The sequence below is a fragment of the Microtus pennsylvanicus genome, chromosome 17, assembly GCF_037038515.1.
Source record: "Microtus pennsylvanicus isolate mMicPen1 chromosome 17, mMicPen1.hap1, whole genome shotgun sequence".
Lineage (NCBI taxonomy): Eukaryota > Metazoa > Chordata > Mammalia > Rodentia > Cricetidae > Microtus > Microtus pennsylvanicus.
In genome coordinates this window covers 13,640,930-13,703,799 of record NC_134595.1, presented here as the reverse complement: position 1 = coordinate 13,703,799, position 62,870 = coordinate 13,640,930, and the positions used below count along the sequence as shown (strand labels likewise).

General features: G+C 41.6%; 1 protein-coding gene and 1 pseudogene across 1 annotated transcript; both read right to left on the bottom strand.

Moving 5' to 3' along the window:
* Positions 1-20,359: 20,359 nt before the first annotated feature.
* LOC142836876 (uncharacterized) lies at positions 20,360-45,630 on the bottom strand. Its single transcript, XM_075951533.1, is given in 6 exon segments — positions 20,360-20,674; positions 20,676-22,025; positions 22,889-22,998; positions 26,262-26,354; positions 37,793-37,919; positions 45,442-45,630. Coding segments are annotated over 6 exon segments (1,854 nt in total). The 5' UTR covers positions 45,445-45,630; the 3' UTR covers positions 20,360-20,503.
* A 6,494-nt stretch (positions 45,631-52,124) lies between these two features.
* LOC142836949 (large ribosomal subunit protein uL30-like) lies at positions 52,125-52,992 on the bottom strand (annotated as a pseudogene).
* Between the last annotated feature and the right edge of the window lie 9,878 nt (positions 52,993-62,870).

Genomic DNA, 62,870 nt, shown 5'->3' with positions numbered 1-62,870 from the left:
CTCCTTTTGACCAATTGCTGCCTAATGCTTCAAAGAGGTCTAACACTGGCTGCTAATGATTGTGTGACTCCTAGCTCAACCTTGAGTCCTGTTTGCAAAAACCACCACCATTAATTTGGATACCTTCTTGCTGCAAGGAGCCTTACTCCAAAGTGGTTCAGTGACCTGGGATGGATGTGTGAAGTTGGCACAATGAAGAAATTATGACCACCTATTTCAAACAAGTGGCCCAAGAAGATAGCCTGGGTCGTTTTTATTTATAGTTTCAATGGTTTGCATGAACAGTTTTACAATCAAAATTTTCCCTTAAGTTTCTAATAATGGTTACAATAATTGCCAGTTTGTTCCTTTACCTCATTCTCCTTCTGTCCCCAACTTTCCCACAGGCAACCACTACCTACTTGATTCATAGCTCTAATGTTAGAAGCATAAGCAGTGTTGCAATCAACAGAAGGAAGTTCTCTAACTAGGCACACCTACAGGTAGAACAGTGTGCCCAGTTGGCAGTCTTACAAAATGAAGAAGAGTTTTGTCACTAGTGGTTAATATTTACTTCTGGTAAAGTCTAAGTTCTCACAATCAATTCACCAGCCAAGGCTGGATCAATTAATTCTTCATTCTGCACTACTCAATCTCCTATGGGATATGCCAGTGTTTTTCCTATCATCCTGTAAGCCACATCACTTAAAAGCTTTCTCCTAATGGTTGGCACTGTTTATCATTTGTCCCTGTGTACCCTTCCTATCAACTTGCTACAGTATTAGCACAGCTATTAGAAATGAGGGCATTGTGGGTTTCTATGATTATGCTTCATTCCCCGTTCCTAGACTGTTCCCTTTAACTCCTGATATTGTCTACTTATTTTCATTTCTCCTTGATCCTTGTTGTTAAAATCATCCTTTCCAGAATATTTATGCAAATCTGTAATGTCATAAACTACTGTGACACTTTCAGGCTAGTCACAGGGTGCATTGGAAAGGAAACATCCTGTTCTTAAGAAGTCTAAATTCTGTTACAGGATGAAGTTGGGGGAGGGATAGAGAGGGAGAACAATGAAAGGGACATCTTGATAGAGTGAGCCATCATGGAGTTAGGGGGAACCTGATGCTAGGGAAATTCCCTCTGGTGGCATACTCTGCTAATCCTTGATGCAGTGGAGAGGGACTTAGTCCTGCCTCAACTCAATACACAAGGCTTAATTGACTCCACATGGGAGGTCTCACCCTCTCTGAGGAGTGGATGGGGGTTGGAGGGAAGGTAGAGATGGAGCGCGAAGAGGGGAGGGATGGGGAATTATGTTTGGTACATAAAATGAATACAAACAGAGACAGAAAAGGCCTGAATTCATGATCACCCTTGAAACATTAAAGGGTTTAGAGGATGAATTAGATCCACTGTATATTTTAACAACATCCCCTCTGGCTCAGTCACAATAGAGTCATCAGGGGGAAGTTTGCCTTTTGTAAAGCTGTTGTATCCTTAACTCTGATAAACTGCAACTAGTGGTAGCCAGCAGCAATATGGCTTGTACAACGAAAGCAATATGGCTTGTACAACGAAAGCAAGGAGAGCAGGTAGCACATATGCTCCTGGGGTCATGCCCAGAATTATGTAGTGCACTGTCCACAGCCTTGCCAAAATGGGTCAGGTTCTTTAGGGCCTTGCCACAAGAATTTGTTCATGTTATTCTCAGGCCTTGTCTCCCCCCAAAGTTGTATGACTTCCAGCTTCTTCCCTGATGACACAGGTGCTTATCCATGACTGTCAGAAGATGAAAGATAAAGCCAAGTACATGGGGCCGGGCGGTGGTGGCGCACGCCTTTAATCCCAGCACTCGGGAGGCAGAGGCAGGCGGATCTCTGTGAGTTCGAGACCAGCCTGGTCTACAGAGCTAGTTCCAGGACAGGCTCCAAAGCCACAGAGAAACCCTGTCTCGAAAAACCAAAAAAAAAAAAAAAAAAAAAAAAGCCAAGTACATGGAAGCTACAGTACTTACTTTCGCAGAAACAATTTGAACCTAGGCCTGGTACCTCGTCCCAGAGAGCGGAACTGATTGATATGACCCTGGCTTTCAGATGAGGAAAAGAAAGTTCACCAACATATACACAGACTGTCTATCAGCATACTTTTACTAATGGCCATGATTATGGTATGGTCTATAGAAAAAGAGGGGTTCTCCATCGCCAAACATTTTATGAGGCTACAATTGCCTTGATACACAAACCACACAAAGATATTACTAAGAAAGAGAATTATAGACCAATCTCACTCATAAACATTTGATGCAAAAATATGCAATAAAATACTGGCAAACAAAATCCAAGAATACATCAGAAAAATCATCCACCATGATCAAGTTGGCTTCATTCCAGAGATGCAGGGGTGGTTGAACATATGAAAATCCGTAAATATAATCTACTGGGAAACAAACTACCTTATGTCTCATTAGATGCTGAAAAGGCCTTTGACAAACTATAACATCCCTCATCATAAAGGTCTTGGAAAGAGCAGGTAGACAAGAAACATAACTAATCATAACAAAGGCAACATACAGCAAGCCAAAGCCAACATCAAACTAAATGGAGAGAAACTCAAAGTAATTCCACTAAAATCAAAAACAAGAGAAGGTTGTTCACTCTGCCAATATCTATTCAATATAGTACTTAAAGTTCAAGCTAGAGCAATGAGACAATAAAAGAAGATCAAGAGGATACAAATTGGAAAAGAAGAAGTCAAACTCGCACTATTTACTGATGATATGATAGTTTACATAAGTGACCCCAAAATTCTACCAAGAAACTTCTACAGCTCATAAACACTTTCAGTAATGTGGCAGGATACAAGATTAACTAGGAAGAATCAGTAACCCTCTTTTACACAGAGGATAAATGGGCTGAGAAAGAAATCAGAGAAACAGCACCCTTTACAATAGCCACAAATAGCATAAAATATCTCAGAGTAACTCTAACTAAACAAGTGGAAAACCTCTATGACAAAAACTTTAAGTCTTTGAAGAAAAAAAAATTGAAGAAGACACCAGAAAGTGGAAAGATCTCCCATGCTCTTGGGTAGGTAGAATTAACATAGTAAAAATGGCAATCTTACCAAAAGCATTCTACAGATTCAATGCAACGCCCAGCAAAATCCCAGCAAAATTCTTCACAGATCTCAAAAGAACAGTACTCAACTTCATATGGAAAAGCAAAAAACCCAGGATAGCCAAAACAATCTTGTACAATAAGAGAACTTCTGGAGGCATCACTCACTTCAAACTCTATTACAGAGCTACAGTACTGAAAACAGCCTGGTATTGGCATAAGAACAAACAGGAGGACCAATGGAACTGAATAGAAGACCTAGATATTAATCCACATACCTTCAAACATCAGATTTTTGACAAAGAAGCAAAAAATATCAAATGGAAAAAAGAAAGCATATTTAACAAACGGTGCTGCATAATTGGCTATCAACATGTAGAAGAATGAAAATAGATCCATATCTATCACCATGCACAAAACTCAACTCCAAATGGATCAAAGACTTCAACAAAAAGCCAGCCACACTGAACCTTATAGAAGAGAAGGTGGGAAATACACCTGAATGTATTGGCACAGGAGACTACTTCCTAAATAGAACCCCAGCAGCACAAAAACTGAGAGAAACAATTAATAAATGGGACCTCCTAAAACTGAAAAGCTTCTGTAAAGCAAAGAACACAGTCAACAAGACAAAACAACAGCCAGCAGAATGGAAAAGATCTTCACTAACTCCCACATCAGACAGAGGTCTGATCTCCAAAATATACAAAAAAATTCAAGAAATTGGTCATCATAAGACCACATCATCCATAAAACATGGAGTACAAACTTAAACAGAGAACTCACAATGGGAAAATCTAAAATGGCTGAAAGACACTTAAGGAAATGTTTGACATCCTTAGTCATCAGAGAAATGCAAATCAAAACAACTCTGAGATTCCATCTTACACCTGTAAGAATGGCCAAAATTAAAATCACTGATGACAAATTATGCTGGAGAGGTTGTGGGGAAAAGGGAACACTCCTGCATTGCTGGTGGGAATGCAAGCTATTACAACCCCTTTGGATGTCAGTTTGGCAATTTCTCAGATAATTAGGAAACAACCTTCCTCAAGACCCAGGAATACCACTTTTGAGTATATATTCAAAGGATGTTCGATTGTGCCACAAGGACATGTGCTCAACTATGTTCATAGCAGTTTTGTTTGTCATAGCCAGAACCTGCAAACAACCTAAATGTTCCTTGACCGAATAATAGATAAGGAAATGTGGTACATTTACACAATGGAGTACTACACAGCAGAAAAAAAAATGATGACATCTTGAATTTCGCAGGAAAATGGATGGAGCTAGAAAACATTATTTTGAGTGAGGCAACCCAGACACAGAAAGACAATTATCATATGTACTCATAGGTGGTTTTTAAACATAATGCAAAGAAAGCCAGCCCACAAACCACAATTCCAGAGAACTTAGACAAAAATGCGGACACTAAGAGAGACTTACATAGGTATAATCTACATGGGAATCAGAAAGTAAAAAAAGAAAAGATCTCCAGAGTAAATCGGGAGCATGGGGACCTTTGGGGAGGATTGAAGGGGAAAGGCAGGGAAGGGAACAGAGAAAAATGTAGAGCTCAATAAATATCAATAAAAATGTATAAAAGAATAAAAAGCTATGATATGAATCTCTATTCACTTGGTCACTCTGGTTAATTACTCTCCTGTCATCACTGGCTGTGCCTTTGATCCACTTAATGTTGGCCTTAACCTATGGACCTTGCATCATTAACGCCCTATTCAAATTTATAAAGGAGCAGATCTCTATGGTCCAACTAGTGGTTCTAAACAACAATACAAGCCTATAAATTTAGAAGAAAAACATCTCAAGGATTTTAAATACTACTTAAGGGGGGATGAGAGGGCCAGGGAGCCAGACCACAGGCATGACAGGTTTCTAACAACCCCTGTCAGTGACCAGGCCTTAATTTTGGTTTACTGGAACTGGCTGGAGTTGAGCAAGCAGTTCTTGGAAAAACCACAACTCAGGAGCAACCAGTCACCAGGGACGCCAAAGCCTTCTGCTAGTTCAGCAGATGCCCCGCAGCCTCCTGCTAGCTAAAGATAGCTTTCCCTACCCTGCTGTTGCAAAGTTCCTAGAGCCACCTGCCAATCCTATGAAAGTTTAGTTTATACCCACCAATCAGCCCCCAGAATAACCTCTCCTCTCTAGAATTCCCTAACCCTGTATAAAAGATGTATGCGAGCTTCTCTGGGGATTGCCATTTGCCACCCCAACCTGTTGGCAGTTTTTTAATAAATGTTCTTGCTGACTGCATACATGACAGGTGGTCCTTTATGGGACCTTTCTCAGACCCTAATAGACAGTTCATAAAGCAGATCAGCTGAAATGGTTTCCCACCTGAGTTCCCTCAACCTAGGTGTTCCTCTCCTTCCTGCCCAAGGCTACTGACTGTATGGACAGGGTAGGCTGATGGGGCACATTCTGTTAGAATGTGATACATCATATGCACATTATGCACAGCTTCATCAGTGAACCTTAGAAGAAGCACTGCCATGATAGTCTAGGCTAAACACCATGGGAAGCAGGATTTCTGTACCATAATTTCCTCCTTTCATTAGCCCAATTTCAGCCTTCATGACTGCTGTTGGTCTTCTGGCATCTGCTCTATCCAATCCCATCTTTTAGCTAGGAATCAGACATCCCCATTGGCTGCTGCCTATTTATGACATCATTCTCCCTCCTACCCTACCAGCACCTGGTAGAATCTTGGTGTTTCCATGGTAATGCCTGTAAACAAATTTGGATCACCACAGGTCACCTGTGACCAGTGACCAGTAAGTGCTATCTGATACTGGACACACTTGCCACTGAGGTCAGCTGATCAGACAAGGATGACCAATTACCTTGCTCCATTGTACTGTGGATTGCTGATAATCTCCCCCTGACCATGTCAGGTAAGAAAAGAAACTTTAAAATGTTTCTTTTGATCACATCTCCCCTTACTTTCACTATGCTTTTAAATCTTCGTTTAATGGGCACACTATTCATGTTGATATAGATATCTCCAGTTGAATGTCACAGTCAGTTTTGGTTCTTACCAGGGGTTAGAAAACAGAAATAAAAAAAGATAAACTGCACAAATAGCTGTAGAGGTACATGAAGGTAGTTGGGAATTGAATGTTACAGACAGCCAGAGATTTTAAATCTAAAGGCACAAGATATTGTCATTTTTAGGCACCCACACTGCTGAGATTAGTCTAGGTAAGGTTCCCTATCGAATACAGTAAACAACATCCCGCTCTGGTCTCGGGCTCTTAACATCTACCCAGGCCATCTCCCAGAGCATTCCCAACATCTTTGTGCACTGTTGTGCTGGATGATATCAACAGGGGCTGGGTACTCCACGGTCAGTAGTTCTCTGGACAAGAACTGACACATGGTGGGGAATTCTCACAAGGACGCCCACTAGAAGAGTTACAAGAGATTAACAGTTACTGAGGAACTGATCATTTAAGAACCAGTTACCAACTATTAAATTAAGAAACAATCTTGTTCAGAGAGGAACCCATACTACATTAGCATTCCCAAGATGTCACATGAAACATAGGCCAGCAACGTGAAATGTTATCACTAGGCTTTATTTGTGCAGTCATATATGCATACGCACTCAATGGTTATACAAAAATAAGACGTCATGACTTATACAAGAAGTAGAGGGAAACACCAACGGCAGAACTCTCCAACTATTCCAAAGGGTATCCAAAGGAGCACTGAAACTAACATAGAAAGGCCCCAATGAATTGCTTCTCTCCACTTCTATGGCAGTGAAGGTAGCTGGTATTACATCATTGATCCACTACACCTATGTCAAAAAACAGAAGCCAGAGATGCTGCTGCCAAATTGAAAACCTCAATACTATGGAAACATTGAAATTAAGGTTTCATTGGACACCAGGCTCTTCAACTCCCTGTAACTCTACCTCCTTCTGATACTTGTGTTTGGTATGAATACAGTATTATGGTCCAACCATCATGGCCCTCAAGCCTGGATCTGGGACCTGAGGAAGATAGATACAGGGAAGATATTAGTGTGACTACAGACCAGCAACCCATATTCCATCTTGACCTTTACTTGCTGATACCTACTTTAAATGCATGGTTGTATAGAGGAGAAAAAAATATGAGAATTTATGCTATGTGATAGGAATACAGAGTTTACAATTCTATGCATGGCCTGTGGCTGGGTTCTCTGGTTACCAGAAACAAGGGAGTTTCCATGACAAAAATTGGGTTTGTAAAACTGAGGCTTCCAAAAAACAGTTTCTTAGAAAAGATTCTGGCCTTTGGGAAACAACAACAAGAACCTGGGAAATCAAACTGTGTTCTACAGGAAGAGATTCTGGAAATAGACTTAATCATCCCCCAAAGCAGAAATTGGCCAGGATTACTGATTATGCTCAGACACATGGCCGCTGTACTGCATATGGATAGGGACCAATCAAGCTGTCAGCCTGTTGACAGACAGAACTCATTATGACTGGGACTAGTTGTTCAAAATAATGTTAAAGAACTTAGAAGGCACCCAAACTTGTCTAATATCCCAAACTTGAACCTAGGCGCTTCCCCTTATTCCGATGTCTGCTTTCCTGGGTTAATTTAAATGGATAACAGCAATATTTCTGAACCTCTGAGATGATTTAGTGGGCATGTAACAGTGGTTTGGCTAAAGATGCCTCTTCTGATGCTTTCCAAACTAAGCAGATAGGTTGATTGGGGCTGAGAGGTATTAAAAATTTCAGTTTCCTATGTGTGGCTTTGAAAGAAGTCTCTTGTTCTATGTAGAAGATTAAATTATTTTTCTCTATATATATTTTGAGTGCATACATTTGTGGTTTAATATACCCATGAGCACTTGTACTATTTGCCATGAATTTTCATAAGCAATATATTTAATTTTTTAATTTATTTATTTATTAAAGATTTCTGTCTTATCCCCGCCGCCGTCTCCCATTTCCCTCCCTCTCCGCCAATCAAGTCCCCCTCCCTCGTCAGCCCAAAGAGCAATCAGGGTTCCCTGCCCTGTGGGAAGTCCAAGGACCACCCACCTCCATCCAGGTCTAGTAAGGTGAGCATCCAAACTGCCTAGGCCCCCTAGGTAATCTTACAACCATTCCTATCCAGATCAGAAAGGACCCCTTCTGGTGGACTATCAGAGGGACTTTTGTGACTGGTGCTACTGAACAAACAATGCTATGATTAATTCAATGACAACTGTAAAGTTCATAAGATGTTACTAAAATTGATGCAAACATCCCTACTCTACTTATATAAGCCACCCATGCAACTCACCTGGAGAACAGGATGGTAGACAATGTCCTGTACTGCATTACTTGGTGTTGCAGCATTGTGTCTAATAAGAGGCTTCCTTTGAATAGTCTTGTCTTATTTAGTAGTGTAGTCTGAATTGGTAATGTAAATAAAAAAGCAGCAGAGGACTACTCAATGTCTAACTGCTCTTGGCAGAGACATGGGACTTGGTTTTTAGCACCCACATGGCAGCTCACAACCATTTGTAACTTCATTTCCAGGAGATCTGATGCTATCTCCTGACCTCTGCAAGCACCAGGTACACATGTAGCACACATACATACATACATGTAGAGAAAACACTCAAACATATAAAATCAATAAATAATTTTTTTAATTGGGACCACAGCCCAGTGCTCCAATGTGGTTCTCTGCTTCTGTTTCCATCTGTTCTTGGATGAAAGTTTTATGATGATATTTAAGATAATAATCAGTCTGACTACAGGGCAAGGCCAGTTGAGGCCCCCTCTCCTCTATTGCTTAGGGTCCTAGTTGGAGTCATCCATGTAGATTCTTGGGAACTTTTCTAGAGCCAGATTTCTTGCTAACCCCATAGTGGCTACCTAAATCAAGATATCTCTTTCCTTGCTCTCATATCTTTCCTTCTTCTATCTCAACAATCTCATGCCCTCAAGTTCTCCCCAACCCTCCCCTTCTCCATTTCCTTCTACCCTCTGCCCCGAGGCTCCCAATTTTGTCAGGCGATATAGTTTGTTCCCAATTCCCAGATAGGTCTATATATGCTTTTCTTTGGGTTCACCTTATTACTTAGCTTCTCTAGGATCATTAACTATAGGCTCAATGTCCTTTGTTTATGGCTAGTATCCACTTATGAGGGAGAACATATCATATTCATTTTTGGGGGGTCTGGGTTACCTCCTTCAGGATAGTATTTTCTAATTCCATCCATTTGCATGCAAAACTCAAGATGTCATTGGGTTTTTTAACTGCTGAGTAGTACTCTAATGTGTAAATTGCCACACTTTCTTTATCCATTTTTCAGTTGAGGGGCATCTAGGTTGTTTACAGGTTCTGGCTATTACAAATAATGCTGCTATGAACATAGTTGAACAAATGCTTTTGTCATATGATAGGGAATGTCTTGGGTATATTCCCAAGAGTGGTATTGCTGGGTCCAGGGGTAGGTTGATCCCAAATTTCCCGAGAAACCGCCATACTGATTTCCAAAGTGGTTGCACAAGCTTGCATTCCCACCAGCAATGGATAAGTGTTTCCCTTACACCACACCCTCTCCAGCATAAGCTATCATTCGTATTTTTGATCTTAGCCATTCTGACAGGTGTAAGATGTTATCTCAGAGTTGTTTTGATTTGCATTTCCCTGATAGCTAAGAAAGTTGAATGTGTCCTTAAGTATCTTTTGGCCATTTGAAATTCTTCTTTTGAAAATTCTCTGTTTAGTTCAGTACACCATTTTTAATTGGGTTATTTAGAATTTCAATATCTAATTCCTTGAGTACTTTATATATTTTGGAGATCAGTCCTTTGTCTGATGTGGGGTTGGGGAAGACGTTTTGCCATTCAGTAGGCTGCCTTTTTGTCTTCTTGACTGTGTCCTTCGCTTTACAGAAGCTTCTAAGTTTCAGGAGGGCCTATTTATTTATTGTTGCTCTTATTGTCTGTGCTACTGGGTTATATTTAAGAAGTGGTCCCCTGTGCCCATGCATTGATGACTACTTCTCAATTTCTCTTCTATCAGGTTCAGTGTGGTCGGATTACCTTGAAGTCTTTAATCCATTTAGGCTTGAGTTTTGTGCATGGCAATAGATATGGAATTATTTTTATTCTTCTACAGGTTGACATCCAGTTATGCCAGCACCATTTGTTGAAGATGCTTTCTTTTTTCCATGTATAATTCTTTGTAAAAAATCAGGTGTTCATAGGTGTGTGGATTAATATCTGGGTCTTCAATTCAATTCCATTGGTCAACATCTCTGTTTTTATGCCAGTATCAAGCTGTTTTGATTACTGTAGCTCCGTAATAGAGCTTAATATCAGGGATGGTAATGCCTTCGGAAGTTCCTTATTGTATAGGATTGTTTTGGCTATCCTGGGTTTTTTGTTTTTCATATGAAGTTGATTATTGTTCTTTCAAAGTCTGTGAAGAATTGCGTTGGTATTTTGATGGGGATTACACTGAATCTATAGACTGCCTTTGGTAAGACTGCCATTTTTACTATGTTGACCATTCCTATCCTAGAGCATAAGAGATCTTTCCATTTTGGTATCTTCTTCAATTTCTTTCTTCAAAGACTTAAAGTTCTTGTCAAATAGGTCTTTCACTTCCTTGGTTAGAGTTACCTCAAGATATTTTATGTGATTTGTGGCTATTGTAAAAGGTGATGTTTCTCTGATTTCCCTCTCAGTTTCTTTATCCTTGTGAATAGGAAGGCTACTGATTTTTTTGAGTTAATCTTGTATCCTGCCACACCACTGAAGGTATTTATCAGCTGTAGGAGTTCTCTGGTAGAGTTTTTGGGGTCACTTATGCACACTATCATATCATTTGCAAATAAAGCTTGACTTCTTCCTTTCCAATTTGAATCCCCTTGATCTCCTTTTGTTGTCTTATTGCTATTGGTAGAACTTCAAGAAATGTGTTGAAGAGATATGGAGCAAGTGGACAGACTTATCTTGTTCCTGATTTTAGTGGAATGGCTTTGAGTTTCTCTCCATTTAATTTGATGTTATCTGTATATTGCTTTTTATTATATTTAGATATGATCCTTGTATCCCTAATCTCTCCAATACCTTTATCATGAAGGGGTGTTGGAATCTGTCAAATGCTTTTTCAGCATCTAATGAAATGATCATATGGTTTTTTCTTTCAGTTTATTTATATGGTGGATTACATTGAGAGATTTTTGTATGGTGATCCAGCCCTGCATCTCTGGGATGAAGCCTACTTGATCATGTTGGATTTTTTTTATGTGTACTTGGATTCGGTTTGCCAGTATTTTATTGAGAATTTTTGCATCCGTGTTCATGAGTGAGATTGGTCTGTAATTCTCTTTCTTTTTTGAGTCTTTGTGCAGTTTTGGTATCAGGGTAACTGTAGCTTCATAAAAAGAGTTTTGCAATGACTCTTCTGTTTCTATTATGTGGAACACTTTGAGGACTATAGATATTAGCTATTCTTGAAAGTTCTGTTAGAATTCTGCACTAAAACAATCTGGGTCTGGGCTTTTTTGTTTGGGAGGTTTTTGATGACAGCTTCTATTTCCTTGTGTCTTATAGGTTTATTTAAACTGCTCACCTGGTCTTGATTTAATTTTTGTATATGGGATCTATCCTAAAAATTGTCCATTTCTTTTACATTATCCAATTTTGTGGAGTACAAGTTTCTGTAGTAAGACCTAATGATTCTCTGAATTTTCTCAGTGTCTGCTGTTATGTCCGTCTTTTCCTTTCTGATTTTGTTAATTTGAATGTTCTCTCTCCACCTTTGGATAAGAGTTTGTCAATCTCGTTGATTTTTCTCAAAGAACCAGCTCTATGTTTCATTGATTCTTTGTATTGATTTCTGCATTTCTATTTTGTTGATCTCAGCCCTCAATTTGACTATTTCCTGTTCTCTACTCCTTCTGCTTTTCTTTTCTAAAGCTTTCAGGTGTGCTGTTAAGTTGCTAATGTGAACTTCCTTCATTTTCTTTATGTGGGCACTTAGTCCTATGAACTTTCCTCTTAGCACTACTGTAATAGGTTTGGATATGTTGTGCTTTCATTTTTGTTGAATTCAAGGAAGACTTTAATTTCTTTATTTCTTCCTTGACCCAGGGGTAGTTCAGTAGTTGACTGTTCAGTTTCCATGAGTTTGTAGGCTTTCTGGGAGTAGTATTGTTAAATTCTAACTTTACTCCATGGTGATCCGATAAGACATAGGGGGTTACTCCAATTTTTTTTATCTGTGGATGTTTGCTTTGTTACCGAGTATGTGATCAATTTTAAAGAAGGTTCCATCAGATGCTTAGAAGAAGGTATATTCTTTTAGGGAGAGTTGAATGTTCTATAGATGTCTGTTAAGTCCATTTGATTTATTACATCTGTTAGTTCTCTTATTTCTCTGTTAAGTTTCTGTCTGGTTGACCTGTCCATTAGAGAGGAGTGTTGAAATCTCCTACTAGCAGTGTGTGGAGTTTGATGTGTGATTTAAGTTTTAGTAATGTTTCTTTTACATATGTGGGTGCTCTTGTACTAGGGACATAGATATTCAGGATTGAGACTTCATCTTGATGAATTGTTCCTATCATGAGTATAAAGTGTCCTTCTCCATCTCTTCCAATTGATTTTAGTTTGAAATCAATTTGGTTAGATATTAGGATAGCCACTCCTGCTTTTTCTTAGGTCCATTTGATTGGAAAACCTTTTCCCAACCCTTTACTCTGAGGTAGTGTCTGTCTTTGAGGTTGAGGTATGTTTCTTGTCAACAGCAAAATGCTGCATCCTGTTTTCCTATCCATTCTTTTAGCCTGTGTCTTTTTATAGGTAAATTGAGTCCATTGATATTAAGGGATATTAGTGACCAGTGATTGTTAACTCTGGTTATTTTTAGGTAGTAGTATTTGTGTTTCCCTTCTTTGGGCTATGCTGGTGGGGGAGTTATCATATGTCTGTGTTGATGTGGGTCTAGTTAGCTTCCTTGGGTTGAGGTTTTCCTTCTAGTACTTTCTGTAAGGCAGGGTTTGTGGATATGTGTTGTTTAAATATGTTTTTGTCACAGAATATCTTGTTTTCTCCATTGATGGTGAATGAAAACTTTACTGGGTATAGTAGCCCGGGCTTACATCCATGGTCTCTTAGTGTCTGCAGCACATCTATCCAGGACCTTCTGACTCTCATGGTTTCCATTGAGAAGTCAGGTGTAATTCTGATAATTTTACCTTTATATGTGACTTGACCTTTTTGCTTTGCAGATCTTAATATTCTTTCTTTATTCTGTATCTTTTGTGTTTTGATTATTATATGGTGCGGGGATTTTTTTTTTTTTGATCCAGCCTATTTGGTGTTCTGTAAGCTTCTTGTACCATCATAGGGATATCCTTATTTAGGCTGCAAAAGTTTTCTTCTACAATTTTGTTGAATATATTTTCTGTGCCTTTGAGCTGGAGTTCTCTTTTTTATACCCCTTGGTCTTTTCATGGTATCCCAGATTTCCTGAATGTTTTGTGTTACGAATTTGTTGGATTTAATGTTTTCATTGATCAATGAGTCTATTTCCTCTACAGTATCTTCAGCGCCTGAGATTCTTTCTTCTATTTCTTGTATTCTGTTGGTTATACTTGTTTCTGTAGTTCCTGTTCATTTACCCAGATTTTCCATTTCCAGAATTCTCTCTGTTTGTGTTTTATTTCCTCTATTTCAGTCTTCAAGACTTGAACTGTTTCCTTCACCTGTTTGATTGCTTTTTCTTGGTTTTCTTGAGTTTCTTTGAGGGAATTTATTAATTTCTTCCAACTTTTTGTTTGTCTTTTCTTCCATTACTTTAAGGGAGTTTTTCACTTCATTTTTAAAGGTCTCCACCATTTTCATAAAGTTATGTTTAAAGTCATTTTCTTGTACTTCTTCTGGGTTAGGATGATCAAGTCTTCCTTTTGGCTGTCTGCTCGGTTCTGGTGTTACCCTGTTGCTTTTTAGGATGTTGTAGAAATTCTTTTATTGGTGCCTATCCATCTTTTCCTTCAAATGAGGCCAGCTGTGTGTTGGCATTTTGGTCCAATCCTTGCTGTGGCTGTCTCTTAGGTCCCCTCAGTATTGGATCAAGGTGTGTTTCAGGGTTCCACAGAGCTCGCAGGTGAGCAGGCGGATTTGGAGGTGAGGTGGGATGGGGAATAGCCTAGCTGCAGGAAAACATCCTGCTGGCTGGCTAAAAAACCAAGTGAGTTGGGGAAGGGCCCCTGAGTTTTGTCCCACTGGGGAGGTCCCAGAGAGCAATCTGTGTTCCAGGGTTCCACTGAGCTCACAGGTGAACAGGCAAATGTGGGGGTGCAGTATGTTGGGGGATAGCCCAGCTGCAGGAATAATCCCTGCTGACTGGCTAGAAAGCCAAATGAGTTGCAGAGGGGCCCCAGGGTTTTGTCCTACTAGAGAGTTCCCAGAGAGTGGGGCATCTGGCTGTGCAACCCTGTGGCCACTGACTCACCTCTTAGTTCCCCACAGTATTAGAGCAAACTGCGTTCCAGGGTTCCACTGAGCTCGCAGGCCAACAGGCAGGTGTCAACTTTTTTAAAATAAATATCTCCCATAATTTTCCCAGAAACACATATTAATGTATGGTTTGTTTCTAAGATTGAAGGAATGGTAATCTGAGAATTCCATTGCTGTAACAAATCATGTTCCCATAATTTCACTGCCATGTTAGCCACATATGGCTTTTACTTTCCTCTGGTCCTACACATCTGACAAACCTCCCACTCTGTTTTATCAGAGATAAAGCTCCAATACCTAAAAGCTAAGTATTTACCCCCTGAAGAGGCCAATTTGGATGCCAGGATTCTGACGAATTATCCTTATAAATGCATCTGTGTTGACAAGAAATTCAATGATGCCATCAAACATTTGTATTTTTTATTTTGATCTTTGTTCATTTATAGAAGTCTGCCAAAATATCTGCTTTATGGCTTCTCCTGAATATTTTTTTTTGTTCTCTCTTCTATAGCTGTTCTATCATCCAGAGTAGTATGGTTTCTTACAATAAGCATTAGGTTCTTTAATTGCTCTGGGACAGAGTTTCTTCCATGATGACTGAATCTGACATGGGAGCCTACAAGAAGTCCCTCAAGTTGTTTCCTAACAGCAAAGGATTACCTTGACTGTCCCTTGTTGATCTACATTAATTAGTCCAATGTCTACCTTTGCCACATCTTCTGCCAGGTAGGAGTTTAGGTGTCTGTAGCCCTCATGGGACAACAGATTTAATTATAAAACTTGTCCCAGTATATATTCTATATACCAAAACTATACATCTAAATAAAAAGTCATCTATTTAACCATCCACGGATATGTGTGCCCACAAGATTGAGATGCAATCATAAGATTACATGTACACATTGTATGAAAATGTATAATAGGGAGATTCACAGCTGTTATTACACAAATGAAATTACAGATGAAAGCAACAGTTTTCGGAGTAAGTTGTAATTGTGTCATGGTCTGCAATAATAGCCCATGATAAATGGTCCTGACATCTTACCCTTTTCTGTTTAAAAAGAGAAGCATGTAAATCAGTCTTAGGGCAGTACTACTTTTCAATCTGCTGGCAGAGCGAATCAGGACTCTTGTTCCCTATCTCTCTTGAGAACTACGGCTCAACAAGTTCAGACATGTTATAACTCTTTTCCTTGGCCATCTGTGGCTGTGTCAATGGAGGTCTCTTTGCCTGTACTCTAACACTGACCAAATTGTCTGCCAATGAAGGTAACTGCAGGAGGGCAGACTTGTAAGTTTAGACAAAGACTTGGTTGAGAGAACAAGGACATTGACTGTGTTTACTTTCTTGTCAGAATCACACACTGTAGGGGAGTCATCCAATACACCAATGCATAAGGAATTATGCTCAGCAAACGACTAACGTACTGCAGTACTGTGGAAAGATTTTCCAAGCTGTAATGTGAGGGAAAGAGCTCTTCACACAAGAAGTCTGCAACAGAGACAGCTTAACACATCCAGAAGGCAGTACTGCTTATCACCCTGCAGATAAGGCTAATGAGATGCGCATCTCTGGTGACAATACTCCTCGTCTTGCTAAATGAGAGGTCCATATGAGATAAGCATCTCTGATGGTTTGACCCCTGAAGTAGTTTGCAGTAGCAAACTCAGGTCTTCCAGAAGAACCGCAAGTGCTCTTAACTGCCAAGCTATCTCTCCTATTTCCTTCCCAAATTTTTAAGTGTGATTTTTTTTTCTATCAGTAAAGTTAGGAATGTTGGGTAAAGGTTTCCCAAAGGGGAATTTCAAATACATAAAAATTGAAGCAGCTCTCTCCAGAACACTAATTTTTGACCAAGTCGTCAATCTGAGAACCCATTTACTTGCTGTTTTGACTCACTAGTTCCTAGTGAGAGAAGGGATCAATGCCATACAGGCTCTCATCTTTTAAATCTGTGTGTGCACATATGCACTGCACCTACATTAGTTTTCTCATTATAGTGCATAGGTGTGGTTCAGTTTTACTCTGCACCCAAATCTTTTCATATGGCATATATTGCAAATCTGCCTTATCTTCTGGGTGGTATTTTCAGAAAGGGCGTTAATTCCTTTAACTTTAATATTTGAAGTTGCTAGTTGCCTTATTGCTTAATTTTTCTACTGTGAAGACAAATCCCTGCTAAGTATTTCGGTGCACTCCTCTAACCCCAGCACTCAAGTATCAGAAGCAGGAAGATCTGGTAAGTTTGAGGTCAGCCCGATCTACACAGTGAGACCTGAACTGGGGAGATGGCTCAGTGGTTAAGAGCACCAGATGCTCTTCCTAAGGATACAGTTGTGATTCCCGGCATCCACTTGGTACCTCACAGCCCTGTAAATCCAGTTCCAAACCATCTCATGGCCTCCCTGGGGACCAGGTCCACAGTTGGCCCACAGGCATACATATAGCCAAAACAGCAATATACATAATTTTCAAAACTTTTAAAAAAATGCCTAGTATTTCCTTAAATCATCTACCTATAGATTCTAGAAGTCTTTTACTTTTTAACATTTAAATCTGCGAAATCTTGAATATTATGCAGACCCTGGAAAATTCAGAACACAATGCAGTTTTTCAAGTAGATTGCCTTTCCCCATTTTGCTTCTTAAAATCGGGTCTTTTGTTTCCTAGGCTAATGCTAAACTCATGGACTACTTGCTTCTGCAGTACTGAGATCTCAGGGGTGCTCTAGCCCCATGTCTTAAACTTCTGGTAGTTTCTTCTACTGTCCTATGGTGCTTGCTGGTCATTACTAAATTTTGGATAGAAATGCAAATTCCTTGAGGACGCTTCTTTTCTGTGAGCTATTTCTTCATTGTTCACTAAGTATTAGGCTGTGCAAATGCTAGTCTATATCATGCTGGCATGGACCTCACTATACAGCAGGAGGAAAATCTTTAACTTTGATGTTATTGTTTCCACCTCCTAATAGTTTACAGTGTTCTACTTTTCTTAGTACGGTTTTTGTACTTTTTCTTATGAGACAGCATTTCAAACATTCATGTTGGCCTGTACTTACCATGGAGCCCAGACTGACTTTCAACTTGGGAATCTACTGCCTTGGCCAACAGAGTCACTAAGAAGATAGGCATTCTTCACCCCATTTCTCCTGTGACTCCTAATGAGGACAGTGTGTGATTTGATTTAGGGTTCATCTTGGAAACCCAGGATGACATCATTCATATCCTGGTCTTTAGCTTAATTACAAATGCAACAACACTTATTCCTAATAGGTTACTTTAGAGGTTCACAGAGTTGCCCTCAAACCTACACACAGACGCACACACACACTCAGTTGAGTATGGACTCATACACAATAAATATATGTAATAAAAGATTCTCATCAGCACTTCATATTTCCAATTTTATTTTTTGTGAAATTCATATATAATTTGAATTACATTACATCCTCTTCTCAGCTCTTTAAAGGATACTCTGCTAAACACAAAACTCAGTATCTGATTTTTATTTTTCCTTCTTTACTTAAAAGCTATTTCACTGATACTGTGCCTCTAATTTTTATGATGTTATCTACTGTGCATATTTTTCTAATTAAAATGTGTTATTTATTTCTAAATGCTTTATATATTTTATCTTTGGGTTTATTGGTTTTAATTGTATTTGCTTTAATAGAAGTCTCCTAGGCTTCTTTAAAATAGTAGGTAACTTAACAATTTGAGGACACTGCTGTGCAGCTACATGGAATGTCTGCCTAATGTTTATGTTCCGAGTGTTTGATCTTCAAATTGTGACACTATTTGGGGAAGTATTTTAAACTTTAGAATGTGTAACACAGTTGGGTAAGGTCACAAAGACAGGGCTTTGAAGAATAAATCTGGTACCTTCTCTTTATATTATGCTTCCTATCTTTAAATCTGTCTATGTTCTTTGTGCTGGGGATTAGTTACACAGTGTACTTGCAGAGACATATGCCTTATTACTAAGGTAAATATACCTTCAGCTGCTATATTTATAGACAAAACTTCACATATTCTATGTAGTTATGCTAAAGCAACTCAAGGAGATAAAGCCTACTATTCAGAAAGTACAGATATTTATGTATGTATATATGGCCTTTAATAGATTAGTTTCAACTACAAAGTTGCAGTGATAACAACAAATTCATCAAAACATTGCCTAGGGGATACAGCACTTGCCTAGAATTCCTGATTGTGATTTTGATCCAATACATTACAATAGAGAACAAAACCTAAAAAATAAAATAAAAATTGCAGGTTGGGCGGTGGTGGTACATGCCTTTAATTCCAGCACCAGGAAGGCAGAGGCAGGCAGATCTCTGTGAGTTCAAGGCCAAACTGGTCTACAAAAGCTAGTTCCAGGACAGGCGCCAAATCTACAGAAAAACCCTGTCTCGAAAAACCAAAAAAAAAAAGGAAAAAGAAAAAGAAATAAAAGTTGATTGTTATTGGCAAGGAATATTATTATGTTACTTCATTTGAAAATTAACATGAAAATTACATATACTGATGCTTTGCTATACAATTTCCTAATGTAAAACAAAATTGGTATTTTGCTACTGTGTGCTCATGTCCTGTATGCATGTGTATGGGTATGTAACTATGCACATTCAGAAGCCAGAGGACACTCAAGCTACCAATCAAGATTTTGTCTCAAAACTAAACAACTACAAAAATGTGACATCAAAATGTCAAAAAAGCATCAAAATGTTCATGTCTGATGAGACATTAAAACTTGTAGACAATTTTAACTGATTTCCAAATGCCCCATGAATGTAAATATTCTAAATAGAGATAACACATGAAAATGTCTATGTGAAGACGTACAGTACAAGACTCATATGCATACTGCCACTGAGCCACATTTAAACAAGTTAACGTTTAAACTTCAAATGTGCTTTCATGTGTTAACTGATGGCTGGTGCTGTGCTAACATGGCTGAATGCCTGTTCTAGACTCCTTACATGTATGCTTTGTTGGTGAATCTTTGTAACAAACTCAGCTTGGACTACCAAAGTGTTTTCAAATTGGACTCCTCTGCTTAATCATCTCTACTGGGCTTCTGAAGCCAGATGAATTTTAAGTTCAATTCCAAAGTTTTGGTACTCTTCATATTTTGGGGGCTTTAAACACAAAGGTTGCAATAAATTCATTACCTGACATGGGGCTCTTCAAAAAGGCTTTATTGCTTTTAAACATATGGAATGATATCGTATGTTGCTAAGGCTGGTCTTCAATTACTGTGTGTGAATAAACCTGCAGGGTGATGATCTAGACTTGAAAGCATACAGTATATATCTCACTACAATTTTTGCTATACCTGGCATATCACATATGAAGTTTCTAATGTAGAGGCCTGACTTCTATTTCAAAACATGTCTATTTTTATCAGTTTCATTGGGCCCCACACCTGCATAAGTTTCCAGGTGTGAATTCATGGAACTTAATGTTAGAAAGTTTTCCTCTGTTCTTTCCATCCAATGTTACTCACGTACAATATACTCAATTCAGCTGAAGTGAAGAACGACACATTTCTCCATGTTTTATATCAACAGGAGATATTCCCATGTATGACTTCTTTTACAGAGAGCACTGTGGTACCAATCCTTCTACCAATCTTCACAGTCATATGTCTCACTGTGGTATGTGTTCACTGGTAGAGTTACAGCCGACTTACACTAGGAACTTCCCAGAGTTTTCACACTAATCAGATTCTCACCGGCAAGCGTTCTGATTATACACTTGGGTGGGCTTTCAGATTCGTTACACTCCTAGGCATGACATGAGGAAGAACGTCTGCATTTGATACACTTACAGGGTTTCTCCTCTGTACAAGTTCTTTCACGCACAGAGAAGAAGGATTTGCTGTGACATGTCCTGCATTATTTGCATCTAACGACTTCTCACGCGCATGAGTTCTCTGATGCCGAGTGAGTTGTTTCTTGAAGTAGTAAGCTTTCCTACACTGTTCACATGTGTAGGGCTTTTCACCTGTATGAATTCTCTGGTGCTGAGTGAGGTGTGACAGCCAGGAAAAAGCTTTCCCACATTCTGCACAATGAAATGACTTCTCACTTGCATGAGTTTTCTGATGTAGAGAAAGGTATTTCTTGCAGTAGAATGCTTTCTTGCATTCTGTGCATTGATAGGGCTTCTCACCTGTATGAACTCGGTGATGCTCAATGAGCAAATACTTGTTATAGAAGGCTTTTCCACACTGTTTACATTCATAGGGCTTCTCACCTGTATGAGTTTTCTGATGTGCTGTAAGCCCAGACTTGCTGTAGAAGGCTTTCCCACATTGCTTACATTCATAGGGCTTCTCACCTGTATGAGTCTTCTGATGAACAGTAAGCTGTGCCTGAGAGTAAAATGCTTTCCTACAGTCTGTGCATTGGAAGAGCTTGTCACTTATGTGAGTTCTCTGATGTACAGTGAGGTGGGACTTGCAGTAAAATGCTTTTCCACATTGTTTACATTCATAAGGCTTCTCCCCAGTATGAGTTTTCTGATGCAAAGTAAGGTTAGACCTCCAGTAGAACGCTTTTCCACACTGTTTACATTCAAAGCGCCTCTCAGCAGTATGCGTCTTCAGATGGTGAGTAAGCTGTTTCTTAAAGTAGAAAGCTTTGGGGCACTGTGGACACTCAAATGGTTTCTCATCTGTATGGGTCTTCTGATGTCGAGTGAGGCATGCACTGAAAGAGAAAGCTTTGCCACATTCCGTACACTCATAAGGCTTCTCACTTACATGAATTCTCTGATGCAGAGAAAGGTGTGTGTTACAGTAGAAAGATTTTCCACATTTCAAACATTCATACGGCTTCTCCCCCGTATGGCTCCTCTGGTGTCGAGTAAGTTGTGACTTATAGTAAAAAACTTTCCTACACTCCGTACATTCATGTGGCTTCTCCCCGGTATGACTTCTCTGATGCACAGTGAGATGTGACTTATAGCTGAAGGATTTTCCGCATTCTGTACACTCATAAGGCTTCTCGCCGGTATGACTTCTCTGGTGTTCAGTGATTTGGGACTTGTAGTAGAAATACTTCCCACATTCCAGACATCTGTAGGGCTTCTCATCTGTATGATTGATCTGATGCTGAGACTTGGTGTGGGAAGCTTTCCCACATCCTGAACTCTGGTGTGGCTTCTCACCGATAGGACTTCTCTGATGTTCAGTGAGGTGTGGCTTCCAAGAGAATGCATTCCTGCACTGTCTATGTGCACAGGGTGTCTCCTCTTTAAGTCTCTGACAGTCACTGAGAAGGGACTTATACAGGAAGCTTCTCTTACACGCGTGTGTCCTCTGATCCCTCGTGTGCTGTGACTGCTGGCAGAATGTCTTCACACATCCTTTGCCTTCGTAAGATGTGGTCCCTGGGTGGATTTTCTGTGTCACGTTCAGTTCTGCCTAGAGACAGAGGAATTACCTATACTTCATACATCCACAGAGCTTTTTCCTAGGATGTGCTTTCTAATTTTTGTTTGGAATCTTTTTTGTGCTACACAAATAAATGTCATATATAATGATTTCTAATATTTACTGAATTTACCAGGGATCTCTTTAATACAAAAATTCATATGTAAATAATAATATCTTTAACAATATCACCAGTTAAATATATTGACAACACCACTGTCAATTTTGACTGAGATTATGGCAAATTAAGCTGATCAGGATGTCAGAATAATTTTTCCATGATCATTAAAATGATCATGTTCTTCTCCAGCTGGTAACAATCACATAAAAGAGAAAGACACTCAACTGTGAGCTCTCTAGATTGCTGAGGTCTCTCACTGGACTTGATGCTTCCTAGTTTGGATGGAATCATAGGCCAGCAAACCCCAGTGACCTTAATCTCTCCATCTTTATGCACTGGTTAGAGATACATATCACCACAGCGGTCTCTATTTGTGGGTGCTGAGGATCCAAACTCAGGTTCTCATGCTTTCTGCATCAAGCATTTTACTGACTAAACAATCCCCCCAGGCCCGAGTTAATTTTTTTCATTTTTCAAATTATACATGTGTGTGTGTGTATGCACGCCATGGCACACATATAGAAGTCAGAGAACAAGTTTCGGGTTTTTTCTTCACCATCCACCACAAGGGGTGTGGGGATCAAACTCAGATATTTAGGCTTGATGAAAAGACCTTTACAAAGCGAGCCATCTTGTTGACCTGGGTTAAGTTCTTGAAGAAACATTCCTAATTAACAATATTTACCTTTACATTTGAAATGTGATAAAAGCTCATATTAAATATTTTACTTACTTCAACAATTTCTTCATTTGATATCTGGCTGTTGGTGATCTCAACTTGCCACAAAAGTTCCGTGTGATATTCCTGGTGGTTCCCAATTGGAGCAGCCACTTTATGAACACCTAAGATCATATTAAAAATAACCCCATCCATGAATAACTCTGAAATCTTCTTCATGTGACTTCTTATCCTCAAAGAAAATATAAAATAATATTGACTTTTGATAATGGTACACATTTTTGTTCTTCATGAAGAATAAAAAAATCATTTACCTCACCTTGCAAATAACACAGACTATCCCATGGGATTAAAGGTGTATGCCACCTTGCCCAGGCCAATGTGATTCTTTTCACAGTTGACTAATACATCTGAAATGTGCCTCATCTTTATGATGAATCTAATGATCAGCATAACGGCTGATACCATATCTTAGTTACTGTGAGCATGGGACTTGAGGGGCAGCCACTGTATCCTTAGTCCCATCACACATATAGCCAGAAATAAGATTCCTACATCATACAGCAGTTTTTTTTTCATATCTAAAAAAATTTCATAGTGGCTGGATAATTCTATATTATCACCACCTGTGTGCATGGATTTATATATTCTCAATATTAATTCCATATTGAATGAGTACCTGGAAAAGGTATTTTTCCCCCTATGGAATACTTCTCCATTCTGGTGACTGCTGGGTAGAAATTTTACATTTAGGAAGATAGCATTCTTTTTTGTTATTGTTATTATAGCTGTTTTTGTTTGAGCTCTGATCTCATCTACCATATTCTGATCTAGAATTTACTATATGGATGATAATCTTGAACTCCTCTCACTTTGGGGGTTTTTAGGCATGAATCACCATGCCCTGCTAAATTCTATTCTATACATATTTTTATTAAATTGTGTTCACATGAATTTCTCCAGATCTTTCAAGATTAAAGGCCTTCTGTTAAGGTATCTGTTCCACAGGTATAAGAGAAGAAATAGCTGTCTAGGTTCAGTCTTTTATGTGTGGGGATCTACTTTTTAGAGAACTATCTTTTAAAGTCCTTTTGTTGAAGCACAGATTCTTGGTAGTTTGAGAAAATGGTGGCTACCGTTGTGTGATTACACTTTCGGACCACTGTATAAGTTCAATACAGAAACTGTGCCGATGGTTTCTGCCAACAGCTTGCTCCTTTTGCTAATATAGCTCTTACAGCATTATTTGAGAGCAATTACAGTGATACGTTCAGCATTACACCTTTTCTACAGAATTCCAATGCTGGTTGGGATTATTTCTTCTGTAAGAAAATCACATGTTTATATTCTCCCGTTTTCTAAAGGATGTGATATCATTTCCTGGGAGGACACTGAATGTGTCGATAGCTTTCACTAAAAGGATATTTTAGCAGCTGGCTAGATAGCTCAGCTGGAAAATCTGCTTGTTCAAGCCTGGCAATGTGGCTCCAATCCTTAGAACCTACAGAAGAGAGGAAGGAAAGAGCTCCGCACAGTTGTCCTTTGACCTCCACAAACAGGCAATAATGCAAATGCCCCAGTCATACACAGCATGCCCATCCACACAAGAATAATAAGATATTTAAAGATATTGTGAGTATACTAATTGTGTTAATATAGGAACACATGAGGTCTTTAATTCTTCAATCTCCTTTTTAAAAAATTAATTTATTTGTCTATATGTGAGAGTGCACACATGCCACACCATATGTGTGGAGGTCAGAGGACAAATACATAGGCTTTTCTTTCTTCCATCAACCATACTGGTCTCACGGATTGAACTCAAGCCCCTTTATCAACTGAGCCATCTTGCTAACCCCTCAATTTCATCACTATGTTACAGTTTTAACTGCACACACTACTTAGAACATGTGAGCAATGGAGCACAAATTTAAGATAACAATTAACAAATATCATGTTGGGTGTGGTGATGCACACCATTAATCACAGCACTCTGAAACAAAGGCAGGCAGATCTCTGTAAGTTTAAGGCCAACTTGGTCTACATAATAGACCATAATGTTCCAGGATAGCCAAGGCTACACAGAGAAACCCTGTCTCAAAAAAACCCAAATAAAAATAATAAATAATAAAAAGGAAACAATAGCTGGGTGGTAATGGTGCACACCTTTAATCCCAGCACTTGGGAGGCAGATGCAGGCGGATCTCTGTCTAGTTCAAGGCTAGCCTGGCCTACAACAGCTAGTTCCAGGACAGGCACCAAAGCTACCCAAAGAAACCCAGTCTTGAAAAAAAAAAGAAAGAAAGAAAAGAAAAGAAAACAAGAGCAGAGCTAAAAAAGTGGGAAGCAGTACCCCCACAGATTCATGTGTTTGAATGCTTGAACCATTGAACCATAGGGGTTGGCACTATTAAGAGTTGTGGCCTTGTTGGAGTAGGTGTGGCCTTGTTGGAGGAAGTGTGTTACTGTGGAGGTGAGCTTTGAGGTCTTATATTCTCAAAGTATGCCCAGTGTGTACACAGTCCCCTCTGCTGTCAGCAGAATAAGACGTAGAATTCTCAGCTCCTCCTACACCATGTCTGCCTGCATGTCACCATTCTTCCCACCATGATAAGACCTCTGAACTGTAAGCCAGCCCCAATTAAATGTATTCCTTTGTAAGACTATGGTCATGGTGCCTTTTCATAGCAATAAAACTCAAAATAAGACAACAGGTTAAATTTAAAAAAATAAGTATACAGGAAGTACTGTCAGAGAACACAGATGAAACAAACAAATGTGTTCTTCTCCTCTCTTCTTTAACCTCTTTACTTCATAGCATTTTTACTTTTTTCCTTTTTTAGTTATTTTGTGCTTATATTTTTATTCTTCCTGTTTACATGTAAGGGAACCACACAACATAAACAACCAATACTAAGTGATGGGTTGATATGGCTAATTCTTTCCAGAAACTGCAAGAGTCTGGTCAGGGCTAGGTTGATGTGGGATTCCCCTCTGTATGCTGTGATTATCACTGATAATAAGAAACTGCTTTGGACCTATAGCAGGGCAGAACAGAGGTAGGCAGAGAAAACTAAACTGAATGTTGGGAGGAAGAAAATGCAGTCAAGAGACTGCCATGTAGCCGCCACCAGGAACAGATTATTTCGGAATCTTGCCAGTAAGCCACAGCCCAGTGACAATACACAGATTAATAGAAATGGGTTAAATTAAGGTATAAGAGTTAGCCAATAAGAAGCTAGAGCTACTGGGCCAAGTAGTGATTTAATTAATACAGTTTCTGTGTGGTTATTTCAGGGCTGAGTAGCCAGGAACAAACAAGTGGCCTCCCACAACACTAGGTATGGTGGTAAAAAGCATTCAACAATGACCAATATAATGAACTCTCCTTTTGCTGGCCTCCCTAGCTGAGTCTGTATTCACTGACCTGGAAGGCTCTGGATAGAGGTTTCTGCTACATTCCATGGCCCATATCCATGCTCCAACTTGAAGATCAACTCTGGTTTGGACATGCAGTACCCTGTAAGTGAGAAACAACAAAGGAATTTTGAAAAAGTCTTAGGTTTAGCCCACAAATATAAAGCAACAGAGCTAATTTGGGTCCTGTGCTTTGATCAGTGAAATCAAAAACTTTCATTAGAGGGTCTACACTAACAGTCTTCACTGGCTAGAATGTCATCCTCAATCAGCATCATGGTTTCCAAAAAAAATATAAGAAAACAGAGGTGAATAAAAGAGAAGACACAATAAATTTTTTTTACAAAAAAGGTATCTATGATGATTTGGAAGAAAATGGTCCTCAAAGGAAATAGCCTTGTTGTAGGAAGTGTGTCACTATGGAGACAGGCTTCAAGGACTCTTGATTGAGCTTCCCCCAGTGTGTCTGTCCGTCAACTTGCTGTTGCCTGCAAGATGTAGGACTCTCGGCTCCTCTAGCACCATGTCTGCCTGCAGGCCTTCATGCTCCCCGCCATGATGACAATGGACTGAACCTCTGAAAATGTAAGTGAGGTCCCTCAATTAAATGTTTTCCTTCTAAGAGTTGCCATGGTCATGGTGTATCTTCACAGCAATAGAAACCCTAATACTTAAAACAAATTATACAGGAGAATAATCATAAAAACAATCAGCCAAGGGACTGAAGAGATGGCTCAGTGGATAAGAATACTTGATACTGTACAGACCCAGATTCAGTTTCCAGCACCCATATCAGGTGGCAAACAACCACCTGTAACTCTAGTTCTAGCAAATATAACTCTTTTCTATCCTCTGCAGGTATTGCATACCTGTGGCATAAATACAAATGACTTTTAAAAAATGCTTTAAGTAAACTAAATTACTAGATATGGTTAAGCCAATATTTAATTCCAGCATTTGTAAGGCAGAGGCAGGCACATCACTTTGAGTTAAAGGTCAGTCTGGTCTATGTAATGAGTCCTAGGCCAGCCAGGGCCATATAGTGAAACATTTTCTCAAAAATAAACAAATTAAGTAACCCAGGCAGAGTTTTAAAAAATTGAAAGAGGGCTGGTGAGATGGCTCAGTGGTTAAGAGCATTGCCTGCTCTTCCAAAGGTCCTGAGTTCAATTCCCAGCAACCACATGGTGGCTCACGACCATCTGGAATGAGGTCTGGTGCCCTCTTCTGGCCTGCACACATACATACATACATACAGAATATTGTATACATAATAAATAAATAAATATATATATAAAAAAAAGCTTTTAAAAAAAAATAAAAAATTGAAAGAATATAAGGCTAATTTAAAATACATCCATCATCACTGAAAAGTAAATATTCCTTCCATGTTTATTCTATAGAAAATATAAGGACACCAAATAATAAAGAGAGACTAGGCATACATCAAAAAATGACTCAGGGTTATAATCATTCAGGAAAAATAGAAGAAAGCCTAGAGTTGTATATTCAATAACACACACTGGAGGTACTGCCATGCATTTTAGCCGTTACCATATTCACCAGCATTACAATGACTTCAAAGCTACACATGGACACAGCATCCAAACCTCAGGTACAGTAATCCTAATGAACAAAGAGAGGCACAGAAAAACCAACAGAGCACACAAAATAATTAGAAACTATGGTCATGTGTGATTCATACTAGAAATGTAGCACTCACCATATGGAAATCTGAAACCCTCATATCCTTGCACTAAATAATATATAGCTGTATTTCTAGATATAGTGGCATCTGCCATTAATCCCACAAGTCAGGAGTCAGGGCAAACTGATTTCTGGGAGTTCCAGGGCAGTCAGATTTGTATAATGAGACCCTGTCTCCAAAAAAGACCGCTATTATCACAACAAAAACAGTCATATGAATGCATAAAAGGTATTTTTATCTTCACGGGGAAAAAAACCTCAATAAACTATGATTATATGTAAGAAATCGCAGCCCAAGGCTAGGGGAGTGGGGCAAGCCTGAGATGGTTTGCTCTAGGAACACAGCAGGATATGCTCTTTCACCACCTTTTAGCCTACTAATGAAGACATATGCACTTGATAAGTAAAGTAACAACAGTCAAAGGAGAAAGCGGAATGGAAAGGCAAGGCTATCTACAGATGATGCTATAAGGAGACAACCGTAGACTCTAAACAGAGGACAAGGATGACATAACGTGACAAAACCAGACTTCAAGCATCAAACTTCACACCTTCTCTGTGCATCAAGAACAAATCTGCAGGGACCAGAGAGATGGCTCAGTGGTTAAGAGCACTGGCTGCTCTTCCAAAGGTCCTGAGTTCAATTCCCAGCAATCACGGGGTAGCTCAAAGCCATCTGTAATGAGATTGGGTGCCCTCTTCTGGCCTGCAGGCATATATGCAGACAGAATACTGTATATATAGTAAATAAATAAATCCTGAAAAAGAGCGGGGCAATGGTGGCGCACGCCTTTAATCCCGACACCTGGGAGGCAGAGCCAGGCGGATCTCTGTGAGGACAGCCTGCTCTACAGATCAAGTTCCAAGACTGTCTCCATAACTACTGAGAAACCCTGTCTCAAAAAACAAAAAAACAAAGGACAAATTTGTTGAGAAATTCAGAACAATCCCCTTAAAAATGGCCAGGCATGGTAGTGTATTTATGCATTTAATCCTAGCATTTAGGAGCCAGAGGAAGCCACATTTCTAGGAGCTTGAGACCAACCTGGTCTATATATCAAGTTTCAGACCAACCAAGTGCAATCCTGTCTAAAACAAACAAAAACAGAAAGCAAACAAACAAAAAAGAAAAGAAAAGATTCAGTATTAAGGCTGGAGACATGTTTCAGTGGTTAAGAGAACTTACTGATCTTTCAGAGGCTGTGAGTTCAAGTCCCAGCAACTGCACAATGGCACACAACCATTGATAACGATAGTTTTGGAGGATCCAACACCCACTTTTGGCCTCCCAGGGAATCAGGCTTTTATGTGGTACATAGATACACATGCATACAAAACTCATACACATTAAGTCAATTTTGAAAATAGATTTTATTCAAGATGGTGACAGCTGTCAGCACCTGTGGGACCAAGGAACAGCTCCAAGGAGCCTGAGAGACCCCTGGAGGCTCTGAGGGAAGGCACGTAGCAGAGGACTCTGAAGAGCCCACACTATCTCCTGATGGGAAGAAGCTGTCTTAAAGTGGTCTCATGAAACTGGAAGGGAAGGATGGTGGAGCAGAGGTACATGAGAAACTATGGTGAGACCAGAGATACAGCAGTGACGGGATGGGAATGGGGTGGGATTTTTTGCGGCCCAGCAGACGAAGACAGTGTTGTTGCTGAGTCGGGCTCATCCCCAGTCCACCACTGCAGGGACTGGGGAGCACTGCCGAGGAGTGCTGGTAGGCTGTGCTCTGACCTCGCTGCCCAGTCACACAATTACCCTGACTGAGCAATGAAAGGATGTCCAAGACACAGAATGGTTCATTTTCTGGATTGAGCCTCCTCAAAAGACCTCTATAGTCTGTGCTGCCAAGATTCCACATGTAATTTTCAGAAAAATAAATACAAATAAATAAACATTAAAAGTATTGAACCTTTAAAAAGTTTAAAAGTTTTCTTCCAGATTTGTTTCATGTGTATGAGGACTTGGCAGCACAGACTATGGAGGTCTTTCTAGGAGCCTGCATGTTTGTATATGCACCAAGTGCACGTCTGGTACCTATAGAGATCAGAAGGGGGCATCAGATACCTGGGAACTCGAGTCAGAGATGGCTGTAAGCCTATAAGCCACTATGTGGATGCTGGAAAACCAAACCTGAATCCTTCTTTTGTTTTGTTTTTCAAGACAGGGTTTCTCTGTAGCTTTAGAGCCTGTCTTGGAACTAGTTCTTGTAGACCAGGCTGGCCTTGAACTCACAGAGATCCACTTGCCTCTGCCTCCCAAGTGCTGGGATTAAAGGTGTGTGCCACCACCACCTGGCCCAAATTGAATCCTTGGTGAGAGCAACACATGTTTTTAACGGCTGAGCCATCTCTCCAAACACTCAGCACACAGAAGGCACAAGAAGGCATGGTAGGAGGCAGAGGAAGGTAAATTTCTTGAGTTTGAGGCTGCTCTGGTCTACAGAGTTCCAGGACACCTGGGTCTAAACAGAGAAATCTTGTGTCAGAAAGCAAACAAAGACTATATGGCTCAGTGGTTAAGAGCAGAGGACCCAAATTCAGTTTGTCACATCCACACGGCAGCTCACAACCATATATAACTCTAGTTCCCGGGCATCTGATGCCCTTTTCTGACCCCACAGGCTCCTGCACTCAGGCGCGCACACACACGCACACACACACACACACACACACACACACACACACATCAATGAAACAAATCGATGATCTAAGCATAAAATCCTACATGTTCACTGTTATCCTCTAGATCCAAAATATCCTCCAAAGACCAGAAGCTCAATTCTTCAGCACCAGTCTGCGGTGGTGTTAGCAGATAGAACCCAGCGAGAGGACGTGTGTGAGGTCATTTCCCCAATGATGTCAGCATCCCTTCTGTCCTTCCTGACTGCCCTGAGGCCAATGGCATTGTAGCGCCACATCTTCTCCACTATGGTGCCTCTTTCACCACAGGCTCAAAGTAACACAGCCTGTGGTATGAACGAGATACCCCATAGTCTCAGGCATTGGAATACTTTGTTCCTAGTGGGTGGCACGACTAAGTGAAAGATAGAAGGGTCCTTGATAAAAGAAGGATGTCACCAGGGAAGGGTTCTGGAAATTCAAAGACTTGTCATTCCCAGGTTGCTTGTTCTCTACTTCCCATTTGTGGGTGGAGATAGCTCTCAGCTGTTGTTGCTACCGTGTCTGCTTTCTGCCATGCTTCCCCAGCAGGATAGTAATAGTCTCTCAGCCCTCTGGAACCATAAATCCCAAATAAACCCTTACTTCTAGATGCTGCCTTGGTCATGACATTTTAACACAGCAGCAGAAACATAACCAAGATACCAAGGAATAACTGACTGAAACCTTTGAATACCACAAGCCAACAAAACTCTTCCCTCCTGATAAGCTATTTACTTGCAATCCTGTTGAGAAGTGTGGATATCTACCAGTTGCAGAAAGGTATGGAACAGACCTTCTTTCTCACCATATGCAGAAATCAGTTAAAACTGGATCACAGTTTAAATATGAGACCTGAAACTACAAAGTTGTTAACATACACAGAAAACACTTAGGGGTTCTATTACTCTAAAGAGACACCATGACCATGGGAACTCTTATAAAGGAAAACATTAAATTGAGGTGGCAGCTGATAGCTCCAGAGGTTTAGTCCACTATCATTTTCACGAGGAGCAGGGAGGCTGGCTGTATGGCGGTGACCTAAAGTGAAGGAACACTGTCAATCTGTTTCAAACTGGGAAAATGCCCTGAAGAGATGTTTTTCAAACACCAGTAGTCCACAAAAACATAAATAGATGGTCACCACTCCTAGACAGGAGAGCATCAATCACAGCCACAAGGAGGTGCTGCTTCTCTCGTCTCAGCATGGTCTCCTAAGACGGACAATACCAAATGCTGAAAAAGCCCCCAAAAGGTGGCACTAACACAACCTAGTACAGCGACTATGGAATACAGTCCAACACAGCCTCAAAAGAACTAAACAGAACTTCAGCATGATGCTATGACTGCACCACTGGGTGAACAGTCAAGAGACATGAGCGCTATGCAGAGAAATCTGTAGCTCCCCGTGTGTTTCGATGTCATTCACAAAAACCAAGTTAAGTGTCCATCAACAGAGGACGGTGGAGGACTGTGGCCCATAGACTCACACAGCTCTGCTGAAATGAATAAAAATTCCTCTAGTGACACAGACACCACTGGAGGGTGTTATGGAGTCTACTGTGTTGCTCTTTTCTCTGAGCTTAAAGCCAATCAGCTGTGGTGACCTGTAGCAGAAACTGGCAACGCTGTGGGACAATGGTCTTGTACACTTGTATTAATAAAATGCTGATTGGCCGGTGGCCAGGCAGGAAGTGTAGGTGGGACAACCAGGCAGGAAATAGAGGCGGGGTGACAAGATGACAAGAACAGGAGAATTCTGGGAAGAGAGAGACTCAGTCTGCGGTCATAACCTAGACACAGAGGAAGCAAGGTGAGAATGTCTGACTGATTAAAGGTACCAAGCCATGTGGCTAACCACAGACAAAAATTATGGGTTAATGTAGGATGTAAGACTTAATAAGAAGCCCGAGATATTAGGCCAACCAGTTTATGATTAATGTAAACCTTTCTGTGTTTCTTTGGGACTGAACGGCTACAGGTCCAGGTAGAACAAAAACCTCTGTCAACGCACTGGCCCATGATCATGGCAACAGAGATCTCTGGGTCTAGGATGATGATAATATAATTCCATTCAGGACTGGCTTTTAGCCAACTATGTAGCACGAGTAGGTATAAACTGAGTATGACTGGGACTTTTTGGTGGTATAGTTGACTGAATGCCCCTTATTCTCTAAGAATCCCATTAATTTCACTTATTCTCTAAGCTGGGATCAATGGAATCTTTCTTTGGGCTTATCTACTCACTTCACAGTGGTGAATAGATGTTTCTTTATTTTTTTTTGTTTGTTTGTTTTTGGGTTTTTCGAGACAGGGTTTCTCTGTGGTTTTGGAGCCTGTCCTGGAACTAGCTCTTGTAGACCAGGCTGGTCTCGAACTCACAGAGATCCGCCTGCCTCTGCCTCCCGAGTGCTGGGATTAAAGGCGTGCGCCACCACCGCCCGGCTAGATGTTTCTTTATTGTAGTGGAAATCTAATAGGGTCATTGTTAATTAGGGTAAACATTAGAATAGAACAGTTGTCCTCACTGTATCTAGGGTAAACATCAGAATAGAATAGTTGTTTGTTGGAGGTATTTATTTATTTATTTTAAATGGTTTTTCTTCTTTTTTTAATATTTATTTATTATGTATACAATATTCTGTCTGTGTGTATGTCTGCAGGCCAGAAGAGGGCACCAGACCCCGTTACAGATGGTTGTGAGCCACCATGTGGTTGCTGGGAATTGAACTCATGACCTTTGGAAGAGCAGATAATGCTCTTAACCTCTGAGCCATCTCTCCAGCCCTGTTGGAGGTATTTAGACCTTGGAAACATCACTGTAGAAAACTGTTGGGGGATATTAGATCACACTGTGAACCCCAATTTGCTGATTAAAATTAACCTTGATTTTGCTCTGATTAAAATTAACTATTGTGGAATAATCCTTTTATTTTTATACATTGTGAATATTTGTCACTTGGATTGGTGACTTGGAAAGCTGACTGGCCAGTAGCCAGGCAGGAAGAATAGGCAGGACAATCAAACTATTGACACTGGGGAACAGGGCGGAGTCAAAGGAATCACCAGCCAAATGGAGAAGAAATAAGACATGCCAGAGAGATGAATGCCACAAACCTCAGGGTGGCACACCCTGAATAGAAATGGGTTCATTTAAATTGTAAGAGCTAGTTAGTAATAACCCTTTTTTTGTTTTTTTTTTGTTTTTTTTTTTTTTTATTTTTCGAGACAGGGTTTCTCCGTAGCTTTTTGGTTCCTGTTCTGGAACTAGGTCTTGTAGTCCAGGCTGGCCTCGAACTCACAGAGATCCGCCTGCCTCTGCCTCCCGAGTGCTGGGATTAAAGGCGCAATCCTTTAATCCACCACCCGGCCTGGTCAAGCATTTATAATTAAGACTCTGAATGGTTATTTGGGAGCAGGTGGTTGGAAAAGGAAAATTCCGCCTACAATTACCCTTGGGTCAGGAGGCTGAGTTAGCAACCAGTTGACAGAAAATAATCATAGAGCATCAAAGGGCATCAGGAGAGACAGACAGACATGGGAAATAGGTGGGATTCAGAGTGGCACATTTTTCTGGTTAGGCAAAGCAGAAGCACAGGTCTTCTGGAAATGCCCAGCAAGGAGAGGTTACCTTTTTGCTACTCAACCTCTCTTAGCTTGCAGGTTTTTACCCCAGCCTTTGAATCTCAATTCTTATTTATAAACAGAAAAATAGATTTAGTTAAAGCTATGTTTTTCGAGGCAGCAAGGGCCAGTGCCTTCAGGAACAGAATTCCCTACAGGCCACGGCTAGAGAAACAGGCCGGTAATTGCTGAGTTGCAATTGCTGGCTGAAATAGCAGCAGGTTAGAGTACAGCCACTGTGCTGAAGTTAAAACAACAGAAAATGGTGATTGTTTTCTGTGACTTAGAGTTATTTTTCTGAAGAAGCTTTACAGCCTTTGTATGGCTTTAGTCACAAGACAGTCCTGACATACTTGGAATTCTTGCATTATTGGGTATGGCAAATAGTATACAATGATGTTGTTAGGAGCCGCTTGTTGGTGCCCAGCAGCTCGGCCCCAAAATAATCACAGAAACTATATTATTTAAAACACTGCTTGGCCCATTAGCTCTAGCTTCTTACTGGCTAACTCTTACTTCTTAATTTAACCCATTTCTATTAATCTGTGTATTGTCACATGGCTGTGGCTTACTAGGTAAAGTTCCATCTGGTGTCTCTCTCTGGCAGGGGCTACATGGCTTCTCCCTGACTCTACCCTTCTTTCTCCCAGCATTCAATTTAGTTTTCCCCACCTAGCTCTATTCCCCTATAGCTCTACTATAGGCCCAAAGCAGTTCTTTTATTAACCAATGATATTCACAGCATACAGAGGGGAATCCCACATCACTTTCCCTTATCTGTTTAAATGAAAAAGGTTTTAACTTTAACATAGTAAAATTACATATAATACAACAGGTATCAAGCAAGAATTACACTTACAATATTGATATTTACTTTATCCTTTATCATAACTAAGGAAAAACTATAATTATAAATTCTTCAACTCCATTAAAGACTCCAGAAGGATATAATATTGCCTAAGTAAACAGGAAGTATATTGTAAACAACTTCCAAAACTCTAGAAATGAAAAAGACATCTCACTGCCTGTACAGTCACCCAAAGTTCTTCTGTACCATTGGGGCATCCATCTTCAGCCTTCTGACCCACAGTATCCAGCAGACATTTCCATGAAGCAGGACATTTCAAAGATAGTTCTACCTATCTTGACAGTTTGTCAGTCACTTTCTTCTGTGCCCTGCAAAATGTCCTGCAGACTCTTTCATGAAACAGGAACCCCAAAGGACGGTCTCACCTTTAAGCAAGTTCAGCAGTCATTTCTCTGTGGGCCCTGCATGTTCAGTTTATCAAGCAGTCCAGGAAAGAGCAGTTTCTTGACTAAATGGCTAACAAATTCCATAAGGAGCCTCTTCAATGTCTATCTTCCTCTTAAAGTAGACTGGTGCTACCAGGAGCAGATGTGTCTCATAATCATGAAAAGTCCTAAGTTATTAAAACATTTTAAATACTGTATTCTGAAAGTCTTTGAAAAATTTGAAGAATCCCTATTCACCTGAAATATATCTCTATACATCTAGAAAAATCTAGCTGACAAGCTTGACTATTATAGATAATTATCTATTAACTTATATTTCTTTTTTTTTTTTTTTGGTTTTTCGAGACAGGGTTTCTCTGTGGTTTTGGAGCCTGTCCTGGAACTAGCTCTTGTAGACCAGGCTGGTCTCGAACTCACAGAGATCCACCTGCCTCTGCCTCCCAAGTGCTAGGATTAAAGGCGTGCGCCACCACCGCCTGGCTTAACTTATATTTCTTAACTATACACTACATTTTAAATAAGACATATAACAGAATTGACCTTAAATTTGTATCAATAAACCAAGATCCATACCAATGCAAATTATTCATATCTATATCATATTCCCCTTTATATGTAACACAAACATTTATAAACAATATTTGGGAATATGGGCGTAGTTTTCTCCAAACTACTTCCTGCTGTTTATTGGATAAAGTAATTTTTTGAGAGGTGTTCAAGGTGACCTTTCAGGGGGTCTTGGTTCATCAAACCATATTAGTCTAGAATGATTCCATACCTGGAATGTCTTGCATTATTAGGTATGGCCAAGAGTATATAATGAGAACTAAAGTTGCAGGGGTGTGATGTTCTCCTTCACAAAATACATAGATTAGATCAGAGGCTTTGGTCCTGCATGAGGACCCTGGTTTACCCCCCAAAACTTTTGTGTAACCATCAGTAAATATGCTTCCACATGGCTGTTATAGGTTCGGTCCATCAACGCTGGACATCCCTGCTGCCACAGAGCCTGATTCCATTTTGAAGTGGCCTTCTTTCTTTGATCATCCTGCATAACTCAGAACATCAACACTTTATGTCTGCCCAGGAAATTCAAAGGCAAAAATCCAAACATGTCATAAAACATTCCACCACCAACAAAAACAGAAAACACCTGACAGTTCTCATCTTATTTGCAAGCTAAGGCTACCTACCCTGCAGCAGCAGAGAAAACACAGCAATTATTAGTGTGGAAAAGTTACAGGGAAGAGAGGAATGGAGAGAAGACAGTATTTACTGAAAGGCACCAGGAAGTGATGAGTAACATTCCCCCCACTCCAAGGTACGGTTTCTCTGTAGTCCCGGCTGTCACGGATCATTCTGTAGACCAGGCTGGCCTTGAACTCAGAGATCCATCTGCCTTTGTCTTCTGAGTGCTGAGCTTAAAGGGATGCACACACCACCACTAAGTTGATGAGTGACAGAACAGAACTAAATACATGGTTCATGGCAATTAGTTGAACATTTTAAAATTCCTGTGAGAGAGATGTTAAATATTCCCAGTACAGACAAGCAATGCCTGAGCTACCCAATGCTCATCTGCATCTGATCATTAAATTTTATTAAATTTTGAGTGTTACATCATTAATATGTAAATGCGTAAGTTGTCCGTAAATATATGCTACTAGTACATGTTAGTTTAATGTATAATATACAATTAGAATTAAAAGTCAGCAATAATCCTAGCTGGGCAGAGCTGGCAAATGCCTTTAATCCCAGTTTGTGGTGGTTTGAATAGGTATGGCCTCCACAGACTCATGTGTTTCAATGCTTGGCCCACAGAAAGAGGCAATAGGAGATGTGGCCTCGTTAGAGGAAGTGTGTCATTGTGGGGGTGGGCTTTGAGGTTTCCTATGCCCAAGCTACAGCCAATGTGTAATACAGTCTCCTGCTGCTGCCTGCAGATCAAGATGTAGAACTCTCAGCTCCTTCTCCAGCCTGGAAGTCAGCCCCGATTAAATGACAGTGTCATGGTGTCTCTTCACAGCAAACACAGCACGTAAGAGGCAGAGGCATGTGGATCTCTGAATTTAAGGCCAGTCTGTTCTACAAAGCAAGTTCCAGGATAGCCAAGACTAAACAGAGAAAAAGAAAGGAAGGAAGGAGGGATGGAAGGAGGGAGAGAGGGAGGGAGGGAGGAATGGAAGGAAGAAGGGAGGAGGGAGGGAGGGAGGAAAGGAAGTGTCAGCAATAATTCCTATAATTAGCAACCAAGAATTTAATGGGTGCAGAGTTACAGGACAGACTCACCCAAGAACATGAGGCTGCTGTAGTTCTCGAGCATCACATCCCTGTAGAGTGTCCTCTGAGCAGTATCAAGATCCTGCCACTCATCCCAGGTGAAGTCCAAAGAGATGTCCTCAAATGATACAGAATCCTGTAATGATACGTTTCTTTTTAAACCCCAAGTACTCGGTTTTGGAAACATAAAATGAGAAGCTCAATATGGTTTCCACTAACACTTGAGAGATGTGGAATCATAGAAGGCCTCAAAGGCAAACTGTACAGATGAAGTTGGCATGTACGTGTTCTTTGTTTTTGGTTTTAAATAGCTTAACTGAGGGGAAAAAAACAAAACCTGTTCGCTAAGGATGTACTATCTTATAGAAGGTATTGCTTAATTTGTATCATGGAAGAAAAATGAATACAAACATCTTACCTGTGTTAATGCAGGGATTCAAGAATTTATTTAAAGAGTTTTCTATACAGTTATACTATAAACAAAATTTAATGCCCTGTCTGAAGTTACTGAAGTCTCTAGGCCCATTAAATCTGCCCGTTCATTGAGTGTCTCCACTCAGGTGACTTGAAGGAAGACAGGCTAACACCCCCATCCCAACCCAAGCTCTGAAATAAAGGGATCTGGACACATGCAACTACTCTTGGATCCTAGAAAAACAAATGGCTTTAAGCAGGCATGTAACCACTTCCATGGGCTGAAATCCCCAGGAGTAATGCAGAAAGGAACTTCCTGTTCTCTCAGTGCAGCTGTGAGACTGGGTATTCATGCCTTTAATACCAGTACTGTACCCGGGGAAGGCAGAGGCAGGCGTTTCTCTGTGAGTCCTAGGTCAACATGGTCCACAAAGAGAGACTGTCTGAAAGGACAGGAGTGTGGCTCAAGGCAAACCCTCGGACTCTGTTGTAAAGAATATTACATTCTGTAGCAGTGCTCTCAGGCTTGGTCAGAGAAGCTTGTTCACAGGAGGCAATAGCTATAAATCTTGAGACTTTTAACTGGTCAGCTGAGAATACGTGACTGTTGGCTGCTCAGCAGTACTGGGAAACGCTGTCTTCCAGAAATGGCAGGGCCATTGCTCCTAGGAACTCACACCTGCAGTGCCTACCTGCACATCCACAGCCATCATGGATGCGGGACAGGCAGCAAGGCCTCACCTTTCTCGGTGGAGCTCTGGGCAGTTACTAGATGCTGGAGGAGGAGCTGTCATATTTCTCATTGGTGTGGAAACCAGGAAGGCCCTTGCTTAAGTAAATAAACCTAAGCTATGCAAAAAAGTCTTCGTAAAATGGAGTGGACATAGACACACACACACACATTAACACACCACCAAAAAAAAAACAAGCAAAAAACATAAAAGTACTTAGGGAGATTTGTTGTGAAGAAACAACTGGGTAAATGTGCTAAAGTATATCATATGCCTGTGTGAAATAATTTTTAAAGGGGAAGAATATAAAATTAGTACAGCTATTTTATAAAGGAATAGGTTACTTCTAAAAAAAAAAATAAACAAACAAGGATGGACCGCAGCAATTAAAAGCACTGTCTGCTCTTGCAGGGGACCAGGGTTCCATTCACAGCGCCCATAGGGCAGCTCACAACTGTCTGTAACTCTAGCCCAGGGGATCCGATGCCATTTTCTGGCCTCTAAGGCCACCAGGTACTCACATGGTGCACAGACACACATTCGAGCAAAACATACATAAAAAATAATTCTTTTTAAAATAAAAATTATATCTCAGCAAGCTTGATGTCTTGAGTTCAATTCCCGGAACCTGTATGAAAGTAGAAGAAAATGGAGTCTACAAAAGTTTCCTCTGACCTCAACCTGTCACCTATGGCACAGCCACACAAACACATCATGTACACAGAAATACACACACACAAAAATAATAATAATAGTATCATATAGTCATTGTTTTGAGGATGTATTTGTCCTAGTTAACGTCGGCTGGCAGCCTCTGATGGAGTCTCTACTCCGAAGCTGTCCAGATCAGATTGGTCTATGGCCATGTCTGTGAGGAATTGTCATGACCTTTGATTGATGTAGGAAAGTCTCAGCCCACTGTGGGCAGTGCTACCTCTGGGGAAGGGGATCTCGGGTTGTAGTGACAGCTTAGTTGAGTGTGAGCCAAAGAACAAGCCAGCAAGCAGCTTACTCCATGGCTTCTGCTTCAAGTTTCTGTTCTGCATTCCCTCAGTGATAGACCATGACCTGGAAATATACGCTGAAATAAACCCCTTCATCCACAAGCTGTTTTGGTTATAATGTTTGCCATAGCAACAGAATGGAACTAGAACAGCATCCCAAAGAATGAATTGGAATGTTGACTATATCAGTATTCAATCACAAGCAGATGGTCATTTCAAATGATTCTTAGATGAAGAGTATAGAAGGACATTTCTCACGAGTGCAGGTCACCCAGCTGCTCTCCTAAGAGGCTGCACATCCCATCTTGGACTGATACTCATGAAGCAGAGACATGGCCGCTTTGGGCACCTAATAGTCCTAGTTTCCTGGTTCTAGACAGTTCTAATACCTGAGATCTGGAAGACATCCGCTGGGATAAGGACACATCACCCTTGTAAAATCAGCAAACCTTAAGTTAAAAACAAACCCTCCCTGCTAAGGTGCATGTGCCTAGGTGAGACAAGAGAGGCACCAGGATTGGCAACAGGGGCAGGAAAGAATCTTCACAGATTACTTGTGTGAAATGTTCACAAACAGAATTTAATCCCTCCAGACATATTGCTCAGAATTCAGAGGAAAGTAACAAACAGAACACTGTTTGAAATATACCAGAAAGAACAAAACGTTAACCACAGTGTGGGAAGGGAAAGTCACATGGGAATGTTTATAGGGTGATGGAATTTTAGTAATTTGCTGGCAGGCCTAGGAGGGTGCTCATCCTGAATCTGCATCTCCCTGACTGGACAGGAGGCTGCTGTGGGCACTGACCTTCGAGCAGTGGAGTGCACTAGGAAATGTGTCAGGAACAGGGCAATGCCTTTTCTTACCCCTTCCTCTCCTTCTTTGATGGGTTTCAGACACCTCTGCCCCTCCACCTCCTTTAAAGGATCCTCAGAAACCACTCTCATTGTGAGCAGTAGTGGGGAATAACTTTCCTCTGATCCCTGCAGCAGCCTGAGGTGTTCTTTTTGGAGACTGCCACTCAGGTAAAGCCAGAATTCTTTTTTAAAGTTATATTTATTTTTTTTATTACTTTTAACTATGGAGCACACGTACAGGTGTCCACAGAAGCTAGAAGAATTGGATCCCCATGAAGCTGAAGTTACAGGTAATTGTGAGCCACCTGATATGGGTGCTGGCAATCAAACCTGAGTCCTCTGGAAGAATAGTATGTGCTCTTAAATACTGAGCCATTTCTCCAGTCTCATAAGCCAGAATTCTTAACTTTGCTACAGAAAAAAAAAAAAAAAACTCAGGAGAAGCCAATGTGAAACAGAGTTGGAATTTATCAATGCAACACCCTTAAGTTTCTCTGGAGCAATGATAGACAGACAGACAGGATTTTGAGAACTAGTGACCTTGCATTTCCAAGGATCTCTTAGGAAGGTAAATGAGATAACAGGGTGGTTCCCAAGCTGCACTGGAGAGGCTTATCGCTGGGAGATAAACCAAGGGCTGTAGTTCAGATGCATTTACTGCTAATAATGCATACACCTGTTTGGGCAATGCCCAGGAAGTTCCAGGTTTATGAAAAAGACACAGGCTGTATTTTGTAAAAAGGTCATGAGTTCATAGTTGTAAACACTGCCATTTGACATTCTTGTCTGAAACACCGTTATATAGGACTGCGGTCTCTACAAAGGCCTTTACAGGAAATCGTGTTGATTTTTCTGGAATTCTTGATTCTCAGCTGGAGAGAGACACCAGACTCTAAAAGGACTCTCATATCCCCATAGTTTTTCCTGGGGGCGAGGGAGTGTGTGTGTGTGTGTGTGTGTGTGTGTGTGTGTGTGTGTGTGTGTAAACGTGTGGGTGTGTAAGAAGGCTAGAGGTTAACCTTGAGCGTCTTCCTCAGGTAAGTCCACCTTGTTTTGGAGACAGGCTCTCCTTACGGTCAACAGAGAGCTTGTTCCCAATTAAACCAGGATGGCTGACTTGCATCTGTCTCCACTAGCATTCTTTTACAGAACAATTCTCTTTACTTATGTGTATGTCTGTATGTGCAGATGACAGCAGCTTCCCACAGAGACTGGCAGTGTTGGATCCCTGGAGCTGGAGCTCCAGGGAGTTGTGAACAGTCCCATAGAGGTGCTGGGACCAACAAGTATGCTTCAGCCATCTCTCCAGGCCCCTCTGTCAGTACTTTTTAAGTGAGTTCTGGAAGTTAAACTCAGACCTTCATGCTTGTGCATCAAGCAGTTAACTGATTAGGTTATTTCACTAGCAAAAAATTTTCTTGTGTGTGTGAGAGAGAGAAAGAGAGAGAGAGAGAGAGAAAGAGAGAGAGAGAGAGAGAGAGAGAGAGAGAGAGAGAGAGGCAGAGAGAGAGACAGACAGAGACAGACAGAGAAGACAGATAGCAAATATGAATAGGGGCATCTGTGTGGAAATTAGGAGACAATCTTAAGTGTCAGATTTTGCCTTCCAACTTAAGACAATCCCTTTTGTTGCTTCTATAAGACACGCCAGGCTAGCTGGCCTGTCAGCTCCTTGAGATCCTTCGGTCTGTGCCTTCCATCTCTCTTTAGGGACAGTGAAATTACAAACACGCACACCATATGCCCAGCTTTGATATATATCCTGGGGATTTGAACCCAGGTCCTCACACTTTCTCATGCCAAATGCTATAGATTAAGCCATTTCCCCCACCCTTCCCTCATCCTTCCATGGGCTATGCTTCCGCCCTCAGATCTCCTCAAACCTTCCTTCTCCCTCACAATCTACATTCCCTCGCAGGTCCCCTCAAAATCTCATCCCTCTGCTGCAGGTAGCTTCCTCCATGAGGGGTGAGGACTTCACTTACTTATGGGTATAAGGTCAAACATTTAGAATGTAGTTAGAGGTTATGCTGGCTTAGTAAAGTGGCAGCTGCAGGCTCTCCTCCAAGATCCATAACTTCACTAGCCCAGGGTAGTTGTCTAGGTTTTCAGTATTAGGCAGGATTTCTCTCAAAAAATGCAAAGTTGTGCAGTTAAAGCCAACTGATAGAACTACAACACAAGTCCTGCACCCGAAGCCCAGGGACCATCCATTGCCAAGGAGGGCACAGAATAACTATAAGAACTGGAGAAACAGGGAGTTTGCGGTGAGATTGTGTCCCCTAGAAATGTCAGAAGCTACACCCATGAAGTTGCACCAACATGGCTGCCTAAATATGACCTGAACAAGGGCAACACCAACAGACATAAGACATGGACAGGGAAAAGCTCAGGAGGCCTTAACTCTAGACAAATCACTATTGGCAACAACAAACTGCTGAGAATAGACATTGTCCTTCCCAGAGAAGCACACACCAATTGGCCATCCAGAGCACCAAAAAGAGCAAAACGTCTGTACACAGCAGCACGTGGAGCCCCACAGCACAGCTGGCGAAGCTCCTTTTCGAGCCAATGCTCCACACCTACTTTGTGGGACTTGCTCAGAAGTTACCAAGCACAAAGAATAGGGGAGAGAGAAAAATCGGATCGTAGGTAGAGTTGGTTGCTCACAGCTATTAATTCCAGTGCTTGGAAGCCTCCGGCAGGGGAATGGCTGCATCGATAAGCCAGTCTAGGTAACAAAACAACTTGTAGGCCAGTCTTAACTACAGAGCTTGGCTTTTTCTGTGGGAAAACAAAACTGCAATCAACAAGGAGTGGAGAAACAGTACCCAGACACGAGACAGCAGATAGGACCCCTGTGTGTCCTTGTAACAGGTCTGGGGACAGGCTGTGCGGTCTGTGTTTTCCCTAACAGGTCTGCGGACAGCTAACAGGTATATGGCCCACGTGTCCCCCCTAACAAGTCTATAGTCCTTGCTCTCCCACTCCCGTACCCCATCCAGTTTTCAAAGCCTTCCCTGGGGACTCAGTGGCCCGTACCCAACCCTGTCACAGCAGTGACTCTATCCCAGGGGAAATTCAAAAAGCCTAGAGCTTCTGGAACAAGCACACACACAGGGTGGGAAAAAGAGAAGACTGCCTGTGAAATCATGTCCTCACAAATGGGCCATGTGAGCCGGGCGATGGTGGCGCACGCCTTTAATCCCAGCACTTGGGAGGCAGAGACAGGTGGATCTCTGTGAGTTCGAGACCAGCCTGGTCTACAGAGCTAGTTCCAGGACAGGCTCCAAAGCCACAGAGAAACCCTGTCTCGAAAAACCAAAAAAAAAAAAAAAAACACCAAAAACCAAAAAAACAACAACAACAACAACAAAAAAAAAAAACAAATGGGCCATGTGCCAGCCCCTCTGCCAGGGGAGACAGGAAGTGGGGGAGCAAGGAAGTGGGGGAGCAGAAGGTGTCAACCTTTCCATCCCCTACTGCCTGACCTAACTGTGCCTTTCTGGTTTATCTCTCGGCACTTCTGCCAAATCTCCACATCTCTTTCACTGTGTGCACCTTGGATTCTCCTGGCTTCACTTTGTACTTCAAGGACACTGGCTGGGTGCAAGAAGGCTTCAAGGAGACACCCATTCAGCTTCTGAGAATCTCTTAACCACCCTTAAACCCATCAGCAACAAGGTGGAGCAGAGGACACGGATGGGCAAATGGCTCCCGGGTATCTGCCAGGTACTATCCCCTCCCCTGAGCGCCTCTCTCCAGTTCCACAAACGCTGGAGCCAGCCCTCACAGTGCAGGTCCGTAATTCCATTTTGGATAACTGAGGAAGAGAGATCACAAATTTAATCTGGATCGTCTAAAGAGTAAGACCTTGTCTCAAAATAAATAAATGAATGAATAAATAAATAAATAAATAAAATATGGAGTCGGTCATGCTGGTGCCACCTATACTATAGTCCAGCCTGGTTTACATAGTTAGTTCCAGCCCAGCCAGGGCTACACAGAGGGAACCTGCCTAAAAAAAAAAAAAAAAAAAAAAAAAAAATTTAAGGGGAAAAAAAAATCAACACCATCGGTAATAGAGCTCTTGCCCAGCATGTAAGGAAATCCTAGGTTCTGTTCTCAGTAACCGCCCCCTAACCGCACAAAGAGAAACAAGCTGAGAGTTAAAGTTAGCAATCAGGATCACAAAGTGAGAATCTGGCTTCCTACTGACCCCAAATGACCCAAGGAAATACTTCCTGAGGAAAGAGTAGTGAGACGCACCGGAAAAAAAGAGCTGCCCGCGACAGCAAAACCATAGTGGAGGACGGCGCTCACGCACCTCGATTTGGTCGGTCAGATTTAAAAGCCACAAAGACTCGCAGACAGACACAGAAACCCAGAAACGCACGTAAAGCTCTGGGCGCAAAGGACAGCGAGGGTTCGGGAAAGCATTGGCACGGACGCAGGCCCAGGATGCCCCGCCAAACCAAGCCGCTCTCGGCCACAGTGGTCCAGTGACCGAGATGCCGGCAGCCCGGTGCCTGAGATGCCAGCAGCCAGGTTAAAGATCTGAGCGCCCGGGGCAGGACAGGACCGCCCGGAGGGGCAGGGAGGGAAGGTGCGGAGGGTCTACACAGAGCCCAGGTCTGCGCTGCACTCTCACCATTTCCGGTTCCTGGACCCCCCGCGTCCTTGCAGAGGAGCTCCCCGCAGCAGGGAGTAGCGAGTCACTAGCGACAGAACCAGGCAGAGAATTCCGGGTACCTAGACCAAGAAGCAGCTCAGGACAGATGCCAAGAGGGGTTGGAAGGGGAGGGTGTCGGCAGGGGGCGGGGAGGGTAGTGCTGGTAAGAGAACCTTAGTTCTGAACGAAGCCCGCCCCCTACTCGGTCAGGGAATCTGATTGGAAACTCTTATAACAGTGCTTTCGATTGGACAGAGCTTCGGGGCCCCCACCTCCTGAGTGACAGGAGGAGGGGCGGGGTGCAGTTGGTCACAAAAGCCAGAAGAGGTCGCTGTCTCTCTAGCCCTCTATAAAGACTGGCCCGGGTTAAATATTAGAGTTAAACCTTTAGCTGATAGTTATATCAGCTAATGATTGATATACAAATGTTTCTTATTCGTAAGTGGAAATAATATCAGCCTTCACAAAAAACAGACACAGGCTGAAGTATTTTGGATTGATGTGTAAAGACTGAGATTTTTTTTTCTTTTCTACTGGACATTTGCACTGCCAAATTCAAATTAGAAGCAGAATTCTTTTTATTTTCTAGTAGCTGGTGCTTTCAAATGTGAAATGCTTTGCAGAAAACAAAACAAAACAAACAAACAAAAACAAAACAAAAAACTTTCCCGTGGCGGGACAGATACTTGTGAAGGCTAACGTTAGTTATGTTGATGGCCTGCTTTCTGTTTAAAAAGTTTAACTACGAAGCAAAATTGGAGATCTAAATGTTAGGGGTTGTTTTGTAATTGCCCGGTCTTGTGCAACTTTAACAAAACTGTTGTTAGTGCAAGATGGTCCGAAAGTGATCTGCTGTTTCTGCTTCTGTAAACAAGAGCATGTTTTGCTGGGGATAAGCAGGACACCTGAAAGATAACTGGCTGCAAAAAAGAATATAACTTTATGGTTTTAGCCTTTATGAACCCCCGACTAATGTGAATCTGGGCTACATTTGGGAATCTTGTGTCCTGGGGGAAGCCTTAGCAACAGTCTCTGCATAAAAGCCTCGTCTTTGTTAAAATATGTTCATGGTCAGACTGGTGAATCTCCGAATAACCACAGACCCATAGCAGGCTCAGCAATCAGTAGGATGAATTTGGATTCTTGGCAGCTCACAACTACCTGTAACTCTAACTCCAAGGGCTCCAACGCCCCCTTGTGGCTTCTTGGGGCACTGCACATATGCTTATACTGATAACAGAGCTATCAGTCGATAAAATTGATACTATAAAGGATTTACTAATAAGCTTGCTTGGGAAACATTAAGTTACACAAAGTTGAATTCAGGTAAAGGAACGCTGTCTCCAATACCACTGAAGATACGTAGTTTGCTAACCAGGCTTGTTAGAAATTGTGAGGAAGTTTTGTACTACTGAAGTTTAAAGTTGCTGAGAAAAGTTATATTGTTGTTCGTACCTTGAGACTTACCTCTAGTCTGGCTTCATGCCTATAACAAAAATATTCAGTCTTGACTTTCAACCAGCTCTGAGGGTCAATCCACTCGCTCATCCCATGTCAAAGAACATGCCTCTAAAGGGCAGCTTGAGGTGCCAGCAGAGGGTCCCAATCACCATTAAATCCTGGTCTGTCATTAAGTCCCCTGCTCTTACCAAGAAGAGCATAATTCTGCCAGCTATGCATGATATTGGAAAATAAAAACACTGGTGTACTTAGAAATAATTCTGGAAAAATAACTTTGCTGTATAAATCTCCCATATGCCCAACTGGTCAGATTTACAGTCTCCTGTCTCTGTCTAAATTGTTCAGTGTTTCCTGGGGGAAGGACCTAAGAGAGATTCAAGGATGACAGCATTTGTAGGATTCCTAAGCCCAAAGTGTATATAAGTTAACAAAATCTATTCCCACCCAGCTCCTCTGTACATTAGCCAGAGCTGAACTCCAACTATCATTAAAGAGTTTTTACCCCTTTATTTTTCCTGAGTGTATGGAGTGAATTCTCACTGCACGGGGGGAGGGGCAAATTTCTGCACAGACAATCCAGTATATATAATTTAAATAATAGAAATAACTCATGCCTGTAATTCTTTCCCAGAGAAGATTGGAAGCTAACCTGGACTTTGACTATTCAGTGATCAACAGAGGTTAGTTATATGGCAAGACTTTACCTAGGGGCTGGAGAGATGGCTCAGCGGTTAGGAGCTATGGCTATTCTTCCAGATGTCCTGAGTTCAATTCCCAGCAACCACATGGTGGCTCATAACCATCTGTGATGAGATCTGGCGCCCTCTTCTGGTGTGTGGGCATACATGAAGGAAGAATGTTGTATACATAATAAATAAATCTTAAAAAAAAAGACTTTACCTAAAACACCACAAGCAAACAAACAAAAACCCAAACTGTAAATGGAGACTGCATTTTCATTCTCAGCTTCCCAGACACAAATAATCACCCAGAAACTATATTAATCACAACACTGCTTAGCCATTGGCTTAAGTGTATTCCTAACTAGCTTTTACATCTTAAATTAACCCATTTCTATTAATCTGTGTATCACCACGATTCATGGTTTACCAGTAAGGCTCTAGCATTCTTCTCCTTTGGCAGCTACATGGTGTCTTCCTGACTATGCCTTCTTTTTCCCTGCATTCAATTAAGTTTTTCTGCCCTGCCATAGGCCAAAGCAGCTTCCTTATTAACCAATGGTAATAAAACATATTCACAGCACCCAAAGGGGAATCCCACATCACCAAATTAGAAAACTTGTAAGTGCTCTCTGATACACAATTATAATTAGTTTCAGCTAATTATCCAAGAATAAAGAAGGGGAGCAGGATCACTTGCCCCCAGAAGTCAGAGGCCAGCTTGATAACACAAAGACATCCTGTCTCAAAAGACAAACAGCTGGGAATAATGGCACACATCTTTAATCCCAGCACTCTGGAGGCAGAGGCATGTGGATCTCTGTGTGTTTGAGGTTAGCCTGGTCTACAGAGTGCACTTCAGAACAGCTAGCACCTCACAATGAGAGACCCTGTCTCAAACAACAAACAGCATAACCCATGAATCACTTGTATGGAATCCAAATGCACCTCCTGGCCACAGTTGTTGCTATGGAGGTTTTTTTCCTTCTTTTCACTTTGCAAAGATTATATATGTGTATGCGTGTCTCCCTGGGAGTATGCATGCATGTACACACTATGCATATGTGTATGTGTGTCTGCTTAGGAGTATGCATGCATGTGCACACTTAAGCATATGTGTATGTGTGTCTCCCTCGGAGTAGGAGTATGCATACAGAAGCCTGTGGAGGCCGGAAGAGGGCATTCAAGGGCATCCTTAAAACTCAGGCACACGAGCCGGGCGGTAGTGGTGCACGCCTTTAATCCCAGCACTCGGGAGGCAGAGGCAGGCGGATCTCTGTGAGTTCGAGACCAGCCTGGTCTACAAGAGCTAGTGCCAGGACAGGCTCCAAAGCCACAGAGAAACCCTGTATCGAAAAACCAAAAAAAAAAAAAAAAAAAAAAAACCAAAAAAAAAAACCAAAAAAAAAAAAACCTCAGGCATACGGGTCTGGGTGCTGATTTGGGTGTGGGGATCCAGACTCCAAACCTCTGCAGGAGCAGTAAGCTTTTCTTTTTAAAACTACCTAAGTTTTCCAGCCATTTTGTTAATAAGTAATTGCTAAATATGAACCTTGTAAGTTAGTTTGGTGTGCTTTACACTTAGAATACAAAATACTTCATCATGAATCTTGTGTTAGTTTTCCATGGGCTTTGTATGAAAAGACCCTGAATTTTTCTTTTGTATTTGGAGTATTAACTGTGCTGTAGATAGCATGGCAATGTCTAGTTAAAACAGTATTTTAACAGAGAGAAGTATTGTACAGTGAAGGAGACCACCCCCCCACACACACACACACACACAAACCTGCACATCCTGGGTCTCCTTCGGATCCCTGGTTAGGCACAAACATACTTTTTTCTTTTTTAACAGAGAGATCATTATTAATTAGGAAAGAAAAGTTAAAGTGGCTTCTTTCTGACTCAGGCAGATAAACCACAGCAAATGACCTTTGCAGGTGTAATTTTTTTGTTGTTGTTGTTTTTGTTTTTCGAGACAGGGTTTCTCTGTGGTTTTGGAGCCTGTCCTGGAACTAGCTCTTGTAGACAGACCAGGCTGGTCTCGAACTCACAGAGATTCGCCTGCCTCTGCCTCCCAAGTGCTGGGATTAAAGGCGTGCGCCACCACCACCCGGCTTGCAGGTGTAATTTTTAAGAAGAGAAAAAGGAGAGGTCTAGATTAGAATGGGTTAGGATGCAATGGTATATTTTGATTGGGCGAGTTAACTGGGTGAACCAAAGGGGGATTTTGAGTGCTGGACTTTTAACACTTTGGTAACTGGACTTTGGTAGTCAGCCTTAGGTAGAAGAAGTGGCCAAATACAGGAACAGACCTTGGTATGTTTATGAGTGTATTTCATAATGTATGAATGATTTCCAGCAAGGCGGAGGGAATTGGGGAGAAGGGCAAGGGCTGCCAGAGGCACATGCTCGGATGGGCTGGTGAACCTTCATGGAGGACAGATTTGAAGAATTTATTGTTTAAGAAACATGCTGCTTTATAGGAAGCACTGCTTGAGCAAACGTGGAACACCCACATCCATGTTGTCTTAGTCCGCAGTCTGAGTTGAAAGTGATTTCTTTGTACAGATGTGTAAAGGAACCTATTTGCCACTGGCTAACAAACCAATATGTAACGGTGATTTTTTTTAATTTTCCTTTTCTTTTAATTAGCGGGTTTTCTTTGTTTGTTTGTTTGTTTGTTTGTTTGTTTTTATTTATTTATTAAGGATTTCTGCCTCCTCCCCGCCACCGCCTCCCATTTCCCTCCCTCTCCCCCTATCAAGTCCCCCTCCCTCATCAGCTCGAAGAGCAATCAGGGTTCCCTGCCCTGTGGGAAGTCCAAGGACCACCCACCTCCATCCAGGTCTAGTAAGGTGAGCATCCAAACTGCCTAGGCTCCCACAAAGCCAGTGCGTGCAGTAGGATCAAAAACCCATTGCCATTGTTCTTGAGATCTCAGTAGTCCTCATTGTCCTCTATGTTCAGCAAGTCTGGTTTTATCCCATGCTTTTTCAGACCCAGGCCAGCTAGCCTTGGTGAGTTCCCAATAGAACATCCCCATTGTCTCAGTGTGTGGGGGTACCCCTCGCTGTCCTGAGTTCCTTGCTCGTGCTCCCTCTCCTTCTGCTCCTGATTTGGACCTTGAGATTTCTGTCCGGTGCTCCAATGTGGGTCTCTGTCTCTGTCTCCTTTCACTGCCTGATGAAGGTTAATATTCAGGAGGATGCCTATATGTTTGTCTTTGCATTCACCTTCTTATTTAGCTTCTCTAGGATTACGAATTATAAGCTCAATGTCCTTTATTTATGGCTAGAAACCAAATATAAGTGAGAACATCCCATGTTCCTCTTTTTGGGTCTGGCTTACCTCACTCAGGATAGTGTTTTCTATTTCCATCCATTTGTATGCAAAATTCAAGAAGTCCTTGTTTTTTACTGCTGAGTAATACTCTAATATGTATATATTCCATACTTTCTTCATCCATTCTTCCATTGAAGGGCATCTAGGTTGTTTCCAGGTTCTGGCTATTACAAACAATGCTGCTATGAACATAGTTGAGCATATACTTTTGTTGTATGATAGGGCCTCTCTTGGGTATATTCCCAAGAGTGGTATTTAGCGGGTTTTCTTGTTTTTACATTTTATTTATTCATTTATGTGGGTGGGGCGGTACACACGGCATGACATACATGTGGTGGTTAGAGGACAACTTGTGGTAACTGTTCTTTCTCTTCACCTTGTGAGTCCCGAGGAGCAGCTCATCACATTTGGCTGTAAGATCCTTTACCCACTGCATTCAAAGATCTCATTGGCTGAGTTTTCTTCTTTAAACTTTTTTCTTAATTTACATGTATATGTTCTTTATGTGTGTGGCCAGAGAAGAATTTGAGTAAAATCTTATTTTATGACACAACAGCTTTATTTCATTGGGGCAAAGTCTCTCTCTGAACCTGGAGTACGGCTGGCAGCCAGTCAGCCCCAGTGATTCCCCATCTCCCACATAGCCCTTGAGATTTCTGAGGTAGGTACTAGAGATTCAGACTCAGGGTCTTACACTTGGGAATTCACCCTTACTCTTGATCCATCTCTCCAGCTCATCTTTGACCTTTTTGGAACTTGTTACAGAAGTTTAAACTTGTGGTAGTCTCCCTGCTATGCCTTTCAACTCTGTAATCACGTGCCACTCTGCCTGGTGTTGAGTCTATTTCAATCCACATTTGGCGGGTGGCAATAAGATCATATATCCCATAGCTAGTGCACACTGTTCTTTCTAGTTTGCTTCTCTGATGCTGTGTTTAAACACTAGCCAAAAGCAACTCAGGGAGGAAAGGGTTTATTTGGCGTATAAGTTACAGTCCATCTTTGAGGGAAGTAAGGGCATGTTGGGGGCACAAAGGTCCTTGTGCCCACAGAGCAGTAGGGAGCTAGGAATGTTAAACACACAGGGGCCCCTCCCCCCAGTGGAGGAGATAAAATACCTGTATTCCTGACCAGAAGGTCTGAGGGAGGGTATTCTCTCCCTCTCTCTCTCCCTCTCTCTTTTTTGCCAAGCTGTGACTGTTTATTAACTGACCAGATTACAAAAATACCATGGGCAACACCTTAGTTCATCCGTCTAATAGGCCTGTTTATCTGGTCTTCCCTGCTACCGGCATCTCCACCTTCCACAAAATGAGTTGTCTTTTTCTTCATTCCACCTCGTGGAGAAGACAATTTGAAGGGCCACAGGAAGTTATTCTCTTCCTTGAAGCGTTTTCCAACTGTATAGATCTCATGAGTTAGATCCTCCATGCAGATAATGCCCTATTTACGAAGAGATCGAGCAATCAAGGATTTACCTGTGAAGGCAATTCTCTTCTTATGAATTTTGGCCTACCTAGCCGCCTTTGTAGATGAGCTCATTTACTGACTTCAGATTGGGGTACCCCCATGCAATGTATGGTTCCACAATCCTCAGCATGTTAATTGAAGCCTTGTTGAGCTTAACGAAGGTGCCTTGAAGATCTGCCGAAGACGGACGCACCTTTGGGCTTAGACCATTGATACCTCGGATTCTGAAGACGAACGCCAGCTTCGGTTCTGCGGGCACATAGAAGTTCCCAGCTTTCCTTGCCATCCTGGCCACGCGAATCTCCGTCAGGTACATCTACCCGTACTCCTTGTGATAGCGCTTTGCCTTCTCCTAGATGAGCTTCCTCGGGGCCCTTCGCAGTGACTTCAGGGCGATCTTCTTCCGAGGGCACTTCACCTTCAACTCTGCAAAATTCCTTCGCTTTTTCTTCAGGGTTTCTGGCACAGCAAGAACCTTCTTTTTCTTCAGGGTTCCTGGAGCAGCAGGAACTTTCTTTTTCTTCTGGGTTCCCGGTGCAGCAGGAACCTTTTTCTTCTCCGGCACAGCCTCCATGGTTCCAGTGGGGGGGGGGCGGTGGAAAGAGGGGGAGGATATTCTTAATGAGATGGTGACCTTTGTGGAGGCAGACCTCACCCTTTGCTATGGAGGTAGACCTCATCAAAATCCCCCAGAATATTTACCCCAGACTCTCTTTCTCTCTCTAGTTCCCAGTTACTAGAATCCATCCTTGGGGAAGATGTCACATGTACTTTATGGCTCACTGACCTCTATGCTATCGGTGAACGACCACATTAGATTCTGGGTCTTTTGGCTGTAGGACCCACACTCATGGTCACATGTACTTTGTAAAGGAGTTTCTAAGTAGTCACACCTTAAGTTTTATTGTACACCTAGAATTGGAATGATGGTTGCTTGGAAACTTTTTTTTCAAATTGTACTCTGTTTTAAATATGCTGACAAAGAACCTCCTGGCATTAAACTCCTAAAGTCCAATCCAGGTTGACAAAATCGATCTGAACCAAGTTTTCGTTCTCATCTCTTCATGGGTTTGATTCTCTGACACCTGAGGGGACCTCCTCAACGGCGGGAACTGCAGGAATCATGGAGAAATGATGCTTGCTGGCTTGTTATCCCGCTTATTGTCAACTACCTTTCTTTTTTTTTCTTTTTTCTTTTTTTTTTGGTTTTTCGAGACAGGCTTTCTCTGTGGCTTTGGAGCCTGTCCTGGCACTGGCTCTTGTAGACCAGGCTGGTCTCGAACTCACAGAGATCCACCTGCCTCTGCCTCCCAAGTGCTGGGATTAAAGGCGTGCGCCACCACCGCCCAGCTAACTACCTTTCTTATACAGTCCAGAGGCCTATCTGCATAAGGATGGTACTGCCCACTGTGGGCTGGGCACTCCTGTGTCAATTATAAATTTTAAAAAGTGGGCTGGAGAGATGGCTCAGAGGTTAAGAGCATTGCCTGCTCTTCCAAAGGTCCTGAGTTCAATTCCCAGCAACCACATGGTGGCTCACAACTATCTGTAATGGCATACACACAAACAGAATATTGTATACATAATAAATAAATATTTTTAAAAAATTAAAAAAAATAAAAAGTATCCCCGCAGACTAATTTGCTAGAAGCATTTGTAGCAGAATTGTATTGTTCCTCTTCTCAGGTGTGTGAGCTGTGAGCCACCAGCCCAGACTAGCCATCACATATCCTATATTCACATATACACAAGATAAATAAAATGAACAAAAAGAAGAGAAATTGATCATTCCGATATAAACCAGAAAGAGAAAGCTATTTATACATGTACACAGAGCCGGAGAAATGTTATTGCCTTTTTGGATGGCCTTATTGAATGTAGAACTTTAAGACAATTCTGAAGCCATTTCTGACAACTCTCAGTACTCCCCCTCCTCCCCTGGGAACCAAGGACATAACAGCTATGCATGTTCGTACTGAGATGTTGGGAACTTTCCATCTCCCTGAATAGGGGCATGATAACCCTTAGCTATTGACTCAGTTACTGATGTTTTGACTTAGTCCCTGGGAAGAGGCCAAGTGACCCTCAGAAGTTTCCCTTTATCTCATCTGACCTGGCAACCACTTTCCAGCCAGCTATTATTGGTAATAGCCTTTTTGAATAAGCCAGTCATAATAGTTAAAGAACAACCTCCAGACACTCCTTCCTTCTGTGGTTTTTCTCTTTAAAAATAGCCTGTACTAGACATTCAAGGTCTTATAGCCTCCCGACTACTGGAAGACCCTGTCATGACAGAATTAATAAAATTCTCATGCTTTTACATCAGCTGTAATGAGAGATGGTCTCTTGGGGAGACTCCTCCTCCTCGGTGATTGGACACTAGGGTCCAACATTGAATACTCTTACCCTGAAGACTCAGTGCCATGTTAAGAGGACCTAGAGGTGATGTTTGATTCACAAATCATTGGTCAATAGCAGAACCCTAGTGAGTGGTTTCTGCTAAAGGTATGTAAATTCTACGTTTTTATTTTATTTTGTTTTATTGGCACAGTTTCTCACTATGGAATTCAGAATATCACCAGACCTACCTCCAACTTTTGGTAATCCTCCTAACTAAGCTTCTCAAAAGTTGGGTTGAGAGGAATTGGCTACTACTACTGGCTTGAACTGTGAATTCTTGTGTAAATAGTGAAATACATGTGAAGAGGCACCACACAGTGTTATCTATAATAATACAGCAGCAAAATGACTAAGGCTGCTTCCCTTTTCAAGTGATTGGATCACAGTACTGCACCACCAAAGGAAAAGGAGGACATGAGTTCTCCAAGATATGGTTGAGGAGGACGGTTTTATTTCAGATGTGAGTGAGAGGAGAGGATCTGGAAGGGTCCAGACTGAACTAGACCAGGAGAGGAGAGAAGAGCGGGAGAGAGATCATGGAAGAGAAGAGAGAGAGGAAGAGAGAGGGCAAGTGGACCAAGAGAAGAGCCAGGGATCAAGAGACCAAGAGAATACAAGCCTGAAATGGGTTATATAGGAATCAGAAGCTGGGGCTCCTGGGCTGTAGAGGTTTAGGTGAGGTGGCAGATTGAGAAGGGAGGGGCAGATCTGCAGGTAACGATTGAGACTTGTCCCAGGTTTCTTTGGGACCTGACAATGACTACATCCAATTCTACTTTAGTTTCTGAAATTAGCAGGTGGACTCTCCTTTAAAGAAATCAATATAGCCAACGTTATGATAATTATATTTATCTTCAAAATAGAACCAAAATCTGGTATCAATGTTTTCTTTTCTCCAAAATGCCTATTTGATGGACTTCTCCTTTAATCTTTTTTCTAAGCTTCATTTTTCGCAGACGTTAATAGTGTTGTTTTTTTTTTTTTTTTTGGTATCTGTTAGGTTGTTTGTTTTTATTTTTTTTCTTTTTTTTTTTTGGTTTTTTTTTGAGACAGGGTTTCTCTGTGGTTTTGGAGCCTGTCCTGGAACTAGCTCTTGTAGACCAGGCTGGTCTCGAACTCACAGAGATCCGCCTGCCTCTGCCTCCCGAGTGCTGGGATTAAAGGCGTGCGCCACCACCGCCCGGCGGTTGTTTGTTTTTAAACAAAGAAACAAAGAAACAAACAAACGTTCTCCTGTAGAGTCCTGTGGACTCTAACTCATGAGCTTCCTTCCTGTTTGTCCTGAGCACTGGAATTGCAAACTTGGGACCCCACTTGATCTTATTTTTTTTAGCTGAACCTATGCAGCCTGAGAGACAAGGTGTGAGCAATTTTTGGTGTGAATTCCTGATCCCTGGAAATCATGTGGTGTTCGAATGAAAACTGGCATGAGTTTGGGCTCCTTTCTAGCAATTAAGCGAATATTATCACTCTTTTGGACTTTGGATTTTAAAGTTACCCTCTCGGTACAGTTTGCACTCCACTGTACCTTAAGCGAGCAGTACAAGAGACCTGGATCATTCAAAAGGAGATCAGCCAAATGCCGCTTATTCAACTTCGGGGAAATCCTTCTTTACCTAGCTGCTGGAAAAGGAATTACCCCCAAGCAGTGGGAAATTGCCACACCCAAGATTGAGTAAACGAGCCTTATAGCTAATCTAATCACCAGGCGGGGCAAAGGGAGCACAAAAACAAACAGACTGTTTTAGCTGCCTGACCAGAAACTGTCCTCAAGTAACGCCAGGAGCAGGGGTAGACCCAGGCCCCTGTAACAAAAGGTGCCTACTGAGTGGAAAATGGCCTGAGCTCAGAGTCCGGGGAACATTTTTTTTTTTTTTGGCTTAGCTGCAAATCTATGGACAGCTGGGACGGGTTTGAGCCAACCTTACCAGCCAGACTGACCCAAAGTTTTCCACTGCACTCCCTCCCTAAGAAGGCTGTTCCTGTCATTCTATTTTATTGCCAATCAGGACATCTGGACGACATTGTCCAATTACGCCAGGAAACAGCCGGAGGAGGACTTATTCTGATCGCCAAATAGTGGGCTCTGCCCTAAGGGTCGTGGGGAGGCAGCCAGCCACTCTGTGAACGCCGCTACCTTGAGCTGTGAAAAGTTTGAGTGCACTGAAGCCGGCCATGGTGAAAGAGGGGTCTCAGACCCTGACAGGAAGGAGCAGGAGGCTGAGTCGCTGGAGTCTGACATTGTAGATCCTCCCCGTGGCTGGGAAGGGACTGGGTCAGCAACCCGTTGGGATGGAAGTCCTGGTCAGCGGCCACGCCCCCGCGAGCTGCACAGACCTCTCAGCGAGGCTCTGCCCTAAGCGTCCCAGTATGTGACATCTCTGTTCAGTGTACGCCGAAGCGCACAGATCTTACATTTGGAAAGGACGGCTGGAATGGTGTTGTAGCTTAGTTGATAGAGTGATTTCCTACCAGGCTCCATTGCCTGTTAGTTGTGAGGCATGCCTGTTAGTCCCTAGTTTCTCGGGGTTCTCTTGCACAATTTCTGTACTTTCCACTTCGCATTTAGGTTTAGGATCCACTCTGAGTTAGTTTTGTGAACGTTATAAAGTCTTGTGTGTGTGGATGCCTGTGTATTCTAGTAATATTTGTTGAGAAGACTTTAGTTTGTCAGAAGACTGAGTCTCCTCCCGCTTTTGTCAAACGTCAGTGAGCTGTTGACTGAGGTTTCTGACCCACCAAGTCCCACAGCCGTTTAGTCCCAAAGAAACACACAGAGGTAAGATGTAAGAATTAATTAATAAGAAGCCTGAGCTACTAGGCCAACCAGTTTATGATTAATGTAGACTGTTGAGAGGTTCTGTAAATTCTACTAATCACATGAGAATACCATGTATTTCTGACTTCTGGAAAGAATCATAAGGGCTTTGGTTCACTTTACTTAAATTTTATGATTTTTAACCTGTGTCTCCTGATTTAATTGCATCAATATAGAATGTATTGGTGTGTCCCTAACAATGTGAGGAAGGATGCTGTTAGTTCTCTTTATAGATTCAATTATCTTGCTTTTCAGATTTTTTTTTGTTAAATCTCTCCCCCCAAATAACTATAAGCTCTATTCCAGGTTTCACTTTATGCCCATAAGTTGTCAATTTCATTCTTATTAAAAGGTACTATAATTTCTGCTGGGTCTACTCTTGTTAATTGACATATTCTCAATTTTCCTTTTATAATTAACTCGGAGACATTTTCCACGTGAGTTTTTAATTTTTTACTCTGTTTTTGTGTTAAAAAGATCCATTCTCAGATCCTATCATCCCTCTGCCTTAAAATTCCTGTAAGGAACTGTTGGGAGGGCGATATAATTAGAATGAAGTTTAAGCCTAAGATTCACACAATCCCCGTATCTGCTCTCTAATTTTTCTTCCACAAAAGCTAATTCTCTTTCAGCTTCAGTTGATAATTCTCTTGGACTTTTTAAGTCATTGTCACCATCTAAGATTTTGAATAAATTATTCAGCTCATTGTTTTCTATTCCAATAGTGGCCCTTAGATAGAATATGTCTCCTAGCAATCTTTGAAAGTCATTAAGAGTCAGCAATTGATCTCTTCTAATTTGTATCTTTTAGGCTCTAATTTTCTGTAGTTCTATTTTCTATCTTTTCCATAGGAGATTTAGTCCAATGTTGTCTACCTGCCACTGGTGCCTTACCTGGGGCTACATGTTTGTCTCTGCTGTTGGCTGGTTTGGCAGCAGTATTCAGGTCAGCTGTGTGAATGGAAGTTCATGTTTTGGGGCTCATGCTTAGACACAATCACTGCAACCATAGGCCCACTGGACAATGACATGAATGTCTGAAAAAAGAGGCTGACTATTTACAGAAAGAGTCATCCTATCTATTTAATTATCGAACTCCTCCTAATCTGATGTCACTTTTTGGTGAACATTTACATTAGGATACAAGTATCTTCATACTTTTTGGCCATTTGGAGAGATATATCCATATACTTCTTTACCAGATGTATCAGATGTCTTTCTCACAAATTTTACAATCATGATCTTCTCAAGTTCCTGATCATGCAATCAATACATTAGCTATAGCTGGTCAATCAGTGAGTAATTGTACATTTGGCCATTTCTCCTTCAAAGCAATCTGTATGATCATGTGTAATGCCCAAATTTCTGCCCGTTGTGAAGATTTCTCTTCAACAGTATGAAGCTGAATCCTTATTAGTCTTTTTTATTCTTTTAAACAAATTTTATTTTGTGTGCAATGGTGTGAAAGTGTCAGATTCCCTGGAACTGGAATTACAGACAGGTGTGAGCTGCCATGTGGGTACTTGGAATTGAACCTGGGTCCATCTGGAAGAGCAGTCAGTGCTCTTAACCACTGAGCCATCTCTACAGCCCCTCCTTATTAGTCTTAATCAATGAAACCTAGAGTAATACATCCAGGTGAAGGCCAAAAGAGCAGAGAATCAGAGCAGCCAGTTATCAGAGACTTCTTGCCTCTATGAAATCTCAGACTAAATGGTGTAGATCTTGTCTCTACAAATCATTAGACTGAATGGGCAGCCGAGATCCTGTCTCCATCTGCATTATATTCCTGTCTCCACCTTCCCAGTCCTGGGATCAAAGGTTTGGGCCTCTGGCTACGTTTCTCTTTTAGACTGACTCGATCTTGTTTAACCCAGTGTGGCCTTGAACTCCTGTTCTTCCTCCCGAGTGATGGGATTAAAGATGTGTGCCACCACTGCCTGGCCTCTATGGTTAACTGTTATAGGAAGGCTCCTTGTTTGTTTCCCGGCCACCTAGACTCCCAAAATATCACACAGAAACTATATTATTTAAAACACTGCTTGGCCAATGACTCTGACATAATCCTAGCAAGCTCTTACATAGTAAATTAACCCATTTCTATTGATCTATGTATCGCTATGAGGCTGTGGCTTACTGGGTAAAGTTCCAGTGTCTGTCTCAGGCAGGGCTACATGGCTTCTCCCTGACTTTACCTTCTTTCTCTCAGCATTCAGTGTAGTTTTCCCCGCCTAGCTAAATTCTGCCTTGCTATAGGACAAAGCAGTTTCACACCAACTCTATCCACATAAAACCTGAGAAAGCTTAAAAAGTAATTTTAGACACACAAGAACAGAGTTAAGCATGGCTTCTTGGTAGCCAGCATTTTGCTGGCAGCATGCCACAGCTCCTTTAAGAGAGGTATTGCTGATTCATTGGTAGCAGAAAAAAATAAATAAAATGTGCAGTTTTAAAAAGGCAACTTCCTGGGCCATGCTGCCAGCACAAACTCTGACTCTTTCAGGAGGCCAAGAACTGGAATGGGTTTTGTGAGCACCATGTTACAATATGCTTAATGGCATGACATAGATCTACTGCATACCTGGGACTGTGAGCAGACATTCTTCAGGACACAGAGGAAAGCCACTGACAAACTGCCAATATAGGTGGAACTGTCTTTGAAATTTCCTGCTTCATGTAAAATCTGCCAGACACTATAGGCCTGTAGGCTGAAGACGGATGCTCTAACAATACAGAATAACTTTGGGTGACTGTCCAGGCAGTGAGATGTCTCCATCAATTCTAGTTTTGGAAGTTGCTTACAATGTACTTCCTGTTTATGTAGGTAATATTCTATCCTTCTGGGATCTTTGATGGAGTTGAATAATAATAATAATAGTTATAGTTTTTCTTAATTATGATAAAAGATAAAGTAGATATAAATATTGTAACTGTAATTCTTGCTTGATACCTGTTTTGTATATGTAATTTTGCTATGTTAAAGCTAAGCCTTCCTTTTTATTTAAGCAGAAAATGGGAGATGATGTAGAAAGTCCTTCTGTATATGTGTTGCTGTATATAGTGGTTAGCTCTGCCCTTTGATCTCTAGGCAAACTTTGTACCAGCTGGGCAAGGAAGTCAGTACCACAAGGGGTTGGTTCACCCACTGAGACAGTGTGCCTGAGATAATGGGATCTCACTAACTCCAGCTGGACTGGCACTGAACGAGCATGGCATCAAACTGGACCCTCTGAATGTGGTTGACAATTGGGGCAGACTGAGGGGCCAATGATAATGGCACTAAGATTTGTCTCTCTGCATGTACTGTTTTTTTTGGAATCTTATTCTCTTTGGATGCATACCTTCTTAAGCCTGGATGTAGGAGGGAGGGCCTTAGACTTTCCACACGGCAGGGTACCTTGCCCTCTCCTAGGACTGGAAAGCATGGGGGATGGGGTGTGGAGGAGGGGGAGGGAAGTAGGAGGAGGGGAAGAAGTGGGAATTTTGATTGGTATTATTTATAAAGTAATAAAAAATCAAGGGAGAAATTGGAATGGATTTGGGGAAGGAGAGAATGAAGAGATAAAAGGGGAAAGTGATGCAATATCTTTTAATTATCATTTTATGGTGTTGTAGGGAGGTCACTAGTTGATTCCTAGCTGCCAACAAGCTTAGACCCAAAATAATCACATATAAAACTGTATTGATTAAATAACTGCTTGGCCCATTAGCTCTAGCTTCTTTTTTCTCTCTCTCTCTTTTTTTTTTTTTTTTGTCGAGAGAGGATTTCTCTGTGGTTTTGGAGCCTGTCCTGGAGCTAGCTCTTGTAGACCAGGCTGGTCTCGAACTCACAGAGCTCCGCCTGCCTCTGCCTCCCAAGTGCTGGGATTAAAGGCGTGTGCCTCCACTGCCCGGCTTAGCTCTAGCTTCTGATTGCCTAACTCTTACATATTAATTTAACCCATTTCTATTAATCTGTGTATTGCCATATGACTGTGGCTTATCAGCTAGATTCCAACTAGTGTCTGTCTCTGGCAGCTCCATGGCTTCTCCTAACTCTGCCTTCTTCCTCCCATGTTATAGACCAAGCCAGTTTTCTTTATTCATTAACCAATAAAATCAACATATAGACAGAAGGACCTCCTACACCATTATGGAAATAAGTTTTAAATAAAAAGAGGGACCAGAGAGATGGCTCAGCAATTAACAGCACTGGGTGTTACCGGGCGGTTGTGGCGCACGCCTTTAATCCCAGCACTCGGGAGGCAGAGGCAGGTGGATCTCTGTGAGTTTGAGACCAGCCTGGTCTACAAGAGCTAGTTCCAGGACAGGCTCCAAAGCCACAGAGAAACCCTGTCTCGAAAAACCAAAAAAAAAAAAAAAAAAGAGCACTGGGTGTTGTTACAGATCCCAAGGTTCCATTCCCAGAATCTACATGGTAGCTAACCGTTTGCTCCAATCCCAGGCATCTCCTGCCTTCTTCTGCCCTCTTTAAGTACTGTGCACAGATACATCCTGGCAAAATAGCCAGCCATACAATTATTTATTTTTTAAAGTTAGAGAAAGGAAAGAATAGAATTCTCTACACTGATGCCACAGTCCTGAGACAGCAGCCAGGGTTAGTTAAAATGAACTCTTTCTGAGCTTGCATGGAAACAGTTGTGGTCTTCTGCCAAGGCAGCCTGCTCATTGGTGAAAGCAGCTTTATTCTGAGGTTAATGGAGTTCACCATAATCTCCATCTAAGAGCAGAGTACACAGTGCTGTTAAATGACCTTTCCTTGAAATCTTTTGTATTTATGTTCTCTATCTTTTGTATCTGTGAGAACTGTGGTACTGGTACAGTTATCTTTTAGATCAAACATCAAGATTGACAGGTCACATAGGCTCCAAAGCAATTTTCTTTCACTGTGACATTTACCTGATTTTCAACCATGACCTTGTTGTTGTAAATTTAAAAAGTGTCACAAAAAGAAACCTCACATGGAGGGATTTTTTATTATGGTAGAGGGAATGTGAAAAAAGGTGGGAAGACCAGAGTTTGGGTAGAGGATCAGCAGCAGAAGAGAGAGAGAGAGAGAGAGAGAGAGAGAGAGAGAGAGAGAGAGAGAGGAAGAGACAGAGACTGGCAAAGAAGTAGAAAGAAAAAGAAAAAAAGAGAAAGGGAGGGGGAGGGAGAGGGAGAGAGAGGAAGTGGGCATGGCCCACCTTTAAGGTGCATAGGAGGTGCTCCTAGTGACTGTAGCTGAGGACATAGCC